The sequence below is a fragment of the Leptopilina boulardi genome, unplaced genomic scaffold, assembly GCF_019393585.1.
Source record: "Leptopilina boulardi isolate dan_hultmark-lab unplaced genomic scaffold, ZJU_Lbou_2.1 LbouV2_332, whole genome shotgun sequence".
NCBI classification, from domain to species: domain Eukaryota; kingdom Metazoa; phylum Arthropoda; class Insecta; order Hymenoptera; family Figitidae; genus Leptopilina; species Leptopilina boulardi.
The window spans coordinates 1,291,861-1,363,949 of NW_026137899.1; the positions used below are offsets into that span (position 1 = coordinate 1,291,861).

General features: G+C 29.9%; 2 protein-coding genes across 2 annotated transcripts; both read right to left on the reverse strand.

Annotated features, from left to right (window-relative positions):
* Positions 1 to 17,693: 17,693 nt before the first annotated feature.
* On the reverse strand, positions 17,694 to 20,090 carry LOC127285428 (origin recognition complex subunit 5-like). Its single transcript, XM_051311431.1, has 3 exons — positions 19,139 to 20,090; positions 18,227 to 18,342; positions 17,694 to 18,106 (listed from the first exon to the last, which is right to left on the reverse strand). Exons 1-3 carry the CDS (start codon positions 19,332 to 19,334, stop codon positions 17,783 to 17,785), a joined length of 636 nt encoding a protein of 211 aa, XP_051167388.1. The 5' UTR covers positions 19,335 to 20,090; the 3' UTR covers positions 17,694 to 17,782.
* An 8,594-nt stretch (positions 20,091 to 28,684) lies between these two features.
* LOC127285426 (uncharacterized protein DDB_G0284459-like) lies at positions 28,685 to 31,766 on the reverse strand. Its single transcript, XM_051311428.1, has 6 exons — positions 31,077 to 31,766; positions 30,762 to 30,979; positions 30,380 to 30,523; positions 30,026 to 30,148; positions 29,704 to 29,859; positions 28,685 to 29,510 (listed from the first exon to the last, which is right to left on the reverse strand). Coding segments are annotated over exons 1-6 (798 nt in total). The 5' UTR covers positions 31,078 to 31,766; the 3' UTR covers positions 28,685 to 29,354.
* Between the last annotated feature and the right edge of the window lie 40,323 nt (positions 31,767 to 72,089).

Genomic DNA, 72,089 nt, shown 5'->3' on the forward strand with positions numbered 1-72,089 from the left:
AGTTTTTTTTCTTTGATTTGAGAAAAAACTAAAAACAAAGAAAAATGATCGAATGAATTAACTGATCAATAGAAAAAACATTTCACTCACCTGAGGAAGCTCACGAAAAATTCGTAATGTTTCGATCTTTAACGTTTGTTGTATTTATCTACTTTGCAATGCTGCTAGTTAGTGAGAGAGCCTGTCAAAGTATATCAAAACCACCTTACGGAGACAAAGAGAACTATATGACTATATGACTATACTAAAATATAAAAAGTTAAGCGATTCTCTAAAAAAGACTATTTGCAGGTTTTTGGGGTTGCTGATTTGGAATCTGATGTCAGTTTTTCAAAATTTAAAATGGCGGATCCAATATGGCGGACATATTTTTTAAAAAATCAATTGAATCGCTCGAAACTTGTGACTCGGGGGTTTTTGGGGTTGCTGATTTCAAATCTGCTGTCAAATTTTCAAAATTCAAAATGGTGGATTCAAAAAAATATAAAACACAATATGGCGGATACGAAAAATTTTCTAAAAAATCATGAAATCGCTCAAAACTTGTTACAAGGGTTTTTTTTATCTCTGATTACAGATTCGTCATCAGCGACCCCGAAAACCCCGAGTAACGAGTTTCAAGCGATTTCGATGATTTAAAAAAAACTCCGTCATCTTGGATCCGCCATATTGGATCGAATAGTTTGAATATTGGAATTCTGACTACAGATTCATCATCAGCGACCCCGAAAACCCCCGAGTAACGAGTTTCAAGCGATTTCGATGATTTTAAAAAAACTCCGCCATCTTGGATCCGCCATATTGGATCGAATAGTTTGAATATTGGAATTCTGACTACAGATTCATCATCAGCGACCCCGAAAACCACCGAGTAACGAGTTTCAAGCGATTTCGATGATTTTAAAAAAACTCCGCCATCTTGGATCCGCCATATTGGATCGAATAGTTTGAATATTGGAATTCTGACTACAGATTCGTCATCAGCGACCCCGACAACCCCCGAGTAACGAGTTTCAAGCGATTTCGATGATTTTAAAAAAATGATCCGCCATTTTGAATCCGCCATATTGAATTTTTTAATTCTGACTATGGATTTATCTTTGGCGAGCTCTAGAACATAAATATAATATGTTTTGAGCAATTTTAAACTAAAATCTTAAAAGTATTGAAGGATTAAAAAAAAACCATCGTGTAATTTTTTTACATATGCCATTGGGGTGGCCGCCATTTTGAAAATAAAAAAAAGGCCACTCGGCTTTCGATTCTATATAAAAAATGCTAAAATTTGACTACTATAACATTGCGATTGGTTCAAACTGCGAGTGGACGCAGCCATTTGCCTTTTCGTATGGAATGACCCATATATAAAAAATTATACTTTTTTAAACTTATTCAAGCCCAACCAATTGGTATATATGCAGTAACTGGGTCATTTTCTTTATTAATATTTCTACATGTTAAATAAAATAAATTTCATATATTACAATAACTGCCCTTTTTAACATTACATTACTGACGTTCAATTTTTTGACGAGAAATGATTATATTAAAGACACATACCTAGAACAGATTTAGGCGGATTATCACAGATTACTTGGGGGACGCTTTCCACTTTCTGGCATGTGTTATATGTTCCAGTATTACAATATTAAAGAAATTTAATGATTAATGTATTTTTCTAACGGCATATGTAATTTTACACATGAAAAATTGCTTTTTTGAGTAAATTCACAAAAATCCTGATATTTACATTTTCAAAATGTAAATTGTACAAAAAATGTAATTTTACACTCGTCTGTAAAATGACATACACTGTATGCGAGGAAAAAAACCATAGCCCAGCAGAGTGAATTCACATTCGGGTTGAAATTTTATAGTGCTATGTAAAATCGCTCTTCACAGTAGGGGAGACCGAGGAGGAAAGTAACAGAGGAGGAAAGTAACAAAGCTTATAACTTTTAAACAAATTATCGGATAGACATGGTTCAAACATATTTTTAGTCGGCACTGTTCCCCCTTCCTCCTCCATAGTGTGTCCGAGCCTGACAGGAAAGGTTAGGTCTGATTCCGGTGTGACGTGCAGAAAAAACCTCAAAAGTAAGTTTTCGTTCAAATTTTCAAAGTCTCGTATTTCTTTAATTTTATTGTTTTTCAAAATGTGCCTTTCGTTATTTTATAGCCTTATTATCTGTCTTTAAGTTGTGCTTAAACAAACAATTTAACATTTGTGTAGTTTTAACTTTTTTGTTGACATACAAGAAAAAAGCGACCGAGGAGGAAAGTAACACGCTACTTTTCTCCTGTTGTCGATATTGTCCATGTTTTAACTAATGATTGAAGCAAATCGTATTTAATTTTACGAATAACAGAGATTTATTTAAGAAAAACCTGTGATCTAGGTAAGCATAAAATATCTTTAAGAAAAAAAATGAGCTAAATTCATAAAATGTTCGAAATATGTGCTAAATATGTCCCAAATATGTGCTAAATAAGTATAAAGTGTACTTAAGCTTTTATGTGTTCCTAATAAAAATATTTCTAATTAATAATAGTCATTAGTCTAAAGAATTTTACATAATTTTATACTGTTACTTTCCTCCTCGGGGGTCAGGAGGAAAGTAACAGATGAAGAGCTTGCGTAAAAGTTATACTGTGAACTGTCAATTTATTATAAATGTTTAATTCAAATTTTATTTAAAAGGTGAATGTCCAAGCTTTCATTTAATATATTGGACAAATTTATCAGACAAATATTTTTAATTCTAGCATAAAAAAACTGATTTTTGTTACTTTCCTCCTCGGTCTCCCCTACTGTGAATTTACAGAATATTGTGTTTCTAACCTCAAAGTCATTAATATTGTCATGTTGAGTGCAGTGAAATCACATAATCTTGTAAAATAATTTTTACAGAATCGTGTAATTATACTGTTCGAACATTTAAATTCAGAACTATTTTTTACAGTGTAGGTCGATCAAAAAACTTAACCTAAAATGAGTCCAGAATAATAATGAGTTTGTCTGTAAGAAATTCAGTATTAGTCAGCAACAATCTCGTCTTAATCTGGTATAACATCGTAATCCGAAATGAGTCCGGAAATTGTATGTACAAAATCATCATTGTTGTGGACTAATACCAGATTTTTTACATATACACTGAAAAAAAATAGTATTGAATCAAGAAAATTTTACTTGCTTCAAGTAAACCGTGGAATTGAATAGGGACAAGTCAATTACGGCATTGGTTCAAATAAACGATTGTCTTGAGATAGTATATTTGGGACGAGAGCATGTATTCTTGATCCAAGAAAATATGGAATTCGAGCAATATATTAATCAACTTGTAACAAATGTAAAATACTTTAAAGGAAAAAATATTTTCTTGTTCTGAGAATATATGTAGTCAAATCAATTGTTTCATTTGATTCATTCAAATCTTTGCAATATTGGATCAAGTAAGACAAGATTTAAATCAAAATATTATTTATATTGTGATGAGACCATATGTTCTTGGTCCAAGAAAATATGGAACTCGTCTAAGAAGTTTATTGACTTCTAAGAAATGTAAAATATATTAAGTCAAGATCATATATATATTAACTCAAGAAAATATTTTCTTGACTTGAGAAAACTTATGGAGTTGAACCAAAAAAATATTTTTCCAATACAAGTAAATATTTACTTGAATTTACTCCCCCTCCTTATCCCACCATGTCTAATTCTTAAGTCAAACATTTTTATTTATTATTAACATTCATATTTTTTATTATTTATTTAAATAATGTTTATTTTACATACACATTTATATTTAATTAATACTTAACACAACTAAAACAAGTATACCTTGAATGAAAATTTTTCACGGTCCGAGGAACTGAATCCGAGTTGCGCGCTCCAAAGGCAGTAACGTAGACCACTATGCCATCCTGACTCAATTTATGGTTTTCAAAAACTCCTATTTAAGTTTCACATCCATTTGGAGAGAAATATTTTCTTGGATCAAGAATACGGGATTTGTATTAAGTAAAAAATTAATTCAAAGCAAATGCATAAAACTATTTGATTCAAGAAATAAAAATTCTTCAGACAATATTTTATTATTTTGCTTAATAACCTAATATTCTTGATAGAATACTTTTTGGTACTTCGAGAAAATAAAATATTGGGTTGCGATAATAATAATATTATTTCTAGAAATTGAATTAATGATTAAAGTATATTAAACACTTGGATTGATTAGGTAATGTTTAATTTAATTTAATTCTTTGTCACTCACTACAAAAAAAATTGAAATGAAATTTATCTGCATAAAACTGAAAACGATTATAAATTATTACGCCGTGAACATGCTGCAACATGAGGCACACGCAGCTGTTTGTGACTTTACGTAGCTGATGCGCGCGCAGTGAACGCTCGTAGTAAATCAGCGTGCTTAAGTTTGGAAAAAATATTTCTTTGATTCAAAGAAATTTTTCTTTAGATTAAACATGTCAGTTAAAAAAATTTCCTTAGTTCAAAACGTTCCAAAATCATTTTTTCTTAAAATCAATTAAATTTTTTTATTAAATAAATTTTATTTTTGACTTAATAAGTGATTTTATAAAATGATTTCCTTGATTCAATCAAATCATTTTTATGTGTGTAGATAATCGTATTTTTCAATAATAAGTATTCTTAATCAAATAGCGTTACTTTTCAGATACACAAAAAAATATTTTTCCTATTCTAATAACAATATTTTCTTTATATATGAACGTGTACTTACTGAACAACTCGAATAAATAAATTAGGGAATCAAACTTATAATATGTATACAAGTTTATATTATTGCTTCAGGAAAATTGCTTGATTGCATCACTTAATTCGACCGAGAAAATAAATTATTTCAATTAAGAGAATATAATATTTATTCAAGAAATCCAATGTTTTTGAAACATGATAATATAGAAATGCACTAACAAAGAACAATGAAAATTCAATTTAATTAACGTTTATTTCAAACAATATAATTTTTTGTCAGGTTTAAACAAATATTTAATTATATTAATCTTCTTATTTTCTTGGTTCAAAACTATAAGTGTTGGATTAAGTAAAAAATGTTTTAAAGGAAACAAAAAATTGATTTGATTCAATTGTATGACTTAATTCTACTGAGAAAATTAATTATTTCAGTTAGGAGAATATAATATTCTTTTAAGAAATTCCATGTTTTTGAAACACGATTATATAGAAATGCACTAAGTAGATAGAATATTTATTTTAATTCGTGTTTATTTCAAGCAATATAACTTTTTATATAATTTAAACAAATATTTAGTTATATTAATATTCTGATTTTCTTGTCTCAAGACTATGAGTGTTGGATTAAGTAAAAACTGTTTTTAAAGTGAACAAAAAAGTGATTTGATTCAAGAAAATAAACGACTCCACGTACTTTACTTAAGGAAGTTCTCTCCCTCCAACGTTGGATTATATTTCCCCCGTTCCGTTTCGTGTCGTCTGCTATTGTTTGATTTATTTTTGTTAAATAATAATAATAATAATTTATTATTATAAAAATTTTAATTTTTTATAAGCAAATTCAAATTATTATTCATTATTATGAATCTTTGAAGAATATACTATTTTATGTATATACTACTTATATTACTTTCAAATTTCGCGCTTTTTATATACCTAACCTACAAGACGCAACGTTGCCAAGCGTTGTGCTAAGTAATTTCTGATTGTCAAAATACAGTGTTTTTTTAGACAAAATAATTAATTGTGAGTCTCATAAGCCAGGTCTGATCAATTTTATTAAAAGTAAGTGAACATTGGCTATTAAACTTTATGTATATAAAGTTCCAGTAATATCTTTTCGTCAGATTTTTCACAATTTGAGATTTCAGACCAAAAAATTCAATTTCCCATAAGAACCCGTATTAAATGTGAAAAGAGAAAATTATTTATATCTTTTGTCAAAATCCACCTAGACCTCTAAAAATTTAACTACATCTTCTTTAAACCATTATTTATCAGTTTATCAAGTTTGCTAATTAACTCTTCGTCATTTCTGTTTGCGAGAGAACTTCCTTAACATAAGAACATAATATTCTTGTCTCAATACTTTTTGGGACTTCGTGCAAGTAAAATATTTTTTTTGAAAGAATAACATTATTTGCTTGTATGGAACTCACATTTTCTTATGTCAAGTACATTGCCCAATGCTAATAACTACTTGGCACAAGAAAATAAATTTCTTCCATTAAGATGATATTGGCTTGATTCAAGTAAAGTATCTCAAGTAAATGCATTTACTTGATTCAATGAACTTTTTTTCAGTGTAGATTTTCAATTAAGATTTTAGACCTGACTGAATCCGGATTCGTTACACACAGATTGCCGACTAATTCGGACTCCTTTTGGATTAAATTTTTGTTCAGAATGCGACTGCTGATTTTGTACATAGTAATTCCGAATTTTTCCAAACTCATTGTTGATTAGGATTTTTTACGAGATTATATTATAAATATTGTCGACTAATATTGGACTTTCCACATAAAGATTTCAGATTATTACAGACTCATGTCGAATCATGTCGAATTCAAAAATTTAAAAAAACGAAATTCACCATTGGAAAGAGCATGAAAAAACCTTCAAAAAACATACCTGCCAAAATTTTTTATATGCGGCATTTATAGACAGAAAAAACCGCTGCCAAGTTGAAGTATGTATTTTTGTGTTCATTCCATGAACACTTTGCTTCCTCATGGAGATATTTTGCGATCAGTTTACGATTTTTTATTTATATTTACTTATATAATAATAAGTAAAAAATTAAACTAAAAATTAAAATAAAATAATGTGTGTATAACTTTATATTTAAAAATGATTGGTATTTAGCCGACTATAGATGAAGCTATTTTCGAGTAGTGTAGTGAGTAAAACAAAGACTTCTTTGATGATTAATCATAAAGAATAAAACTTATAGGGTTTAAATATTATATGACTGACTTCTAATAAGCTTTAATTTAATGTTCCATCAGCATTAATTAATTAGTAATTAATTCCATCCAGCAATTAAAAAATTATCTTTTCTCACTTCATAAATCAATAATTTTTGGCTGATGTCCGAATATAGAAAAAATTGTCCGACTACTAAAGCTTTCCTGATTTTTCATTAAAATGCTTATATTTTATTAAATACTGACGCATTTGCAATAAATTTATATAATATTTAATCATGAATAACTCCTTTAGTTGATAATGTACTTGAAAAAACTCTAGTTATTTGTCATTTCAAGAAAAAAAGCATAATATGAGATCGTATCCTTAAGTGTCCGACTACTAGCGCATTCACCCTATATTAGGAATAATAAAAGTTTTGGGTATGTTTTGCATAAAAATTAAAAAAAGTGTATCACCAAGGAAAAGCTTTCTAATCTAATTATAATGATTTTACAGACACATAAAGATTTTTGAACAAAAAATGCAAACAGGTTTTTATCAATATTATTTATTTTTAAAATGTCAATAACTTTGGATAAAGTAATCGTAAAATGTTCGTTAATAGGTCAAAAGATGCGTCTTGAAAATCTCTACAAAATGAAACTAAAAAAACTGTAGGTGTCATAACATTTTTTTAAAGTTATGAGCAAAAAACCATTTTTTATGATTTTTAAAATGTCAATAACTTTGGATAAAATAATCGTAAACTGTTCGTTAATAGGTCAAAAGATGCGTCTTGAAAATCTCTACAAAATGAGACTAAGAAAACTGTAGGTGTCATAACATTTTTTAAAGTTATAAGCAAAAAACGATTTTTTATGATTTTTAAAATGTCAATAACTTTGGATAAAATGATAGCAGATTGTTCGTCAATAGCTCAAAAAATGCGTCTTAAAAAACTCTACAAAATTAAGTAAAAACATCCCAACTTTCAAAACATGTGTTTCAAGTTATGGGCAAAAAACGATTTTTCAAAAATTTTAAAAGTCAAAAAAAAATATAGTTAATATGTATTAATTTGTCCCGAAGTTTTCTCATTTTATGTCCCCAAGTGAGATCTACAATTTAAAAAAAAATTCAGCCCTAAAGCTCTTATAGAATTTGAAATATTTATGAAAATGTAATGTATATATACACACACACACACAAACATATACGGAATGACATTTTCTAAAAATGTCATTTTTGGATTCCTGAGGTCAAAAAACATAAAGATATGTCAAAAAAATGAGTTCGAAAAATTTCGCGAAAACAATACTTCCTCCATGAGGAAGCAAAATTCAAATAGTAGGCGGTGTCAGGGAAAACTGATAAAATTGATCCCCCCTCCATATCCCCCAAAATTTTGACACCGGTCACTGTAGAGGGAGTAACTGGGCAACAGCCAAATCTATTTTGCTTCATAACCAATAAGGAGTTTTTCAAAGGTACAGCGAAATAGTGGCAAAGTAACTTTAAATTCATTAAAGTTGGGTAAAAAGAAAGAGAAGAGCGATTGTTTGATTGTTTAATTTAAAAAAAAAAAAAAAAAAAAAGAGAAAGTAGTTTGTACTCTAATATCGAGAGGAAACCAACTCGATTATGTGTATCTGTAGTGTAGCCGAGAGGAAAACCAGCTCGGTAATGTAGGTATGTAATGTATCCGAGAGGAAAACCAGCTCGGTACTATGTCGCACAATATACTACTATTGAGAGGAAAACCAACTCGATATAGTAGTGATGTGTGAGAGGAAAACCAACTCGACACTGTGTATGTGTAATGTATCCGAGAGGAAAACCAGCTCGGTACTATGTTGTACAATATACTACTATTGAGAGGAAAACCAACTCGATATAGTAGTGATGTGTGAGAGGAAAACCAACTCGACACCGTGTATGTGTAGTGTTCCGAGAGGAAAACCAGCTCGGTCGTAAGCCTATTCGAGAGGAAAACCAGCTCGATTTTGGATTGTTGAGAGGAAAGCCAGCTCAACAATGAGTGTAGAAAAGCTCTAGTATCGAGAGGAAAACCAACTCGATACGTAGAGTGTTTTGCGGCTGAAAGTGTAAAACGTTAGAGTCGGGGGGGGGGGGGGTAGCGTTGATAGAAACGAGTCAATGTATAAGTGATCGTTTATTTCAAAATTACAATGTGTCGAAAAAGTTTAAGTCCCACAAGGGCGAAAATTTCTAAGTATCAATATCGAAGAAATATTCTAAGTCGGAGATTCGGAAAAATTTCTAAGTTCGATGACTCCAAATTTTTCTAAGTCCAACAACTCAGAATTTTTCTAAGTATTGAGTAGTGTTAGCGGTAGGTCAGGCTAGGCAGGGGAGGAAAGCCAACCCCAAGTGAGCTCTAAGGAGAACTGACGTTTTGGTCCAGTGCATGGACTTTTATCATCCTCGACTTTTCCAAAAAGGGCAAAGTGGGAGAATTTTAGAGAGAGGGCAAAATCAGCGTTCGCGTTTCTTAGGCCCGGCGCAATCCGAATGCGCGTACGGTTCACGCGTTTCGCTTGAGCCAAGGGTCAAGTCGCGCGTCTTTTCGCGAGACTTGCTCTATCTTCAATATTCTCTCACATCCCTGCTTAACCATTCCTAATTAACCTAATTAATATATATTACAAATACCGATATGTATGTGTAACATATTACATATTTACTATAAGTTAACAATATAATATTATCCATATTAACACACACACACACACACACACATATATATATATATATAACATTATAAATTATAAATCACTATAACAATAATATCTACCATTAACAATTAACAAATTATAATTATTCTAATAACAATTATAATTAATAATTAGTTAATAATAATTTATTATGATACAATAATTATTTATAATAAATTATGCTATAAATGATCTACAAGATATAAAAACCACATCTAACTTCGAACATAACCTTTTATTTAAATAAATAATTGAAAATTCGGCTCGGAAAAGTATCCGGCGAACAGAGGGTTAAAAGAAGTGGCGCGAGGAAAGCAAAGGGCCTGTCGCGTTGAGAGTGGGAGGTCCAAGGATGAATAGAGATGGGCCGTAAGGCGAAAGTGGAGAGAGCGAATGGGAAAAAGAGTGGAAAGCGTAGAGTGAAAAAGGGGCGCGCCGATATTTGGAAAAAGTATAGAAAACGCGTTACCAATGACTCGGCTAAGGACAAGAAATTCATGAAGATATAGCAACGTGTTTTGCATTCTTCATGATTTTCTCGTTACCCCCATCAGTGACATGTATCAATCCCCCCCTTAGGAAGGCATTGGTCACGATTGGTTACTAAAATTTACTAAAGGTTGTTCGAAGTTCGAGTGATGTCGATGTAACAGAATTTTTTAGACATGATTTTGATGAGTACAAAATTTTCGGAGTTGTTGATCCCTTTCTGCATCTGCTGAATGGATGTTGAGTGGTTGGCTGCTTGATAGCTGAGCTTTTTCAGCCACAGGTATCGCTGTAGTCATCCCCCTTAAGAGAGCGTTGTTCGGCCTTTTCCATGAAGATGGGTGATGGAATTTGTTTAGAGATGTGCAACGAGCTTGTTCAGCTGCATGTGTTGCAATGGTCGCCTCGTCCGAGGGACCGAAAGCTGCTCTATCCTAGTGTTGTGGGATGGGCAACTGCGCTGGCAGGGGCAGGAGTTGGCCCGGTTTAGACAGGGGGAGAGAGTCGACCCGCAGTCGAAGGCTGAGAACTAGGAGTAGAGGCGCTTGTAAATTGTGAGGATTGACGGCTTAGGCTTGTTCAGCTTCATGATAAGATAACCCGTCCGGGTCATCTGTCATCCCCCTCAATTTTGATGGAGTCTCTTAGAAATTACTCTAGCAGGAGTAACAACGTAATGGTGGTGATTTGGCCGTCGACGAAACCTTATCAAAGGTTCGTGACTCGCTGGTAGATAATAGAAATGGGATCGATCTGTAACTAGAATGGTACGTGTTTTGAATGTTACTGATGAAGTCTTCTGCATCCGTTCCTTATTCAGGAAATAAGACTAAGAATGTTCGTGGTAACACTGTTTGACATTGAAGAAAAGAAGATATAGTAAGCAGAAGTCTCAATTGTTGGTAACTATCTGGCATTGAACTATCCGGTTCCTGATGTCTAATCGTCGCAGGTGAGTAGGTCATCGAACTTGTTCAGCTCATTGTGATTTTTGAAGTTTGGACCATGCTTGGCCCAACGGAAAGGTAGAGATAGCTACGTCAAGCTGGCGTGCAAGGAAAAGTTCCGAACAGAACAGTTTCGCTTGGCCATGAGCCGTGTAGGCGATATACCCCCTTTGCCGGAGTTGTTGATAAAAGGTACCTTTGAGGGTAATTGGTCAGGGTAGCCAAAATTTTCAATCACAGACGCATGAGATAGAGTTTCCAGAAGTTGGATTACTCACGCCTGCTTAGGTATAGAACTTGAGTTGATGTATGGTGAGAAGAGAGTGTGAAGAGCTGAGGTTTGAGTGCTAGGGCTCCTCGACGCATGGTGAAGAGATCGAAATTTCTTAATGTAGACATAGAAGAAAGTAGATTTTCTGACTGTAGAAAAGGCTTTTTAGTAAATATTAAAGCGAAAAAAACTCTTTAATAAAAAAGATTTGTTTGAGAGATATAGTGGCAGAAACTTTTCTAACATGAGAAAAGCTCATGATTGTGATAGTAGACAAAGCTTTTCTAATTAGAGAAAAGCTCGTGATTGAGAAAGAAGAAAAAAACTTTTCTGACTGAAGAAAAACTTTTCATGGAGATAGAATCAAAAGCTCTCTAATGAAGAAGCTTTTAGTTGAAAGAGATAGCGACAGAAACTTTTCTAACACGAGAAAAGCTCACGGTTGAGATAGTAGACAAAGCTTTTCTAATTGCAGAGAAGCTCGTGGTTGTGATAGTAGACAAAGCTTTTCTAATTGGAGAAAAGCTCGTGGTTGAGATCGAAGAAAAATTTATCTGACTGAAGAAAAGCTTTTCGTGGAGATAGCATCAAAAGCTCTCTAATGAAGATGCTTTTGGTTGAGAGAGATAGCGGCATAAACTTTTCTAACATGAGAAAAGCTCGTGATTGAGAAAGAAGAAAAAAAAACTTTTCTGACTGAAGAAAAACTTTTCATGGAGATAGAATCAAAAGCTCTCTAATGAAGACGCTTTTAGTTGAAAGAGATAGCGACAGAAACTTTTCTAACACGAGAAAAGCTCACGGTTGAGATAGTAGACAAAGCTTTTCTAATTGCAGAGAAGCTCGTGGTTGTGATAGTAGACAAAGCTTTTCTAATTGGAGAAAAGCTCGTGGTTGAGATCTAAGAAAAATTTATCTGACTGAAGAAAAGCTTTTCGTGGAGATAGCATCAAAAGCTCTCTAATGAAGATGCTTTTGGTTGAGAGAGATAGCGGCAGAAACTTTTCTAACATGAGAAAAGCTCGTGATTGAGAAAGAAGAAAAAAAAACTTTTCTGACTGAAGAAAAACTTTTCATGGAGATAGAATCAAAAGCTCTCTAATGAAGAAGCTTTTAGTTGAAAGAGATAGAGACAGAAACTTTTCTAACACGAGAAAAGCTCACGGTTGAGATAGTAGACAAAGCTTTTCTAATTGCAGAGAAGCTCGTGGTTGTGATAGTAGACAAAGCTTTTCTAATTGGAGAAAAGCTAGTGGTTGAGATCGAAGAAAAACTTTTCTGACTAAAGAAAAGCTTTTCGTGGAGATAGAATCAAAAGCCTTCTAATGAAGATGCTTTTGGTTGAGACAGATAGCGGCAGAAACCTTTCTAACATGAGAAAAGCTCCTGATTGTGATAGTAGACACAGCTGTTCTAATTGGAGAAAAGCTCGAGGTTGAGATAGAAGAAAACTTTTCTGACTGAAGAAGAAGCTTTTTATGGCTATAGAATCAAAAGCTATCTAATAACAAGCTTTTGGTTTAGAGAAATAGAGGCAGAAAGTTTTCTGACTGGAGAGAAGCTCGTTATTGAGATAGATGACACGGATTTCCTGATTAGAAGAAAGCTCGTGATTTAGATAGAAAGAAAAACTTTTCTGACTTGCAAAGAAGCTTTTTGGTTGAAATAGAAGCGCAAGCTTTTTTTAAAAAAAAAGCTTTGGGCGAAAAGAGATTGAAGACAAAGCTTTTCTAATTAAAGGAAAGCTCGTAGTTGAGAGAAGAAAAAAAACTTTTCCGACAGCAGAAGAAGCTTTTTTTGAAGAGAAAGGGGTAAAAGCTTTTTCTTATTGAAAAAGAAGCTTTTCATGGAAAAAGTGTAGACAAAGGGGGAAAACGTTGAGCGCCACCGGGTTTTAGTGAACACTCCCGGAAGTGTATTCTTGAAAAGAGTGGGGTTAATGGGGTCAGTCAAAAGACGACTGTCCCCCCTTAAGAGAAAGGAATAAACCTGAAAGATAGTCTACGTCAATTTGTAAACTATTTGAGACATGGGTTAGGTTAGCTCAGCAAAGGTTGTGAGACATCTCATTGATGGGAGGTCCGTCTGAACATCCGTTCAGACCCGAAAGAAAGTCGTAGCCCCACGTTGGGCGCCAATATTGACACCGGTCACTGTAGAGGGAGTAACTGGGCAACAGCCAAATCTATTTTGCTTCATAACCAATAAGGAGTTTTTCAAAGGTACAGCGAAATAGTGGCAAAGTAACTTTAAATTCATTAAAGTTGGTTAAAAAGAAAGAGAAGAGCGATTGTTTGATTGTTTAATTTAAAAAAAAAAAGAAAAGAGAAAGTAGTTTGTACTCTAATATCGAGAGGAAACCAACTCGATTATGTGTATCTGTAGTGTAGCCGAGAGGAAAACCAGCTCGGTAATGTAGGTATGTAATGTATCCGAGAGGAAAACCAGCTCGGTACTATGTCGCACAATATACTACTATTGAGAGGAAAACCAACTCGATATAGTAGTGATGTGTGAGAGGAAAACCAACTCGACACTGTGTATGTGTAGTGTTCCAAGAGAAAAACCAGCTTGGTATTATGTGTAATATACTGATATTGAGAGGAAACCAGCTCAATATAGTATGTGTAGCTAGGTATCGACAGGAAACCAACTCGATACCGTGTGTGTGTAATGTATCCGAGAGGAAAACCAGCTCGGTACTATGTTGCACAATATACTACTATTGAGAGGAAAACCAACTCGATTTAGTAGTGATGTGTGAGAGGAAAACCAACTCGACACTGTGTATGTGTAGTGTAGCCGAGAGGAAAACCAGCTCGGTATTGTGTGTAATATACTGATATTGAGAGGAAACCAGCTCAATATAGTGTGTGTAGCTAGGTATCGAGAGGAAACCAACTCGATACCGTGTGTGTGTAATGTATCCGAGAGGAAAACCAGCTCGGTACTATGTTGCACAATATACTACTATCGAGAGGAAACCAACTCGATACCGTGTGTGAGTAGTAGTTCCGAGAGGAAAACCAGCTCGGTCGTAAGCCTATTCGAGAGGAAAACCAGCTCGATTTTGGATTGTTGAGAGGAAAGCCAGCTCAACAATGAGTGTAGAAAAGCTCTAGTATCGAGAGGAAAACCAACTCGATACGTAGAGTGTTTTGCGGCTGAAAGTGTAAAACGTTAGAGTCGGGGGGGGGTAGCGTTGATTGAAACGAGTCAATGTATAAGTGATCGTTTTTTTCAAAATTACAATGTGTCGAAAAAGTTTAAGTCCCACAAGGGCGAAAATTTCTAAGTATCAATATCGAAGAAATATTCTAAGTCGGAGATTCGGAAAAATTTCTAAGTTCGATGACTCCAAATTTTTCTAAGTCCAACAACTCAGAATTTTTCTAAGTATTGAGTAGTGTTAGCGGTAGGTCAGGCTAGGCAGGGGAGGAAAGCCAACCCCAATTGAGCTCTAAGGAGAACTGACGTTTTGGTCCAGTGCATGGACTTTTATCATCCTCGACTTTTCCAAAAAGGGCAAAGTGGGAGAATTTTAGAGAGAGGGCAAAATCAGCGTTCGCGTTTCTTAGGCCCGGCGCAATCCGAATGCGCGTACGGTTCACGCGTTTCGCTTGAGCCAAGGGTCAAGTCGCGCGTCTTTTCGCGAGACTTGCTCTATCTTCAAGATTCTCTCACATCCCTGCTTAACCATTCCTAATTAACCTAATTAATATATCTAATTAATTATTAATCTTACTTAATAAGTGTGATATACAGGGTGATCGGGAAGTTGTGGCCAAAAATTGGTCCACGTGACGAGGGCGATGTGCGGAGGGGGAATATTTTTCGGTTTGAAAAAATACCTCATAGTTTTCAAAAAACATTGAAATTGTAATTTCTGAAAACAACAATGGTTTGTGATTTTTTAAACGCCATGTTGGTTGAGTGACAAATTTCTCTAACAATGACAGTGAATGGAGGGGAAAAAGGAAAAAAAAGAGCGTCTTCCGCTTTAAATGTCATGACGAGATTGGTTATTTCAACTGAATGTAAACAAAAATCCACGTGTTTGTCAAAATTTCGGATTACAAAAGGGCAATGTTTATGTTTATAAAAATTGATTTTTAATTGAATGAAGTGAAAAGTTCAATGTCTAAAAATAAATAACTACTTGGATTCTATAAAAATTAAAGAAATCTTTTTCAGAATTATCTTAACGGTAAGTTGAAAAAATTTATATAATAATGATAGATTTTGAAGGTTAATTTGTTTTTTGAATTTCAAATACTTTATAAAAAAAGTTACTTTTATGCAAACTTCTTTTAATTAACTTAATTTTTAATTGTATGACTTATTTTATAATTATTTTTTTTACATTTGTAAAAAAATATAGAAAGTAATATCTTTTATGAATATTACATATTTTAATTCTTTGAGTCAATATAATATCAAAAACATTTTTTAAGTAAGTATTAAATTAATTTCCAGATTAATTCAAGTATTAATTGTAGGACCAAGATTGGGACGAATTTAAAGACCAATTTTATGACATGCTTCAGGATCGGTTTTAGGATGAAGATTAGGACGTGTTTTAGGATGAAGATCGGATGTGTTTATATTTGCAAAATTTATGATGTTTGGAGGTTGCAATTTATACTAATCAACAAAGCGGTTGATAAATTGTATCAGTACTGTTGCAGTACCACCCTCCCAGTACTGGAAAACCAGTACTGTGCCAATATTGAGCCAGTACTGACTAAAATAGATTTTCTTTTTGTTTAATGCTAGTTTACCAAAAGTTCTAGAGTGAACCTGATGAATCTTTTTGTTTAAATATTTTGTTTATAAAATTTTTTCACCTTGATTTTATTTTTTAAATTAAAATGTATTTTATTTTGCTTTTTTGTAGGTAAAATTATTTAAACAAAAAGTTTCCTGAGACCAATTCCAAAATATTTTGCAAGATTTTCTTATTGTTTTCAGATATGCAATAAACCCAAAAAAAATTGTAAATGATAATTTTTTTTTTATATTTATTTTTTGATTTTTTAAAATAATAATTTACAATACATATTATAATAAAGAATAAAAATTCTTAGTTTTTTCGATTTTATATAATAAAATATTAATTAGTTAGTTGACTAATTTAATTAATATTTAATTTGTGTTGGGTTACTAAAAATTTCTGACACTTTTTCCTAAGTATACAAAAAAAATATTACTTGGGGCAGAGATAAGTTTTACTATTGCAGTTAAACTTATCTCTGTTACAGTTAAAGCTTTCTTTTCGTATACAATAAATTACAAAACTGACAGTACTCAGTCAGTACTGAACCAGTAGTGGTTACCAGTACTGGTGCCAACTCTGGCAGCTAAAACTGGTAAAATGTTATCATCCCAAAAGTACGCCAAATCTGGCGCCAATACTGGGTGCCACTACTGCGCCATTAGTAAATTTTTAATTGGGATCTTAGCGTTTTCTGCGAAAAACTTGAATGTTTTCTTGAATTCTTGAAAATATGTGTTCCCCTGCTAGTTTACACAATTCTTGGTCTATAAAGATGAAAATTTACATATTTCTGTGTGTAGACAATAAAAATATATCAAAAATGATTGGAATTGATTTTAATTGCGATTTTTGAGATAAACTAAAATTTTTTTTTGTGAATTCGAAAAACTAAAAATTTTGGACAAGTTATCCTAAAACACGTGTGTTCCTTAGCGCTTATAATTTTTTACATAGAAACCTAAAAAATTTCATACTTATGTATTTTTACGTGTAGATATTATACAAGAGAAATAAAGAAAAAAAATTTTTCGAATAAAAAAATTATTAAAGCTCATCTTGATTAAGTTAAAGTATATATGTAATCCAATAGTGATAATATGTCTAGCATTCCGCTAAAAATCTTAGGACTTTCAGATTCAATTCATAAAATGAAAATTGACCAAAACGAGGGAGAACCGCTAATAATTACAGAAACTGAGAATTGAATAATGAGGACAAGGTTACGCAACTCAAGATGTGCATCTTTGTATGTCTTATGTATAGATTAATTATTTTATTTAAATATATTTTGATTTTTGAATTTTAGTAAAATTTCTTTTTTCATTTTCATTCTTATAAAATGGTAGGTTAATTTATCTACAAAATAATTGCATAATGTCACCAAGTTAGAAAAAATTGCAAATAAATCTTTATAGTCAACATTAAGTTTAAAGTCATTTAAAAAATATTTTAAACTTAAAAATTAAATTTTTTTATTTTTGATTTATTTTATATTTATACACTTGTCAACGAATTCACAATAAAAAATATTGTCTTTTTCGTTTACTAAGTTGAACAAAATTTTTAAATAATTTAAATATAAGACATTAATTATATTTTAAAATGCAAAATATTTTAAACTAAAAAGAAAAATTTTCATTTTCGAAGTAATTTCTTTTTTATACTGTTGTTAACGAATTCGTAATGAAAAGCATCGTCTTTATCGTCTACAAATTTTCCATTCTCACGAATGTCTTCATGACAATCGTCATAATCATCATTTTCATTAATATCGATTTTTTGGTCTTCACTTTCATCAGCTGTAGTATATTCATCATCTGAACTTGAAAGATCATCCTCATCCTTGTATTCTTCGTCGTCATAATTTTTTTTCGTCTTTTTGACACTGGGCTCACCTTGATTAGACCTTTCTTTTAGTTTTTTAATTTTTTCTTGCCTCTTCTCTTCTCTTTGTGCAAACTGTAAATATTTATTGATTTATTAATTTTAAACACGAAAATAAAATTGTAATATTTTATGAATTGAAAGGAACAATAGAAAAAGCGTTAAATTAAAGAATTAAGAAAATTTAATACTAACATAATCATCATCACTTTCCTCCTCGCCTTCTGAAGAAGATTTTTTGTCAATCAGATCCAGTGATGGAAACACTAATCTTTTCTTATTTTTTCGATTGATGGCATTTGCTCTTGAAGCTATAAATTAATTTTTTTTCCTTAAACTATGTGAATATTTCATTTAAATATTAATATTATATTATACCTATGTTAAACATTATTAAATTTTGAATGTGTAACAATGAAAAAAATTTCAAATTTTTAAGAATTATTTTCCAATCAAAAATTTACTATTGGCGCAATTCTGACTAGTTCAAAATGGTTAATACAATATTGTCGACAATTTTTAAAAAATTCATCAAATTCGCTTGAAAAATCGTTAATCGGAAATTTTTTTAGTTCACTAATTACAAATGTTGTCAAATTTTCAAAATTGAAAATGTCGGATCGTTGAATACGAATCTGATCTAAAATTTGCAAATTTTAATAATAATTCAAAAAAAGGAATCCAATATGGTGGAGGTAAAACTTGACAGATTGACGTTTCAGGGATTTCAAAACATGCTAAATACGAATTTAATGTCGAATTTCCACTATTAGAAAAAAAGAATTTCAAAAATAAATTGCATTCACCATTTTGAATTTTTAAATTTCCAATATCTGAGGTTAAATTCATATTCGACAACATTTTCTTAACAACATAAATTTTTATAAAACTTTATTTTAAAAAAAATTTATTGACAATAATAAAAGTTTTTATCTTAGGAATTTAATATTAAATGAGGAGAAATTCATTTTGAATTATTGTTAAAATAATTTAACTATAAACAAGATCTTAATTAAAAAATTTTTTAAATAATAATTAATAATTAAATTTTTAAAACAAATACATGAATACATTTTGGCAACCTTAATGAATATTATAAAAACTTACTATTTTTTGCAATGAATACAATTATTGCTTTACACATAGTTGTTGGATCCCCGAAGCATTGAACCATGTAAGATTTTTTTGAATCAAATTCATAGCCTTGTATATCTACGTTTGATAGAGGGACAATATATGTTGATTTATCATCATGTGATTCATTGCAGGATTTTAAATATCTGATGCAAGCCCAGTTATTCATTTTGCTTGAAACTGCAATAACTGTCAACTTTAACTTTTTCACTATTAGTTTAAAAACAAATGAAAATCATTTCTTATATACAAATTACAACTTGATCCATTTAGTCTCTTTATTAAAATTTCTAATTTTATTTAATAAACAAAATAATAGTAATATCCAAACTATCAATATAATTATACAGAATAATTAATAAAATGGTGATTTCTCTTCTAGCAGATTAACGATAAACATTGGAAATATATAATAATAAAATAGGATTTTGAATTTCGCGCGCAAAATTTTCCTCCCACCACGCAGAAAACGTACAAGAGTAAGAGAGACAGAAAATTCAAATTTAAATCTACTGACTTTCTGATGGGCTCTTACTGACTGCAATTAATGAGTTGACCTTTTTAAAAATAAAACTGAAAGTTTTCGAAAAATTAAAATTTCAACTTCTTTAGTTAATTCCTCTTATGTTTCATTGTCGAAATGGTAAAAAAAGATGTTTATCATTTTGAAACAAAAAGAATGACGTCGATTTTTTTACTGCGAATGAGAATAAAAACGATAAACGCAACTAAAAGTGGACATACTGCAACCAGCAATAATAAATTACAAGAATAGCAATAAGAAAATAAAATTTTAAATATTTTTTAATATTAATTATATTGATAACTGTCTTATTACATCAGAATTAAATTATTAATTTATTCTAAATTGATTTCAGAAATTAAAGATGAACTTAAAGTGAGATTTAAAAAAAAAATTAAATGAATAAATGGACGCAGAGTTTTTTAAGTCGAATTTTTCCCTTTTAGTCAAATTTTTTATTCTGAAGCATAAAAAAATTTTATTTTGAAAACAGAGCAGTAAGACACATCAATTATAAAAAAATCATTATTATAACGACAAAAAATTTTTATTTTTTTTTTAATTCAAAAACTGTATCATAACAATCTTTAATATATGGTGGTTTCTAAGAAAGCAGAAATAAACTATGCTAATTATATTAGTCAAAATTAACATAATTAATTAATTACAATAATTAAAAGAGAATAAAAAAAAGAGTGCCTGAAATCGAACTTGGCTTTTTTAAAAAAAATGCAAAAAAATGGATGAGAATAATAACTTTTGAAAAACGCAAATTTGAAATAAAGTTTACCATTAACTATATTAAATCATATAAAATAAAAAAACAATTTCTAAAGTCAACCAAAACTAAAAACCTCGAATCTTCAATGTTCTTCAACATGTCATTACCGACGAATCTTATAAAAGCGATTTCTTGTGAACATGTGGCAGAGTTGTTAAATAGCCTTTTACATGGTGTCCAGCGGTCAGGGAAAAGTCATGAATCTTTTTCAGCCAATGAAAAATCAAGAAAAATCAGTGAATTTGGGCATAAATCAAGAAACTTTTTTAAAATTAAATTTATAATATTAATACATAAAATGTTTTTTATTATCTTCAAAATACTTTAATATTCTAACACCTCTCTTTTAATATGTAATATTTTTTAAAAAGAGGGCAGAAGGAATATGAAAAAAAGTCGGGGACAAGTCAGTGAATTTTTTTTCAGTTTCGCTGGACACCCAAGTAAATTGTTCACCTCATTGTGGCAACCTAGGTTCAAAGTATCCACCACGGCGATCGATACACAATCTTGAACGAACGAGGAGATTTGCCTCACATCGTTGAAGCATTTCAGGTGTAACGGTATTTAATGCTTCCGTGATTCTCTGACGGAGTTGTTCAATATTTTCCAGAGGGTATTGATAAATGCGCGATTTTAGATGGCCCCACAAAAAGAAGTCAAGTGGGTTGAGATCCGGCGATCTCGCTGGCCACTCTCTTCTTGCGCCCATTGAAATAACTCTGTTACCAAACAAATTGCGCAATTCCATCAGATTGTCTTGGGTGCGATGGGCTGGGTGACCGTCTTGCATTAACCATATCCGACGTGGATTTACACCCTGCGCTCGGAGGAGACGTGGAAGATGATTGTGAAGAAAATGATTATAGTTTGGCCCATTCAAAGAACCATCTATTTGAAATGGACCAATTAAACGGCCATTAACAATTCCTGCCCACAAGTTAACGGAAAATCTGCCTTGAAAATTTCGAGGCATTACGAGAAATAGATTTCTATCGTTCCAGTAATGTTCGTTGCGAAAATTCCAAGTTGCTTCTCTAGCAAAACGACATTCGTCCGTAAACAAAATATTGTGTACAAAATTTTCGTCCCGTCTCTGTTTTCTTAACAGCCACCTACAAAATCGTCTTCGTCTTCTGCGATCCAAGCGGCCACCCTGCAAGCCTTGGACGCGTTGAAAACTGTAATTATGCAATCTGTAAATCGAAACATTAGAAATTGAATATTTATGTTTTTTGAAAAGAATTATATGTACATCTAATAAATAATAATTAATTAAAAATTTATATTTTTTTTATTTTAAACAAAAATACAAAGAGTGATTTTTATCTCAGAATTACTTATATTTTAATTTAAAAAATTTTTAGAAAATTTTTTTTTTAATTTGTTTAAACAAATGCAAAAATTTTTTTTTAATAATTGAGACTAGTTGCATTGTGTTTTTAGGACCATTAACTATAAGAAACCATCATAAAAAAATTGATTTTTTGGTCGATAACACCGTTTTCTCAGACCCGGACACATATAGTACTTTAGCTTGCAACAACCTTGCAATAGTTTTATATGATATCTAACAGCGGCAGATCCATAATTTTCACTAGGAAAAATGGTCATGATGCAAGGTATCAAGACCCTATTAACCCCTACCCTCCCCCGCATACGTTGCTGGGATCTACAGCTACATAATAGCATTTTGTACCACACTTCCACAAGGTTGATAATATAAAAAAATGGAATAAAAATCAAAGCATTGCAAGTGTGACTTGCAACTGCCACCAAATTTTATCTCTGATGGTTAACACCTGACAAATGTTTAGATAGATCTATTTTTAAAGTTTGCACTTTTCGAAAAAGAATTTTTAATAATTTTTAATTAGGGTCGTTATTATTTAATAAGAAATAACTCACAAAAATCAATCGTAGCAAAAACAATAATAGCACACAAAGTAAATTAAAATTTAATTTTGTAATTTTCTATAAAAACAGAAAAAAATTGTCCTTTGATTACAAAATAAATTTTTTAAAAATTGTAACGAACGATAAAAAGAAAAATGAATTTTTTTTAAACTAACAAATTTTAATGTTTGATTTTTTTTTATTTATTTGGGAAATATTTTTAAATTAAAATTTTTTTTTATATAAAAATGTTTAATTTACCCTGCTTCTTTCACGGTCGCTTGGACAGTAGTGTAACTCAAATTGAGGTTACTGGCGACTTGTCTCAAACCTATTCGGGGATTATTTCTAATGTGTCGTATAATTCGTTCCTCGACTCTTGGGTTCCGAACACGTCTTGGTGCACCTGCTCTGTCGTTTGGAGGCACGACGTGTCCACCTTGATTATCTCTAATCATTAATCTCGTAAAAACTCGATGATCTGGATGCCGTCTGTTGGGAAATCTTTGTCGATACAAATTTGCAGCAGCATTTGAAGATCGTCCCCCAGCTGCTTCAAAGCATCGAATCATGTCATTATACTCTCTTTCGGTGTATACTGGCATTTTTGAGAAAAATGAGTATAATTTAAAAAAACAGTAAATATTTAAATGACTCGACAATTCTCGATATTTAATAAATAAATTACAATACAGTTGACTTGTCAATAAATTTCCACACTAGTCTGAATACAGTACATGATTATCGACTGTTATTTATTATCAAGTTTAATAGACAAATTTACAACTCAATAAAAATGCCTGTACGTGAACATGCTTTGTTTAGTGTTCGTTTACAGTATTAAAAATTAATGTATTAAATTATTTCTTATATTTTATTTGTTGACAATTTTATTATAGAAAATTTTTTGACTAATGGTATAAATTAGATTTAAAATATTATAATAACACGTTGTTAAAAATTTAAATTGTACAAATGTATTAAAAATCTAAGTTCAATCGCGTTTATAATTTTAATTTTTAAAAAATGTAAAAAGTCAGACAAGAGTAGAGCGTGCCAAGAGTACACAACGTTGAGAATCATATCAGAAGTTACAAAAATAGAAAAAGAAATTAATTCATAATTTGTTACACAACAATGACCATATAAAAAAATCGCGTTTTCACAAATTTTTATTGATACATAAAAATATTTTTGTTTTAATTTAATGAAAATTTAAATATATTGCCTACGGTTGTGTCGTTATTTATTACCGTAAAAATTATTGACTTGGTAATGGAAACGTTTTGAAAATGAAGATTAATTTTTTAATAACGATAGTATTTCTAGTGTCATCAGAGTTTGCTAAAAATATGCGTAAGTTTAAAAAGTACAGAATTTAAAAAAGTGGGGTAAATACCCAAAAATGTTTATTTTTTATATCACAGTGATTTCTGATGTATTTTTATCTCTCAACATGATCCCAGGTGCACCTCTATATCGTACAGTTGAAAAAAGAGACACCTCTTTGAAAATTTTATTTTTTAAAAATTTTATATAAACTAATTTTTTTAAGGTTCGTTATAATTTTTTTATCTTCAGATGAAAATACACTATAAGAACCAAGTTTTATAATTTTTTACCATAAAGTCTGAGTTTGAAGAGAGATAAAGAAACAATTTTGTTCTTTAAATCGTATATTTTTTTAAATTTCTCGACAGATAATTCCTATGATATTTTCCAAATTATTCTTTAGAATCAGGGTGGAAAAATACATGTTTATGCCAAATTTGAAAATTGGTCGAATTGGTTATAATAGTCAACTTGAGATTTTTTCTTAATATTTTAGAAGAGATTCACGCAAAATTCCGTGTTGTATAAAAAACAATTTTACTTTTAATTATTTTATTTAATTACCCGTGTGGAAAAGTGATGTGGGCCCCCAGCGGGGGCCCTTATGGATCGCCCTCATGCCATGAGGGCCGCATATGGATGATCCATAGGGGCCCCTCATGGAAACGACATGCTCATCGATGAGGGCGCCCGCATGGGCGATCCATGAGGGTGCCCCTACGGGCGCCCTTATGGGCCCTCACGTTTGCCCTCATCTTGCCCTCAAGTTTGCCATAATGTTTTTTAATCAATAATATTAATAATAAAAGTTAATTAATAATAAATAAGCTTAAGTTATGAATAAATAACATATTTATTTAATAATTATTCAATTTTAAATTAAATTCTTACTCAAATTCAATTTATTAATTAACGTTCTAATTAATTAACTGTCGGATATAATTAAAAGTAATAATAAATTAATTAATTAAAAAATTAAAAAATATTTAATTTATGCATACTATTAACGGATATTTTCATTTTTCAATTAATTCATACATAGAATTAATGATTAAACGCAAACCTGAGAAATAAATAAATCTAACGCATGGGGGGAATCGAACCTACGACCTACGGACTATGAGTCTAACGCTTTACCAACTACGCTACGTACGCTACTTCAAAACGAATGCTAACTTCTTGATGCTATTTAAACTTCAAAAATACCTAACAAAGAAAAGTGCTTAACATCATTTAGTTAAAGTTAAGATATTAAATTATATTTTCCAATCAAATGCAATTTATAAAATATAATTAATTATATGCTTTATGATTATTATCATGAATCATCTCAGGCGAATTTTCAAAAAAGTGTAAATATATTTTTATTAAAAACGCGTTTTTCGTTGTTTTAAATCATTGGAAACATTCATTTTTTGTTGATAAAAAAATATTTGATTTTTGGACTTAGAAAATTTTGCTAATCGATCATGAGGGCGATCCATGCGGGCCCCTACGGTGGCCCTCATCTATTTTGCCATAAGTGTGAGTGTTATTTTCAAAAAAGTGTAAATATATTTTTATTAAAAACGCGTTTTTCGTGGTTCTGAATCATTATAAACATTAATTTTTTGGTGATAAAAAAATATTTGATTTTTGGACTTAGAAAATTTTGCTAATCGATCATGAGGGCGATCCATGCGGGGCCCCTACGGTGCCCCTCATGGATTCGCCATAAGTGTGAGTGTTATTTTCAAAAAAAGTGAAAATATATTTTAATTAAAAACGCGTTTTTCATTGTTGTGAATCATTATAAACATTAATTTTTTGGTGATAAAAAAATATTTGATTTTTGGACTTAGAAAATTTTGCTAATCGATCATGAGGGCGATCCATGCGGGGCCCCTACGGTGCCCCTCATGGATTCGCCATATGGATCAGCCCTCATGGGCCCCCGCCGGGGGCCCCGAACTCTTGAGGGCAAGATCGTGGCTTTTTCCACACGGGTATCATTAAACTTAATAAAAAGAGGTCAGACAAGAAACTAAAATTATTTTACTTTTGTCTCAAATTATGGCAAAATTTAGTAATGCATCTTTTAAATTCGAATGTTGACAATTTCCTAGAACATCTTTGAAATACAAATTCTGCAATAAAAATTTATTATATTAATATAAATAAATTTTTAAAAAAATTTAGAATATATCACTTTGCATCTTCACTGAATGGTGGGTCAATAAAGAAATTAAGGTATTCATTTAATATGTTATGCTTATTATATATAACTGTTTTGGTCAATATAAGCCAAGATCAATATCAATTATTGTGACCCCACTGGGGTCGATGAAGTACGCGCACCTATGGATGACCCCCTCTGGAGAAAATTATAGTTCCTCCACTAGTAAGAAAATTGAGAATTGTAATTATTCTTGTCAAAAAATAAGGGAGAAAGTTACAAAGCGATATAACTCTGTTAATAGACAAGATACATTAAAAAATTTATAAATTTGAAAATATAAATTACTTTCAACGGACTCCAAAATAATTTGTGGAATTGCTTCATGCTCGCCTTTTCCTGTTAGTGACATACATTTCAACCTGTCCTGTCCTAGTATGTACGTCAGTAGTGTCGTAGTCATTTTCTTGGGTCTGCCAGTATATCGATTTAAATTTACGTCTTCCTGTCTTGTGATGTAAATGTCGTTTCCTATGTTAACCTTGTCATCAGCCTGGACTTTGGTTTCGCGATCAGGTGTTGGTGAATTTCCCAAGGAACAGTCATTGATATTTTCCGCCAAAGAATCTACTCCTGCTTCCTGACTATGACTGCCTACATAATTAATATAAGTGATCAGAAATAAATATTTACAGTTTTTGTGAAGAAGAAGGGGTTTAATTTAAAAAGTCAAAAATGGGGATTTAGTATATGTAAAAAAGTCAAAAATGTATACATAAAATAAAATAAATAAATATTAAAAACAAAATTAATAAAAAGAAGATAAGAAACTATAATTATAAAATTATTTAACACATTTTTAAAAATTTATCTTTTTCATTTATTGTTTTATGATAGATATGGGTAAGAGTTGTAGATTTATTTGATAGGATGATAAAATTATATTCGGTTGTGCATTCTGAATACTAATCAACAATGTGTCAATGGCGTGTTAAACACTCATGTGTAAAAAGATTAAGATTTACTAGTTTGTCTGGTTCCACAATTTTCTTCTCCTAAAACGACTCCTTCTGAACTAACTGATAACCCGTTCAACCAATCTTCAGATTCTAATATAAAGAAACAATTTTAGTTTTCAAATCTATATTAATGATAAATTAAAATTAAATTCTATTTTAAATCATGCAAACTGAACAAAATAAAAATTCTCAATGACTCCCAACATGTTTTTAATTGTATTTTAAGACAAATAAAAAGAAGAATATTTTTTAATTTTACGAAAAAAATTCTTTTGTTGAGTTGAAATAAATAAAGAAAATAAAAATAAATAACGACTTTTAACGTTTTCAGAAATAAAGTTTTTTTCAACATTAGTAATATTTTATTGAAGATCAAACTTGATTGAAAATTTTGCTTTTTTCCATCTATCAAACACAAAAAATATTTAAATAAAATAAAATATGATGCATTTGAGAAAATCGATTTTTTCATTTTTCAAAAAATGACGGATATTTTGTTAATTTAAAATTTTTTTTAAAAGTTGAAATTTTCAAAAAAATAGTATAGAAAACACTATTAAAACAAAAAAGAATTTATATGAATGTCATATTGCGCTACATTAGAAAAATTAATGAGTGCCGTTATTTTCATAAAAAAATTCTATCGTCTTTCGAGAAGTTTTAGCGGAAATTAAACCTATTTAAAATTCTTTTTTATCTAGAACCCACAAAATCATTATAAATAAAATAAAGTGATTTTTGGAAAAATTAATTTTTTTGATTATCGGAAAATGAACGCCATTTTGTTATTTTTTAAAACTTTTTCGACTTTCAAATTTCTAGAGCAAAGGCTACAAAAACACTACCGTGAACAAAAAACGAAAATTTAAATATAAATTCGTATGTAAATAATTGTGTATAATAAATTTTTTGAGCAAGAGAAAAATACATAAATATATTTTACCATGTTGGGCAATCACTTTCCCATCGTAAACCTTTCTTTCCCATTTAACGTCAACTTTGTTTTCACTTTTGAATTTTTTTATTTGATTTTCTCCCACTACACTTATAGTTTTATTACACGAAAATAAAATTAAATAGTACATTTTTAAATTTATTTAATTGTAACCAGTTTTAACTGTCAACTTATTAGGTATTCAACGTGAAGCTGCAATTTCTAGTTTGTTCTGTTTTCGACTGATTTTATTTCAATTTATGCGAGTTGAAAAGTTTAAAAAAATCTAATTTATGTTCAACATTGTTTATTACTATTCAGGACAAATAAAGAGTCAAGTATTTTTTGTACTAAGAAAAAAATTTTTGTTTCAGTTACAACCGTTTGAAAGTTTAAGGAAAAAAGTAGTTTTTGAACATAAGGTTAAAGTTTTTTCAAATGTATCTAGTATTTTAACGAATCAAAATCTGTAAATTCTGGTTTTTGATTTTAACACTGTTATTGATGTTATTTCTTTACAAATTTAAAAATTAACGAAATGACAGCATTTTTTGAAAATTCAAAAAACCTGATTTTCTAAGGAACACCATTTTTTATTTTCTTGAAAATTTGTTATTGTTGCAAAGTGAAACACGAACTTTTTCCAATAGGTGTGATAAAAAATAATAAATGTGCGACATAAAAAATTTAGAAAAAATTTGTTTTTTCTGAAGTAGTTTTTTCCCTTCAAAAAATTTTAATTGTTCTCAAAAAGTTTTAAAGTTAACTACTTGAATCTGAATAGGCTATTATGATTCTAAAGTCATTTATATATATATTTATTGTTACTACTTGGAAAACACCAAGTACATTTTCTATTTTTTGGGGCGATATTTTGAATTTTTTAATTCTGACATCGAATTTCTAATTAGCGAATCCAAAACCCCTGAGTAACAAGATTTAAGCAAACCGAATTAATTTTGTACAAACTCTTCCGCCATATTGGATCTGCCCTTTTTGAATTTTATATTTTTGGAATTTTGACGTAGGATTTGTGATTAACGGCTCCGAAAACCCCTAGAATAAAACTCTATGTGGAATTTCGACGTTGTCAAAAATGTATGCTTTTGGAAGTGACTTCTTGAGTGAAAACTCATGCACAGGAAGGTTAATATGTTAAATCAGTTTAATCTCAATATTTGAAAAAATAGATTTAAAAACATTTGATAAATTCATCGTCAAATATTGTTTTTAAAATTTCAAAGAACTTAACAAATTAATAATGTAAAGAAAGAATAGAGAAAGGAAAATAAATCTTGGCTAAAAATATTTAAGCATGGAAAATTTTATTATGAAAAATACCTAAAATTTTGATCGACATTAAGAGTAAAAATGAAAACTAAAAAACTAAGAAAAGATGAAAAGTAATATTAATAAAAAGGTTATATAATTATAAACTTTTTTTTATTTGTCAATAAGTTTTATTAACATACAGAAATTTAAATTTACTGAATTGAGAAGAAAAATAAAATAAGAGAATAAAAAAAAATTAAAAATGAGATTGGAATATTTAAGAAGTTTCACTGATTGTTTGGTTTAAAACTTCAAGGGTTTTAATTGCGATTGAAAGTTGTTTATTTAAAGTTGTCGAAATTTCTTTTAACACCTGCAAAGTCTCGTGTTGCATCGTCCTCAATTCGTCAATTTCGTGATCTCGATTTTTATTCTATAAAAATAGGAATATTTCATACAATAATTGTTATAGTATAATTGTTCAAAAAGTCGGTTAAGCTAGGGTCGATTCGAGAAATGAAAAGCAATATTAAAAAAAGAATTGAACATTTACATATGAAATATGATAAAAAATAATATTAAAAAATATATTTTATGTTATATTATACAAATATGTATATGCATACTGAGGATGATGCTGACTTTGATGCCAATGATGACGATGACGATGACGATGACGATGACGATGACGATGACGTTGATGCCAATAATTTTTGAATTAGAACATTTCCTCCAATTTTTTTGGTTCTTTTAGCAGTTGATGTTGAATCACTGAAAGTGCTCTGTAAAAAAGTAATTAATTTAGAAAGGCGATTAAAATTTGTTTTTTAAATTTAATTTTATGATAGAATAAATTTAAATAAAATATCAAAAATTTGATAATAAAAAAATCATATTAAAAATCTGTCAGAATAATTTAAATTTTGAATTAATATTTAATTAAATAACCTTTGCTCGTTTTAATTGTGGCATATACATTTCAAATTCATCATCAGTCTCATTTTCTGATGGTACAGAAATAGGTGGATTATTAGGAAACTGCAATGGTTTCCATTCATCTTTTATGAGAAACTGAAGGAAAAAGAAAGAAAAATAAACAATTTTAAGAATTAGGATGATTTTCTTAAATTCCGAGAAGATAAATAATTTAACAAAAATCTTAATTAAAATTGAAATTTATAAAAATTTAGAAAGCATTAGCAGCATTGAAGTAAATTAATTATAATTTAATAAATAAATATACTTAATATTTGTTTAAAAAAGGAATTTTAAATTTAACTACTATCTTAATTGTTAACTTACACTTGGTAAATTATTCCCGACATCTTTTTTTTCTTTTTTCGACTCTGACATCACTGAAAGTATAGACAATCTGTCTTCTAAATCATTCAGCGAAGTTTGTTTCGCGTTTTTCTCTTTGATTTTTGCAACCCATGAATGTAAAGCCTAATTTGTAAGAAATGAAATAAAATGAAGTGAAAAAAATGAAAATGAAAAAAAAATGAAATAAAAAAATTGAAAAAAAAAAAAAAAAAATTTAAAAAAATGAAATAAAAAAAAATGAAATTTGTAATTTGTAAGAATGAAATTTGTAAAATTAAAAAAATTTATTTTATTTTATATTAATAAATATTAAATTAATATTAATATTAATATTAAATTTATATATTAAATAACATTTTACCTTTTGCCATTTGCTTTCCTCTCGCGCACCCAATGGATTCAAGTTATTTAATAATTGAGTCAATTGAGCCCATTGGAGATGAAATTGCTCTTCCTCAAAATCAGAATAAAAATTTTTTTCTAACAAAATTGGAAATTTTTCGAGCCATTGCACCATATTTTGTTGTTGTCGAAATGTTATTTTGGGTAAGCGTTTTTTTGAGTCCTGTTGATCAGTCACTATAAAAGAGAAACACGTTTGTTAAACATTTTTATAATAATAATAGCAATAACAATTTTTTTCGATTTTTAAAAAGAATTTTAAGATTTTACTTACTTTTTTCGCTAAAAAACTTTGCGTGTGATGATATACTAAACAGCAGCTGACATTACAATAAACAAAAGAAGATCATTTCGTTTTTTGATCAACAGGATTCATGAAAACGCGCCTAACCCAAAATAACATTCCGATAACAATAAAATGTTAAAAAAATCCAAACTTACAAATTTGAAAAAATTTAGTATTGATTGAAATTGTACAAGAAATAAAATTTTAACACAAGTAAATTTCGTTTTGGAAGTAAGAATAGTTTGCAAAAAATTTTCGTGACAATAAACATTTTGTTTATAAAAAATTTTATTTTTTGATTTTTTCAAATTTTTTCATCCCTTAATACAGTAATATACTTAAGGAAACTTTTTTTTTAAAACTTTGATAGAAACTATGCTGTCCCCATTTACCCCAAATTTTATGAAATTTTCTAAATTTTGGGGTAAATAGGGACAGTCAGTTTCATGCGTTTAAAGCTTATCTAAATTTTTTTCTGCTGCATAAAATTAATCCAGGGAACGTAAGTAACTACTTAAAAAAATATAAACCCACAAATATTAGCTTTTAAAGGAAGAAACTTACGTAATTTGTGAAAAATAGCGATTTCGTCCTCGTTTACCCCAACTGATCCTACTTAAAAAATACATTATATTAGATCCATTCTTAAAATTTTTGCAAATAATTGGAACAATTTTCCAAGTAAAAAATAAATCAATTTTTTTTAATTCCCAAACTATAAAAAAATATCTGTTTTAAAACAATTTTTTTAATAAAAATTTAAAAATGTTTTAAAAATTCGAAAAAATAAACTTTGTTCTATTTACATATTTCTTTTATTAAAATTATTATAAACTTCTTCAAATGATGTTCTATAAAACTCTAAATTTAACTTAATTCAAACTTAACTTATTTTAAAATACTTTTAAAGTTAGGTCGATTTTAGTATTTGATAGATTACATCTATGAGGATCAATTTTAGTACTTGATGAATTTCATCTTTTAGGATCAATTTTAGGACTTGATACATTGCATCTATTAGGATCTATTTTAGGACTTGATGGATCACATCTATTAGGATCAATTGTAGGACTTGCTGGATCTCATCTTGTAGGTTCAGTTTTAAGACTTGATGAATCTCATCTTTTGGGATCAATTTTGGGATTTGATGAATTTTATCTCTTAGGATCACTTTTAGGACTTGATGGATCACAACTATTAGGTTCAATTTTAGGACTTGATAGATCACATATTTTAGGATCAATTTTAGGACTTGATGAAATTCATCTTTTAGGATCAGTTTTAGGACATGATGCATCACATCTATTAGGATCAATTGTAGGACTTGATGGATTACATCTATTAAGATCAGTTTCAGCACATGATGAATCTCATCTTTTAGGTTCAATTTTGGGTCTTGATGAAATTCATCTTTTAGGATCAGTTTTAGGACATGATGAATCTCATCTTTTAGGTTCAATTTTAGGTCTTGATGAAATTCATCTTTTAGGATCAGTTTTAGGACATGATGAATCTCATCTTTTAGGATAAATTTTAGGACATGATGAATCTCATCTTTTAGGATCAGTTTCAGCACATGATGAATCTCATCTTTTAGGTTCAATTTTGGGTCTTGATGAAATTCATCTTTTAGGATCAGTTTCAGGACATGATGAATCTCATCTTTTAGGATCAATTTTAGGTCTTGATGAAATTCATCTTTTAGGATCAGTTTTAGGACATGATGAATATCATCTTTTAGGATCAGTTTTAGGACTTGATGAATCTCATCTTTTGGGATCAATTTTAGGATTTGATACATTGCATCTATTAGGATCAATTTTAGGACTTGATGGATCACATCTATTAGGATCAATTGTAGGACTTGCTGGATCTCATCTTGTAGGATCAGTTTTAGGAATTGATGAATATCATCTTTTAGGATCAGTTTCAGGACATGATGAATCTCATCATTTAGGATCAGTTTTAGGAGTTGATGACTCTCATCTCTTAGGATTAATTTTAGGATTTGATATATTACATCTTTGAGGATCAATTTTAGGACTTTATGAAATTCATCTTTTAGGATCAGTTTTAGGACATGATGAAATTCATCTTTTAGGATCAGTTTTAGGACATGATGCATGTCATCTTTTAGGATCAATTTTGGGTCTTGATGAAATTCATCTTTTAGGATCAATTTTAGGACTTGATGAAATTCATCTTTTAGGATCAGTTTTAGGACATGATGAATGTCATCTTTTAGGATCAATTTTAGGACTTGATGAAATTCATCTTTTAGGATCAGTTTTAGGACTTGATGAATTTCATCTTTTAGGATCAGTTTCAGGACATGATGAATCTCATCTTTTAGGATCAATTTTAGGACTTGATGAAATTCATCTTTTAGGATCAGTTTTAGGACATGATGAATCTCATCTTTTAGGATCAGTTTTAGGACTTGATGAATCTCATCTTTTAGGATCAGTTTTAGGACTTGATGAATATCATCTTTTAGGATCAGTTTCAGGACATGATGAATCTCATCTTTTAGGATCAGTTTTAGGACTTGATGAATATCATGTTTTAGGATCAGTTTTAGGACTTCATGAATCTCATCTCTTAGGATTAATTTTAGGATTTGATATATTACATCTTTGAGAATCAATATTAGGTCTTGAAGAATGACATTTATTAGGATAAATTTTAGGACTTGATGAATCTCATCATTTAGGATCAGTTTTAGCACTTGATTGATCACATCTATTAGGTTCAATTTTGGGATTTGATGAATTTTATCTCTTAGGATCATTTTTAGGACTTGATGAATCTCATCTTTTAGGATCAGTTTTAGTACTTGATGAATTTCATCTTTTAGGATCAATTTTAGGACTTGATGAATCTCATCATTTAGGATCAGTTGTAGGACCTGACGGATCTCATCTTTTAGGATCAATTTTAGGACTTGATGAATCTCATCTTTTAGGATCAGTTTTAGGACATGATGAATGTCATCTTTTAGAATCAATTTTAGGACTTGATGAAATTCATCTTTTAGGATCAGTTTTAGCACTTTATTGATCACATCTATTAGGTTCAATTTTTGGATTTGATGGATCACATCTATTAGGATCAGTTGTAGGACCTGATGGATCTCATCTTTTAGGATCAATTTTAGGACTTGATGAATTTCATCTTTTAGGATCAGTTTTAGGACATGATGAATCTCATCTTTTAGGATCAATTTTAGAACTTGATGAAATTCATCTTTTAGGATCAGTTCTCGGACTTGATGAATCTCATCATTTAGGATCAGTTTTAGGACTTCATGAATTTCATCTTTTAGGATCAGTTTTAGGACATGATGATTCTCATATTTTAGGATCAATTTTAGGACTTGATGAAATTCATCTTTTAGGATAAGTTTTAGGACATGATGAATCTCATCTTTTAGGATCAGTTTCAGCACATGATGAATCTCATCTTTTAGGTTCAATTTTGGGTCTTGATGAAATTCATCTTTTAGGATCAGTTTCAGGACATGATGAATCTTATCTTTTAGGATCAATTTTAGGTCTTGATGAAATTCATCTTTTAGGATCAGTTTTAGGACATGATGAATATCATCTTTTAGGATCAGTTTTAGGACTTGATGAATCTCATCTTTTAGGATCAGTTTCAGGACATGATGAATCTCATCTTTTAGGATCAATTTTAGGACTTGATGAAATTCATCTTTTAGGATCAGTTTTAGGACTTGATGAATCTCATCTCTTAGGATTAATTTTAGGATTTAATATATTACATCTTTTAGGATCAATTTTAGCACTTTATGAAATTCATCTTTTAGGATCAGTTTTAGGACATGATGAAATTCATCTTTTAGGATCAGTTTTAGGACTTGATGAATATCATCTTTTAGGATCAGTTTTAGGACTTGATGAATATCATCTTTTAGGATCAGTTTTAGGACTTGATGAATCTCATCTTTTAGGATCAGTTTTAGGACTTGATGAATTTCATCTTTTAGGATCAGTTTTAGGACTTGATGAATCTCATCTTTTAGGATCAGTTTTAGGACTTGATGAATTTCATCTTTTAGGATCAGTTTTAGGACTTGATGAATCTCATCTCTTTGGATTAATTTTAGGATTTGATATATTACATCTTTGAGAATCAATATTAGGTCTTGAAGAATCACATTTATTAGGAACAATTTTAGGACATGATGAATATCATCTTTTAGGATCAGTTTAGGACTTGATGAATCTCATCTTTTAGGATCAGTTTTAGGACATGATGAATGTCATCTTTTAGGATCAATTTTAGGACTTGATGAAATTCATCTTTTAGGATCAGTTTTAGGACTTGATGAATTTCATCTTTTAGGATCAGTTTCAGGACATGATGAATCTCATCTTTTAGGATCAACTTTAGGACTTGATGAAATTCATCTTTTAGGATCAGTTTTAGGACATGATGAATCTCATCTTTTAGGATCAGTTTTAGGACTTGATGAATCTCATCTTTTAGGATCAGTTTTAGGACTTGATGAATATCATCTTTTAGGATCAGTTTCAGGACATGATGAATCTCATCTTTTAGGATCAGTTTTAGGACTTGATGAATATCATCTTTTAGGATCAGTTTTAGGACTTGATGAATCTCATCTTTTAGGATCAGTTTTAGGACTTGATGAATTTCATCTTTTAGGATCAGTTTCAGGACATGATGAATCTCATCTTTTAGGATCAATTTTAGGACTTGATGAAATTCATCTTTTAGGATCAGTTTTAGGACATGATGAATGTCATCTTTTAGGGTCAATTTTAGGACTTGATGAAATTCATCTTTTAGGATCAATTTTAGGACTTGATGAAATTCAACTTTTAGGATCAATTTTAGGACTTGATGAAATTCATCTTTTAGGATCAGTTTTAGGACATGATGAATGTCATCTTTTAGGATCAATTTTAGGACTTGATGAAATTCATCTTTTAGGATCAGTTTTAGGACTTGATGAATTTCATCTTTTAGGATCAGTTTCAGGACATGATGAATCTCATCTTTTAGGATCAATTTTAGGACTTGATGAAATTCATATTTTAGGATCAGTTTTAGGACATGATGAATCTCATCTTTTAGGATCAGTTTTAGGACATGATGAATCTCATCTTTTAGGATCAGTTTTAGGACTTGATGAATCTCATCTTTTAGGATCAGTTTTAGGACTTGATGAATATCATCTTTTAGGATCAATTTTAGCACTTGATTGATCACATCTATTAGGTTCAATTTTGGGATTTGATGAATTTTATCTCTTAGGATCATTTTTAGGACTTGATGAATCTCATCTTTTAGGATCAGTTTTAGTACTTGATGAATTTCATCTTTTAGGATCAATTTTAGGACTTGATGAATCTCATCATTTAGGATCAGTTGTAGGACCTGACGGATCTCATCTTTTAGGATCAATTTTAGGACTTGATGAATCTCATCTTTTAGGATCAGTTTTAGGACATGATGAATGTCATCTTTTAGAATCAATTTTAGGACTTGATGAAATTCATCTTTTAGGATCAGTTTTAGAACTTTATTGATCACATCTATTAGGTTCAATTTTTGGATTTGATGGATCACATCTATTAGGATCAGTTGTAGGACCTGATGGATCTCATCTTTTAGGATCAATTTTAGGACTTGATGAATTTCATCTTTTAGGATCAGTTTTAGGACATGATGAATCTCATCTTTTAGGATCAATTTTAGAACTTGATGAAATTCATCTTTTAGGATCAGTTCTCGGACTTGATGAATCTCATCATTTAGGATCAGTTTTAGGACTTCATGAATTTCATCTTTTAGGATCAGTTTTAGGACATGATGATTCTCATATTTTAGGATCAATTTTAGGACTTGATGAAATTCATCTTTTAGGATAAGTTTTAGGACATGATGAATCTCATCTTTTAGGATCAGTTTCAGCACATGATGAATCTCATCTTTTAGGTTCAATTTTGGGTCTTGATGAAATTCATCTTTTAGGATCAGTTTCAGGACATGATGAATCTTATCTTTTAGGATCAATTTTAGGTCTTGATGAAATTCATCTTTTAGGATCAGTTTTAGGACATGATGAATATCATCTTTTAGGATCAGTTTTAGGACTTGATGAATCTCATCTTTTAGGATCAGTTTCAGGACATGATGAATCTCATCTTTTAGGATCAATTTTAGGACTTGATGAAATTCATCTTTTAGGATCAGTTTTAGGACTTGATGAATCTCATCTCTTAGGATTAATTTTAGGATTTAATATATTACATCTTTTAGGATCAATTTTAGCACTTTATGAAATTCATCTTTTAGGATCAGTTTTAGGACATGATGAAATTCATCTTTTAGGATCAGTTTTAGGACTTGATGAATATCATCTTTTAGGATCAGTTTTAGGACTTGATGAATATCATCTTTTAGGATCAGTTTTAGGACTTGATGAATCTCATCTTTTAGGATCAGTTTTAGGACTTGATGAATTTCATCTTTTAGGATCAGTTTTAGGACTTGATGAATCTCATCTTTTAGGATCAGTTTTAGGACTTGATGAATTTCATCTTTTAGGATCAGTTTTAGGACTTGATGAATCTCATCTCTTTGGATTAATTTTAGGATTTGATATATTACATCTTTGAGAATCAATATTAGGTCTTGAAGAATCACATTTATTAGGAACAATTTTAGGACATGATGAATATCATCTTTTAGGATCAGTTTAGGACTTGATGAATCTCATCTTTTAGGATCAGTTTTAGGACATGATGAATGTCATCTTTTAGGATCAATTTTAGGACTTGATGAAATTCATCTTTTAGGATCAGTTTTAGGACTTGATGAATTTCATCTTTTAGGATCAGTTTCAGGACATGATGAATCTCATCTTTTAGGATCAACTTTAGGACTTGATGAAATTCATCTTTTAGGATCAGTTTTAGGACATGATGAATCTCATCTTTTAGGATCAACTTTAGGACTTGATGAAATTCATCTTTTAGGATCAGTTTTAGGACATGATGAATCTCATCTTTTAGGATCAGTTTTAGGACTTGATGAATCTCATCTTTTAGGATCAGTTTCAGGACATGATGAATCTCATCTTTTAGGATCAGTTTCAGGACATGATGAATCTCATCTTTTAGGATCAGTTTTAGGACTTGATGAATATCATCTTTTAGGATCAGTTTTAGGACTTGATGAATCTCATCTTTTAGGATCAGTTTTAGGACTTGATGAATTTCATCTTTTAGGATCAGTTTCAGGACATGATGAATCTCATCTTTTAGGATCAATTTTAGGACTTGATGAAATTCATCTTTTAGGATCAGTTTTAGGACATGATGAATGTCATCTTTTAGGGTCAATTTTAGGACTTGATGAAATTCATCTTTTAGGATCAATTTTAGGACTTGATGAAATTCAACTTTTAGGATCAATTTTAGGACTTGATGAAATTCATCTTTTAGGATCAGTTTTAGGACATGATGAATGTCATCTTTTAGGATCAATTTTAGAACTTGATGAAATTCATCTTTTAGGATCAGTTTTAGGACTTGATGAATTTCATCTTTTAGGATCAGTTTCAGGACATGATGAATCTCATCTTTTAGGATCAATTTTAGGACTTGATGAAATTCATATTTTAGGATCAGTTTTAGGACATGATGAATCTCATCTTTTAGGATCAGTTTTAGGACTTGATGAATCTCATCTTTTAGGATCAGTTTTAGGACTTGATGAATATCATCTTTTAGGATCAGTTTCAGGACATGATGAATCTCATCTTTTAGGATCAATTTTAGGACTTGATGAAATTCATATTTTAGGATCAGTTTTAGGACATGATGAATCTCATCTTTTAGGATCAGTTTTAGGACTTGATGAATCTCATCTTTTAGGATCAGTTTTAGGACATGATGAATCTCATCTTTTAGGATCAGTTTTAGGACTTGATGAATCTCATCTTTTAGGATCAGTTTTAGGACTTGATGAATATCATCTTTTAGGATCAGTTTCAGGACATGATGAATCTCATCTTTTAGGATCAGTTTTAGGACTTGATGAATATCATCTTTTAGGATCAGTTTTAGGACTTGATGAATCTCATCTTTTAGGATCAGTTTTAGGACTTGATGAATTTCATCTTTTAGGATCAGTTTCAGGACATGATGAATCTCATCTTTTAGGATCAATTTTAGGACTTGATGAAATTCATCTTTTAGGATCAGTTTTAGGACATGATGAATGTCATCTTTTAGGATCAATTTTAGGACTTGATGAAATTCATCTTTTAGGATCAATTTTAGGACTTGATGAAATTCATCTTTTAGGATCAGTTTTAGGACATGATGAATCTCATCTTTTAGGATCAATTTTAGGATTTGATGAAATTCATCATTTAGGATCAGTTTTAGGACTTGATGAATTTTATCTTTTAGGATCTGTTTCAGGACATGATGAATCTCATCTTTTAGGATCAATTTTAGGACTTGATGAAATTCATCTTTTAGGATCAGTTTTATGACATGATGAATCTCATCTTTTAGGATCAGTTTTAGGACATGATGAATGTCATCTTTTAGGATCAATTTTAGGACTTGATGAAATTCATCTTTTAGGATCAGTTTTAGGACTTGATGAATTTCATCTTTTAGGATCAGTTTCAGGACATGATGAATCTCATCTTTTAGGATCAATTTTAGGACTTGATGAAATTCATATTTTAGGATCAGTTTTAGGACATGATGAATGTCATCTTTTAGGATCAATTTTAGGACTTGATGAAATTCATCTTTTAGGATCAGTTTTAGGACTTGATGAATTTCATCTTTTAGGATCAGTTTCAGGACATGATGAATCTCATCTTTTAGGATCAACTTTAGGACTTGATGAAATTCATCTTTTAGGATCAGTTTTAGGACATGATGAATCTCATCTTTTAGGATCAGTTTTAGGACTTGATGAATCTCATCTTTTAGGATCAGTTTTAGGACTTGATGAATATCATCTTTTAGGATCAGTTTCAGGACATGATGAATCTCATCTTTTAGGATCAGTTTTAGGACTTGATGAATATCATCTTTTAGGATCAGTTTTAGGACTTGATGAATCTCATCTTTTAGGATCAGTTTTAGGACTTGATGAATTTCATCTTTTAGGATCAGTTTCAGGACATGATGAATCTCATCTTTTAGGATCAATTTTAGGACTTGATGAAATTCATCTTTTAGGATCAGTTTTAGGACATGATGAATGTCATCTTTTAGGGTCAATTTTAGGACTTGATGAAATTCATCTTTTAGGATCAATTTTAGGACTTGATGAAATTCAACTTTTAGGATCAATTTTAGGACTTGATGAAATTCATCTTTTAGGATCAGTTTTAGGACATGATGAATGTCATCTTTTAGGATCAATTTTAGGACTTGATGAAATTCATCTTTTAGGATCAGTTTTAGGACTTGATGAATTTCATCTTTTAGGATCAGTTTCAGGACATGATGAATCTCATCTTTTAGGATCAATTTTAGGACTTGATGAAATTCATATTTTAGGATCAGTTTTAGGACATGATGAATCTCATCTTTTAGGATCAGTTTTAGGACATGATGAATCTCATCTTTTAGGATCAGTTTTAGGACTTGATGAATCTCATCTTTTAGGATCAGTTTTAGGACTTGATGAATATCATCTTTTAGGATCAATTTTAGCACTTGATTGATCACATCTATTAGGTTCAATTTTGGGATTTGATGAATTTTATCTCTTAGGATCATTTTTAGGACTTGATGAATCTCATCTTTTAGGATCAGTTTTAGTACTTGATGAATTTCATCTTTTAGGATCAATTTTAGGACTTGATGAATCTCATCATTTAGGATCAGTTGTAGGACCTGACGGATCTCATCTTTTAGGATCAATTTTAGGACTTGATGAATCTCATCTTTTAGGATCAGTTTTAGGACATGATGAATGTCATCTTTTAGAATCAATTTTAGGACTTGATGAAATTCATCTTTTAGGATCAGTTTTAGAACTTTATTGATCACATCTATTAGGTTCAATTTTTGGATTTGATGGATCACATCTATTAGGATCAGTTGTAGGACCTGATGGATCTCATCTTTTAGGATCAATTTTAGGACTTGATGAATTTCATCTTTTAGGATCAGTTTTAGGACATGATGAATCTCATCTTTTAGGATCAATTTTAGAACTTGATGAAATTCATCTTTTAGGATCAGTTCTCGGACTTGATGAATCTCATCATTTAGGATCAGTTTTAGGACTTCATGAATTTCATCTTTTAGGATCAGTTTTAGGACATGATGATTCTCATATTTTAGGATCAATTTTAGGACTTGATGAAATTCATCTTTTAGGATAAGTTTTAGGACATGATGAATCTCATCTTTTAGGATCAGTTTCAGCACATGATGAATCTCATCTTTTAGGTTCAATTTTGGGTCTTGATGAAATTCATCTTTTAGGATCAGTTTCAGGACATGATGAATCTTATCTTTTAGGATCAATTTTAGGTCTTGATGAAATTCATCTTTTAGGATCAGTTTTAGGACATGATGAATATCATCTTTTAGGATCAGTTTTAGGACTTGATGAATCTCATCTTTTAGGATCAGTTTCAGGACATGATGAATCTCATCTTTTAGGATCAATTTTAGGACTTGATGAAATTCATCTTTTAGGATCAGTTTTAGGACTTGATGAATCTCATCTCTTAGGATTAATTTTAGGATTTAATATATTACATCTTTTAGGATCAATTTTAGCACTTTATGAAATTCATCTTTTAGGATCAGTTTTAGGACATGATGAAATTCATCTTTTAGGATCAGTTTTAGGACTTGATGAATATCATCTTTTAGGATCAGTTTTAGGACTTGATGAATATCATCTTTTAGGATCAGTTTTAGGACTTGATGAATCTCATCTTTTAGGATCAGTTTTAGGACTTGATGAATTTCATCTTTTAGGATCAGTTTTAGGACTTGATGAATCTCATCTTTTAGGATCAGTTTTAGGACTTGATGAATTTCATCTTTTAGGATCAGTTTTAGGACTTGATGAATCTCATCTCTTTGGATTAATTTTAGGATTTGATATATTACATCTTTGAGAATCAATATTAGGTCTTGAAGAATCACATTTATTAGGAACAATTTTAGGACATGATGAATATCATCTTTTAGGATCAGTTTAGGACTTGATGAATCTCATCTTTTAGGATCAGTTTTAGGACATGATGAATGTCATCTTTTAGGATCAATTTTAGGACTTGATGAAATTCATCTTTTAGGATCAGTTTTAGGACTTGATGAATTTCATCTTTTAGGATCAGTTTCAGGACATGATGAATCTCATCTTTTAGGATCAACTTTAGGACTTGATGAAATTCATCTTTTAGGATCAGTTTTAGGACATGATGAATCTCATCTTTTAGGATCAGTTTTAGGACTTGATGAATCTCATCTTTTAGGATCAGTTTTAGGACTTGATGAATATCATCTTTTAGGATCAGTTTCAGGACATGATGAATCTCATCTTTTAGGATCAGTTTTAGGACTTGATGAATATCATCTTTTAGGATCAGTTTTAGGACTTGATGAATCTCATCTTTTAGGATCAGTTTTAGGACTTGATGAATTTCATCTTTTAGGATCAGTTTCAGGACATGATGAATCTCATCTTTTAGGATCAATTTTAGGACTTGATGAAATTCATCTTTTAGGATCAGTTTTAGGACATGATGAATGTCATCTTTTAGGGTCAATTTTAGGACTTGATGAAATTCATCTTTTAGGATCAATTTTAGGACTTGATGAAATTCAACTTTTAGGATCAATTTTAGGACTTGATGAAATTCATCTTTTAGGATCAGTTTTAGGACATGATGAATGTCATCTTTTAGGATCAATTTTAGGACTTGATGAAATTCATCTTTTAGGATCAGTTTTAGGACTTGATGAATTTCATCTTTTAGGATCAGTTTCAGGACATGATGAATCTCATCTTTTAGGATCAATTTTAGGACTTGATGAAATTCATATTTTAGGATCAGTTTTAGGACATGATGAATCTCATCTTTTAGGATCAGTTTTAGGACATGATGAATCTCATCTTTTAGGATCAGTTTTAGGACTTGATGAATCTCATCTTTTAGGATCAGTTTTAGGACTTGATGAATATCATCTTTTAGGATCAGTTTCAGGACATGATGAATCTCATCTTTTAGGATCAGTTTTAGGACTTGATGAATATCATCTTTTAGGATCAGTTTTAGGACTTGATGAATCTCATCTTTTAGGATCAGTTTTAGGACTTGATGAATTTCATCTTTTAGGATCAGTTTCAGGACATGATGAATCTCATCTTTTAGGATCAATTTTAGGACTTGATGAAATTCATCTTTTAGGATCAGTTTTAGGACATGATGAATGTCATCTTTTAGGATCAATTTTAGGACTTGATGAAATTCATCTTTTAGGATCAGTTTTAGGACTTGATGAATTTCATCTTTTAGGATCAGTTTCAGGACATGATGAATCTCATCTTTTAGGATCAATTTTAGGACTTGATGAAATTCATATTTTAGGATCAGTTTTAGGACATGATGAATCTCATCTTTTAGGATCAGTTTTAGGACTTGATGAATCTCATCTTTTAGGATCAGTTTTAGGACTTGATGAATATCATCTTTTAGGATCAGTTTCAGGACATGATGAATCTCATCTTTTAGGATCAATTTTAGGACTTGATGAAATTCATATTTTAGGATCAGTTTTAGGACATGATGAATCTCATCTTTTAGGATCAGTTTTAGGACTTGATGAATCTCATCTTTTAGGATCAGTTTTAGGACATGATGAATCTCATCTTTTAGGATCAGTTTTAGGACTTGATGAATCTCATCTTTTAGGATCAGTTTTAGGACTTGATGAATATCATCTTTTAGGATCAGTTTCAGGACATGATGAATCTCATCTTTTAGGATCAGTTTTAGGACTTGATGAATATCATCTTTTAGGATCAGTTTTAGGACTTGATGAATCTCATCTTTTAGGATCAGTTTTAGGACTTGATGAATTTCATCTTTTAGGATCAGTTTCAGGACATGATGAATCTCATCTTTTAGGATCAATTTTAGGACTTGATGAAATTCATCTTTTAGGATCAGTTTTAGGACATGATGAATGTCATCTTTTAGGATCAATTTTAGGACTTGATGAAATTCATCTTTTAGGATCAATTTTAGGACTTGATGAAATTCATCTTTTAGGATCAGTTTTAGGACATGATGAATCTCATCTTTTAGGATCAATTTTAGGATTTGATGAAATTCATCATTTAGGATCAGTTTTAGGACTTGATGAATTTTATCTTTTAGGATCTGTTTCAGGACATGATGAATCTCATATTTTAGGATCAATTTTAGGACTTGATGAAATTCATCTTTTAGGATCAGTTTTATGACATGATGAATCTCATCTTTTAGGATCAGTTTTAGGACATGATGAATGTCATCTTTTAGGATCAATTTTAGGACTTGATGAAATTCATCTTTTAGGATCAGTTTTAGGACTTGATGAATTTCATCTTTTAGGATCAGTTTCAGGACATGATGAATCTCATCTTTTAGGATCAATTTTAGGACTTGATGAAATTCATATTTTAGGATCAGTTTTAGGACATGATGAATGTCATCTTTTAGGATCAATTTTAGGACTTGATGAAATTCATCTTTTAGGATCAGTTTTAGGACTTGATGAATTTCATCTTTTAGGATCAGTTTCAGGACATGATGAATCTCATCTTTTAGGATCAATTTTAGGACTTGATGAAATTCATATTTTAGGATCAGTTTTAGGACATGATGAATCTCATCTTTTAGGATCAGTTTTAGGACATGATGAATCTCATCTTTTAGGATCAGTTTTAGGACTTGATGAATCTCATCTTTTAGGATCAGTTTTAGGACTTGATGAATATCATCTTTTAGGATCAGTTTCAGGACATGATGAATCTCATCTTTTAGGATCAGTTTTAGGACTTGATGAATATCATCTTTTAGGATCAGTTTTAGGACTTGATGAATCTCATCTTTTAGGATCAGTTTTAGGACTTGATGAATTTCATCTTTTAGGATCAGTTTCAGGACATGATGAATCTCATCTTTTAGGATCAATTTTAGGACTTGATGAAATTCATCTTTTAGGATCAGTTTTAGGACATGATGAATGTCATCTTTTAGGGTCAATTTTAGGACTTGATGAAATTCATCTTTTAGGATCAATTTTAGGACTTGATGAAATTCAACTTTTAGGATCAATTTTAGGACTTGATGAAATTCATCTTTTAGGATCAGTTTTAGGACATGATGAATGTCATCTTTTAGGATCAATTTTAGAACTTGATGAAATTCATCTTTTAGGATCAGTTTTAGGACTTGATGAATTTCATCTTTTAGGATCAGTTTCAGGACATGATGAATCTCATCTTTTGGATCAATTTTAGGACTTGATGAAATTCATATTTTAGGATCAGTTTTAGGACATGATGAATCTCATCTTTTAGGATCAGTTTTAGGACTTGATGAATCTCATCTTTTAGGATCAGTTTTAGGACTTGATGAATATCATCTTTTAGGATCAGTTTCAGGACATGATGAATCTCATCTTTTAGGATCAGTTTTAGGACTTGATGAATATCATCTTTTAGGATCAGTTTTAGGACTTGATGAATCTCATCTTTTAGGATCAGTTTTAGGACTTGATGAATTTCATCTTTTAGGATCAGTTTCAGGACATGATGAATCTCATCTTTTAGGATCAATTTTAGGACTTGATGAAATTCATCTTTTAGGATCAGTTTTAGGACATGATGAATGTCATCTTTTAGGATCAATTTTAGGACTTGATGAAATTCATCTTTTAGGATCAATTTTAGGACTTGATGAAATTCATCTTTTAGGATCAGTTTTAGGACATGATGAATCTCATCTTTTAGGATCAATTTTAGGATTTGATGAAATTCATCTTTTAGGATCAGTTTTAGGACTTGATGAATTTTATCTTTTAGGATCTGTTTCAGGACATGATGAATCTCATATTTTAGGATCAATTTTAGGACTTGATGAAATTCATTTTTAGGATCAGTTTTAGGACATGATGAATCTCATCTTTTAGGATCAGTTTTAGGACTTGATGAATCTCATCTCTTAGGATTAATTATAGGATTTGATATATTACATCTTTTAGAATCAATATTAGGTCTTGAAGAATCACATTTATTAGGATCAATTTTAGGACTTGATGAATCTCATCATTTAGGATCAGTTTTAGGACATGATGAACATCATCTTTTAGGATCAGTTTCAGGACATGATGAATCTCATCTTTTAGGATCAGTTTTAGGACTTGATGAATATCATGTTTTAGGATCAGTCTTAGGACTTGATGAATCTCATCTCTTAGGATTAATTTTAGGATTTGATATATTACATCTTTGAGAATCAATATTAGGTCTTGAAGAATGACTTTTATTAGGATCAATTTTAGGACTTGATGAATCTCATCATTTAGAATCAGTTTTAGCACTTGATTGATCACATCTATTAGGTTCAATTTTAGGATTTGATGGATTTCATCTTTTAGGATCAGTTTTAGCACTTCATTGATCACATCTATTAGGTTCAATTTTAGGATTTGATGGATCTTATCTTTTAGGATCAGTTTTAGGACTTGATGAATATCATCTTTTAGGATCTGTTTCAGGACATGATGAATCTCATCTTTTAGGATCAATTTTAAGACTTGATGAAATTCATCATTTAGGATCAGTTTTAGCACTTGATTGATCACATCTATTAGGTTCAATTTTAGGATTTGATGGATTTCATCTTTTAGGATCAGTTTTAGCTCTTCATTGATCACATCTATTAGGTTCAATTTTAGGATTTGATGGATCTCATCTTTTAGGATCAGTTTTAGGACTTGATGAATATCATCTTTTAGGATCTGTTTCAGGACATGATGAATCTCATCTTTTAGGATCAGTTTTAGGACTTGATGAATATCATCTTTTAGGATCAGTTTTAGGACTTGATGAATCTCATCTTTTAGGATCAGTTTTAGGACATGATGAATGTCATCTTTTAGGATCAATTTTAGGACTTAATGAAATTCATCTTTAAGGATCAATTTTAGGACTTGATGAAATTCATCTTTTAGGATCAGCTTTAGGACATGATGAATCTCATCTTTAAGGATCAATTTTAGGATTTGATGAAATTCATCTTTTAGGATCAGTTTTAGGACTTGATGAATTTCATCTTTTAGGATCTGTTTCAGGACATGATGAATCTCATCTTTTAGGATCAATTTTAGGACTTGATGAAATTCATCTTTTAGGATCAGTTTTAGGACATGATGAATCTCATCTTTTAGGATCAATTTTAGGATTTGATGAAATTCATCTTTTAGGATCAGTTTTAGGACATGATGAATCTCATCTTTTAGGATCAATTTTAGGACTTGATGAAATTCATCTTTTAGGATCAGTTTTAAGACATGATGAATCTCATCTTTTAGGATCAGTTTCAGGACATGATGAATCTCATCTTTTAGGATCAATTTTAGGACTTGATGAAATTCGTCTTTTAGGATCAGTTTTAGGACATGATGAATCTCATCTTTAAGGATCAGTTTTAGGACTTGATGAATCTCATCTTTTACGATCAGTTTTAGGACTTGATGAATATCATCTTTTAGGATCAGTTTCAGGACATGATGAATCTCATCTTTTAGGATCAGTTTTAGGACTTGATGAATATCATCTTTTAGGATCAGTTTTAGGACTTGATGAATCTCATCTTTTAGGATCAGTTTTAGGACATAATGAATGTCATCTTTTAGGATCAATTTTAGGACTTGATGAAATTCATCTTTTAGGATCAATTTTAGGACTTGATGAAATTCATCTTTTAGGATCAGTTTTAGGACATGATGAATCTCATCTTTTAGGATCAATTTTAGGATTTGATGAAATTCATCTTTTAGGATCAGTTTTAGGACTTGATGAATTTCATCTTTTAGGATCTGTTTCAGGACATTATGAATCTCATCTTTTAGGATCAATTTTAGGACTTGATGAAATTCATCTTTTAGGATCAGTTTTAGGACATGATGAATCTCATCTTTTAGGATCAGTTTTAGGACTTGATGAATCTCATCTTTTAGGATCAGTTTTAGGACTTGATGAATTTCATCTTTTAGGATCAGTTTCATTACATGATGAATCTCATCTTTTAGGATCAATTTTAGGATTTGATGAAATTCATCTTTTAGGATCAGTTTTAGGACTTGATGAATTTCATCTTTTAGGATCAGTTTTAGGACTTGATGAATCTCATCTTTTAGGATCAGTTTTAGGACATAATGAATGTCATCTTTTAGGATCAATTTTAGGACATGATGAATCTCATCTTTTAGGATCAATTTTAGGATTTGATGAAATTCATCTATTAGGATCAGTTTTAGGACTTGATGAATTTCATCTTTTAGGATCTGTTTCAGGACATGATGAATCTCATCTTTTAGGATCAATTTTAGGACTTGATGAAATTCATCTTTTAGGATCAGTTTTAGGACATGATGAATCTCATCTTTTAGGATCAGTTTTAGGACTTGATGAATCTCATCTTTTAGGATCAGTTTTAGGACTTGATGAATTTCATCTTTTAGGATCAGTTTCATTACATGATGAATCTCATCTTTTAGGATTAATTTTAGGACTTGATGAAATTCATCTTTTAGGATCAGTTTTAGGACATGATGAATCTCATCTTTTAGGATCAATTTTAGGATTTGATGAAATTCATCTTTTAGGATCAGTTTTAGGACTTGATGAATCTCATCTTTTAGGATCAGTTTTAGGACATAATGAATCTCATCTTTTAGGATCAGTTTTAGGACTTGATGAATCTCATCTTTTAGGATCAGTTTTAGGACTTGATGAATATCATCTTTTAGGATCAGTTTCAGGACTTGATGAATCTCATCTTTTAGGATCAGTTTTAGTACTTGATGAATTTCATCTTTTAGGATCAATTTTAGGACTTGATGAATCTCATCATTTAGGATCAATTTTAGGACTTTGATATATTCATCTTTGGATCATTTAGGCTGAGAATGCATTTTTAGGATCAATTTTAGGACTTGATGAATCTCATCTTTTAGGATCAGTTTTAGCACTTGATTGATCACATCTATTAGGTTCAATTTTAGGATTTGATGGATCTCATCGTTTAGGATCAGTTTTAGGACTTTATGAATATCATCTTTTAGGATCAGTTTCAGGACATGATGAATCTCATCTTTTAGGATCAGTTTTAGGACTTGATGAATATCATGTTTTAGGATCAGTTTTAGGACTTGATGAATCTCATCTCTTAGGATCAATTTTAGGACTTGATGATATTCATCTTTTAGGATCAGTTTAGGACTTGATGAATCTCATCTTTTAGGATCAGTTTTAGGACTTGATGAAATTCATCTTTTAGGATCAGTTTTAGGACTTGATGATTCTCATCTTTTAGGATCAATTTTAGGACTTGATGAATCTCATCTTTTAGGATCAGTTTTAGGACTTGATGAATCTCATCTTTTAGGATCAGTTTTAGGACTTGATGAATCTCATCTTTTAGGATCAGTTTTAGGACTTGATGAATCTCATCTTTTAGGATCAGTTTTAGGACTTGATGAATATTCATCTTTTAGGATCAATTTTAGGTCTTGATGAATCTCATCTTTTAGGATCAGTTTTAGGACATGATGAATATCATCTTTTAGGATCAGTTTAGGACTTGATGAATCTCATCTTTTAGGATCAGTTTTAGGACATGATGAATTTCATCTTTTAGGATCAATTTTAGGACTTGATGAAGTTCATCTGTTAATATCAATGATGAATCTCATCTTTTAGGATCAGTTTTAGCACTTGATGGGTCACATCTATTAGGATCAATTTTAGGACTTGATGAATCTCATCTTTTGGGATCAGTTTTAGGACTTGATGGATCACATCCAATAGAATCAATTTTAGGACTTGATGAATTTCATCTTTTAGGATCAGTTTTAGGACTTGTTGAATCTCATCTTTTAGGATAAGCTTTAGGACTTGATCAATCTCATGTTTTAGGATTAAATTTTGGTCTTGATGGATCACATCTATTAGGATATATTAGAGGCTAGAAGAAAAGGTGGTGTGATTTTAGGGAGGAAGAGGGTTTATGCATTAGCTTATGCGGACGAAAGAGTTAGTAGGATTTTGGATGAAAATGGCTTGGGTGAGAGATGGATGAGAGAGTTGGAGGTAAAAAGGGAAGGGGTAATGAAGGCCACGCTGTGATTTTATATGATTTTTTATGGCATTTTTTCGTTTTCTTTATAGTATAAATCTTATTGTAGATGATGCCAGGAATGAGCAAAAAAGAACTGGAAACGAAAGCCCTGGCACTTGGCGGTTTTTTTTTTAGATTTTTAGATGTAATTTCTAGAGTTAAGTTCAAGTTAACAGGTATGGGTTATTTTAGTTTTTAAAGTTTTTGTAATTGGATGTTGGTTTCTCGAACCTTGCGGCTTGTGCAGGGAGAGAGTATTAATAAAGACTAATTATTAAATAATTTAGTTATTTAAATTTTTTTAAAGAAAAAAATTGTCAAAAAAATTATTTCCACCTACAAAATAGTTATTTATGTGGCAAGGGCGCAAAAGTAGGGGAACCGAGACTCGTGTGAGTTTGACGCACGAGCGAAGCGAGTGCGACAATCACGCGAGTCGAGATTCCCCTATTTGCGCCCATGTCCCATACATAATTTTTTATAACATTTTGCGTCAAAAACTCGACTAAATTGCTGTGATGGAAGGGGAAAGTGTGCGTAAAAGTATGATTTCCCCTCCTTTTAAGCACTAGTGCGTAAAAGACAGCGATTTAGTCGAGTTTTTGACGCAAGGTGTTATAAAAAAATTATTGTGGTGAAGAAATAATTTTTTTGACCATTTTTTTCTTTAAAAAAAATTAATTAATTTATTATTAAATTGATTGATTACTTAATTTTTTTTACAGAGAAAAATTGTCAAAAAAATTATTTCCAGCTAAAAAAAATTTTTTTTGTTGGGAATTAATTTTTTTTGACAATTTTCCTATGAAAAAAAATTAATTGACTAATTATTATATAATTTAGGTCATCTAATTTTTTTTAAAGAAAAAAATTGTCAAAAAAATTATTTCCAGCCCAAAAAGAACTTTTTCGTTGGGTAAATAATTTTTTTGACAATTTTTTTCTGTAAAAAAAATTAATTCACTAATTATCGTATTTATTTCTAGCCCCAAAAAAATTATTGTTATGAGGAAATAATTTTTTTGAAATTTTATTTGGATTCCCCTTACTTATATTTAATACAAATAACTACCTATAATTAACTATTAAAATTTTAGGTATTATTTTTATTTTAAATAAAAATTAAATTCATTTCAATACGAAAAGCAAACTAAATTAAAAAATTGTATTTAAATTTTCATCACTTACCTGTTAATCTATTCATCACGACAATTTTTTGAAAAACTCATCAATATTACTTCCATATTAATGTTATTCATTTTTTTTATTTCGGTAGAATTTTAAAATGGGAATACATTAATTGCGATTATTTATTCATTTATACAAATATGGTTATTATTATCTTTTCGAAAGAAATTGTTGGCACTTTAAAAAAATAATCGAGTGAAACTCATTTGACTTATAAATTATCCAAAAAATTTCTTATTTTTTGAGATGCAACGCTTTTTGATACCTCTAGTTTTACTGCGTTTAATATGCTCGAATTCACTCTAGAACTCGAAAATTTCGAGTTCTCAAATTTACTTAAGTACTCGGCATTTTCGAGTACTCGAATTCACTCGAGTGCTCGAAAAATTCGAATACTCGATATCTCGAGTCAAGCTCGGGCTCGACTCTGAAAAATTTCGGCCCGACTCGACTCGAAAGTCGAGCTGTTTGCACACCTCTACCCTTTTCCCATGAAGCGTTACAAATAAAGATTTTTTAATGAAAAGACCCCGCACTAAATATACAGAAAATGACTTACGGTTAAATTTGGCTATATTTTGAGAATTTTTAATTGAACGTGTCCTGATTAACAAAAAAATGTCCCGTGGTCACTGAATTAATTTTTTTTATAATATTTTTTTATAATATTCGATGAAACAAAGATTTTCGAACAAGTGATTTGTCCAAGTTCACTAGGTGCAGCGTTGTTTGGACATTTTTTTAGCTAAACTATTTATTTAGTCACTGCCGGAAAATTTTTTTCAATCAGGACACTTTCAACTAAAAATTATCAAAATATAGCCAAATTTAACCGTAAGCCATTTTCTGTGTATTTAGTGCGGGATCCTTTGTTTTCTTCACTTTTACGGCCTTTCACAAAAAATGCAGTTTCATTTTCTTAAATGATAGCTACGCCAATTGAAAATGATTTATAAATAACTTTATTTTTAAACCAAAAGTTCTAAAAATAGGCATTTTTCTGTTTTGTGAACGGAACCTTAGGTTAGGAAGCTATTAGCACTCGCACTTGCTCCATTTTTTAATTAGACTAATGTAGTAAATTTTATAAATATTTATAACAAAAAAATAAACAATTTTTGTAAAAGATAATTTTCTATTTTTTTACTATATTGTTTTTTTCAAATATTTTTTTTAATATAAATGTTGTTAAAACATAAAAAAAATTGCAAATGACAAGAATAGAACCAGCATTCTGAAATCAGCAAGCAGACACGTTGACCAATAATCAAAGAAGACTTTCTGTTACTTATTTTATCAAAATTGTATTTCCAGGATGGTAGATTAGTGGAATAAGACACATTTAATTTGGAATCAAACCAAATATTCACTTCCGATTTCGTCCCTAATTTTTTTTCAAAATTACACGACGATTTGAATAACTTGCTACAGTGTAATAAACAATGCAGCAGCTGATTAATACTTTTTACTGAAATAAAAATGTCAGAAATGTTAAATTATTCAGATATTTTAATAATGATATTAATAATGATTTATTATTACTTAACAGAAAAAACTATGCTTTAGTTAATATTTAACTTAATCATTATTTGTAAAAAAGAATAGAAATTTTACCTTTGCATATAAATATAACCCTATTTTTCATGACCAGTAAATTTTTTTTAGTTTAAAAAATTTTATTGTTATTATCAGTAGGTAAATGGAAAAAATATTAAATTGAGATTGATTTTAGATTAAGATTGATTTTCAAATAATACATATTTTGTAGAAATTACAATTTATCTCACCATTATCAATTTATTAATATAAGCATAACCCTACTTTGACAATTTAATAGCATTATGCAATTCAAAACGTTTTTATTAACTTATCATTATTTTTAAATGTAACACATTGTAAAATTAAAAAAATTTCAAATTCATTTTTAATTTTCACAAATTTAAAAATAAAAAAAATTTGAGGAAAATAATATTTTACAAAATTAACTGCTTGTTGTAATATTTATAAAAGCTATTACTTTCTATATTTTTTTACAAATTTAAAAGAAATAATTATAAAATAAGTCATAAAATTAAAAATTAAGTTAATTAAAATAAGTTTGCATAAAAGTAACTTTTTTTATAAAGTATTTGAAATTCAAAAAACAAATTAACCTTCAAAATCTATCATTATTATATAAATTTTTTCAACTTACCGTTAAGATAATTCTGAAAAAGATTTCTTTAATTTTTATAGAATCCAAGTAGTTATTTATTTTTAGACATTGAACTTTTCACTTCATTCAATTAAAAATCAATTTTTATAAACATAAACATTGCCCTTTTGTAATCCGAAATTTTGACAAACACGTGGATTTTTGTTTACATTCAGTTGAAATAACCAATCTCGTCATGACATTTAAAGCGGAAGACGCTCTTTTTTTTCCTTTTTCCCCTCCATTCACTGTCATTGTTAGAGAAATTTGTCACTCAACCAACATGGCGTTTAAAAAATCACAAACCATTGTTGTTTTCAGAAATTACAATTTCAATGTTTTTTGAAAACTATGGGGTATTTTTTCAAACCGAAAAATATTCCCCCTCCGCACATCGCCCTCGTCACGTGGACCAATTTTTGGCCACAACTTCCCGATCACCCTGTATGATAATAATACATTTATATTAAAATATAGTTTATTAATATAATATGTTACAAATACCGATATGTATGTGTAACATATTACATATTTACTATAAGTTAACAATATAATATTATCCATATTAACACACACACACACACACACACATACATATATATATATATATATATATATAACATTATAAATTATAAATCACTATAACAATAATATCTACCATTAACAATTAACAAATTATAATTATTCTAATAACAATTATAATTAATAATTAGTTAATAATAATTTATTATGATACAATAATTATTTATAATAAATTATGCTATAAATGATCTACAAGATATAAAAACCACATCTAACTTCGAACATAACCTTTTATTTAAATAAATAATTGAAAATTCGGCTCGGAAAAGTATCCGGCGAACAGAGGGTTAAAAGAAGTGGCGCGAGGAAAGCAAAGGGCCTGTCGCGTTGAGAGTGGGAGGTGCAAGGATGAATAGAGATGGGCCGTAAGGCGAAAGTGGAGAGAGCGAATGGGAAAAAGAGTGGAAAGCGTAGAGTGAAAAAGGGGCGCGCCGATATTTGGAAAAAGTATAGAAAACGCTTTACCAATGACTCGGCTAAGGACAAGAAATTCATGAAGATATAGCAACGTGTTTTGCATTCTTCATGATTTTCTCGTTACCCCCATCAGTGACATGTATCAATTTCAAAACAGTCAAAAATTTTTTTGGGGATATTTTACTATTAGGTAGGACAACAATTTCCCCAAGTTTTACTTTTTTTCGAGAAATCAATTTTTTAACTCAGGACTTTACACGTAAAATGCCTCATAACTGTTATTGATATTATCGCAGATAAATGTAGTAACAATTTAATTAAAAATAAAAATAAAGTTTTTAAAATAAAGTGCAACATCAATAGACTATAATAATCTGAGGTATTTACTAATAAGTAATATCAAAAATGTGATTATTCTTTTCAAACAAAAAATTAAAGAAAATCTTTTTAAAAATAAATTGTTTAGGTATGTTTCTAACTTCATTAGGTTATTTGTTCCACAATCTGGCGCCTCTAACAATAAATGATATTTGAGATATACAAGTTCTGTGTTTTGGTATTTTGATTATGGCTTTTCTTTCTCGCATCCCAATATTATGCGATTGATCAGAATTTTTAAATTCAAAGAAATCACATAGATATGAAGGAGTCTTATTCTTAAATACAGAAAATAATAAATTGCCAATAAAAACTGCCTCCTAGCAGCCACTGTCAATAATGCAGATTTAGTTCGATATTGACTAATATGTTCAAACTTCCTTAAGTCATAAATAAAACGAATACAGGCATTTAGAGATCTTTTTAATTTATCATTTAACTCTTCAGGAATATTGTCATAAACAGGACAGCAGTAGTCAATAATAGGGAGTATGAGAGATTGAACCAAAAGTTTATATAATTTATAATATTTATATTGTGGCACCTAGAAGGGGGGAGGGGGTACACGATTTTGCTACCTAAATGATTTTAATAGGGATCCTACCGTGTACTGAACCCTAAAAAAGTCAGAGGTATTTTCTTTTGTTTTCGACTTTAGAATAGTAGTAGAATCATTCCGGAAAAGTTTTCCAGGAATTTCAACAGGATTGTTGTGTGAAAACACACGAAAAGTTTAAATATAGATTAAAAACAGTTGATTAGAGCTTATTTCATCAACTTGATGTAAATTTTGATCAGTCTGTTTCTATGCAATAAATAATATTTGTTTAACTTATAAAACAATTTACTATTTGGATGTTTATATTTCGTCTGTTGTTAGTAATAGAAATTTAATGAAAATAGAATGAAGCCCTTTGAATTGAAGTGGGAACGAATGGAGCGTTTGGTCCTTTGACCCAAATGCAGATTGAATAACTCGCAGGTTATATCAGACGAGCTGATTAAGAGACACAAAGTGCAACATGATTTGATTAATTACTGGTTTTAATTGTCACATTCCCTCGAAACCGGCCTATTATATGAACACTCGTTAATTTACATTCGAATCGTGTAATTTGCTGAATTCACTAAATAACCGAATAGTAGAATCCGAGTTGAATAATTCGTTATGGAAATCTTCTGCGAGAGTCGTTTATGATTATCTCGCGCATTAAAATTTCGCTCAATGCAAATGATAGTATCGAGCTATTAAGCGTCGATAATATGTTAGATATTTTGATTGCATCCCGTCACGGTAGAAATAATTTATTAATTATAATCAACATTATTTTCACTATATACTAGCAATATTTCAATTATATATTAACAATTGTTTCAAAATGTTGATTGTCACTTTTTGTGCATATTTACTCAAGTAAAAATAGTGTTTTCCCTTTAAATGCTAAATTCAAAATTTTTTGAAAATGAAAATTATTTTTTTTAAATCAGATCGGTTCTAAATTGAATTTTATTGTCTTAAAGTGACTTGACCCAATTCAAATTAAACCGACTGAACACGGCTAGATCAAATACAAGTTAAAATATCATTGTGTAAGAGAATAAAATTTTTAGAATTTTATTCCTATAGTCTTGGTTCGTTAAACTATTTTATACAATTTTTTTTAATTAATATTTATTAAGGTTATTTAACAAATAAGAATTTTTCTTTGAAAAATTATTAGTTTTGCCTGAAGGTCCATATGGTCAAGAAAAAGTAGGCGTGTAATGAAAGCTGCGAAAGTCACAATTTGCTTTAATCAGATCTGGAGTAATTGTGATTCCGTCGATTTCCATTGACGCCTGAAGCTATATAGCGACCTTCATATGCGTACGAGCATACGCAGGACAACTCAACAGTATACGAGTATAGGGTGTATAAATGCTTCAGCCGAGTTGATTGAAATTTATGTTTTAATTTATAGCGAATAGATGCTAGCTACCCAAACAACATGCAGTGCAAGAGAAGAGAGGGTCATTTTGCTTCTCTATTTACTGTTAATTTACAGTGACGGGTCACTGCTGAATGTGTTCGAAACAAATAAATCGCATAAGGGATTTTGAATCACTAAAGATTATAAAAAAGCAAGATATTATTGTTTGATTTTTTTATTAATTTAATTATTAATAATTGAACATATAAATATGAACATTAATTCGTTAATGTTTGAACAAATATAAATAATTTAATTTAGCTGACTTGGTTTTTATAAGTAATAATTATATCTATTATGCGTAAAAATAAAAATTTTTAAAGTAATTATAGCAAAGTTGATTTATCTGATTTTGTTCCCTAACTCCTCGGTAATCTTCTATTATATTAAGTTTATATTAAGTCAACAAATTTCCAATAGCGACACGGACACCGAAAAATTTATTTACACTTATTTTCAAATACGTGAAAATCTTTTGTAATTCCTGCCCTCTGATTTTTTTCAATCTTTGGGTTCCATCGTTTTAATGTTCATTTACCCTTGCTCGACATAAAGCCTACCACTGGTTTCATGTATATCATTGCTGTCTCAAACCTTGTTCAGGCCAAACATCCGCTCAATCGTTTCTCGAGTGTCCCAGAGTCGAGATTAATGAGAGTTTGTTTCTCGAACCTAGAGATGCAAAGAGGTAATATTACCCGGAGAACCGTAACGAAGATGAGAATATAACCAAACAAAATTCTCCATGAGATTTTGTGAATATGAGAATTTGTATTTTAAACATCGTAAAATAGTATTTTTAACTTTAGTAAAACGGTTCTAATATTTAATGAGTGAATGTGATTATAAATTAGTTTAACTTAATTTATCCTAATTATATTGGTTATGTGTGAAAGATCTTATTTTATTGAAGGCATAATAGCAATTGAGTTAAAAATTAAAATTTGATTTTTTAACAATTTACCTGATATAATACTGTCACGTCACCGTTACATTTTTGTTATAAATAAATAATAATAATTATTAATAATTAATTTGTACAAATAAAACAAATAAATATTTATGTAATATTAATTTTCTAAATAAATAAATGTATTTGTAGATAAATAATTGTTTTTAAATAAAAAAATATTTGTAAATAAACAATTGTTCATAAATAAACAAATATGTTTATAAATAAATAATTATTTATGATTGAAACTAATACTTAAAAAAACAATTGTTACAAATATTAAAAATATAAATAAATAATCATGTAATTAATATTTACAAATAATCAATATTTAAAATTATAATATTTCTTGAGGGTATAGTGTTCTTGATATTTAGACTTATGAAAGACGAGCTACAAACAAGGAAATCAACATACAGAGTCACCAATACATAGAAAAAAGCAAAAAACACTTTCGTGCCTGTGAGGTACCGATTTTGAATCGAACCCAAAGAGGCGAGCTGGTACCGCCGCGAGAAATACTTTGGAAAATATTAATATATAAAGGGAAACCTTTCACTACGAAGGCAGTCTCAAAAATTATACACACGGAACTCGTCGTAGTGATTTCCAAAATACACAAGTGTTATCATAGTTCACATAATTTGCGATCCAGGTTAAAATATACGTGTCAGTGCGGTAATAAAAATCTTTACGACCAAGAAGATACCCTCTCCCCAACTTAGTTAATTTAACTAAGTTAAATTGAGGAATTAGAATAGGGTAAAATTGTAAGTTCAGATTAGGCAAAATTAATAATAATTTAAATTTTAAATAAATATGACATAATAATACATAAGATTTTTCTAAGTATGCACCTTAATTACTTATTTATTTATTATGAAAAAATATATTTTGGCTCTTATTTAAAGAGAGTTATATAGGTTTTAGCAAACGGTATCTTGGTAAAAACATAACGGATACATTTGTAATTTTGCAACAGGTTTAAGACAAATCTAAAAACTCAACTGGACTCTTTATTGATTGTATCATTCACATCAAGCGGAACAGGATTTTTTTTAATTAGTAAAAATATTGCTTATTGGTTATTTGAAAAGCATAAAACAGTTTTTATGTATTTCCAAACAGTCATCAAAATGTGCATGTAAATAAAGTTTTTCAGTTCGTAAATATAATTTAACCTCGTAATTTCAGTATGATGAAATCGAGTTCACTCTGTAGTATAGAGAATTGAAATGTATAAGGATGCATTTGATTTCCGATAACAACAATTTATTGTACCTCATTTGTTTTCTATAAAAATCAGCTTAAATCACATTGTTGAGTATTTAGTATGTAATAAGTAATGATAACTTTTTATAATTAATCTTTTTAATTTCCATGAATACGACTAAATTTTGATAAGCGGAAGAAATAATAATTTTAAAAACAAAATTTTGTAAATGAATCGCTTAAAGTGTTTCTAGGACTATTGAAAAGTATTGGCGCATGCCATGTAGAGTTGAATAAAGGGGTATAAGCTGAAAAGTTGTTAGAAGTAGTGAAAATTTTTAATCAAGAGCCGTAATTGAATTTCGATCCAAGTTCTTGTCGAGTGAGATTTATTTTTACGCTGTGGAGTAATGTTTAATCGCAATTTGCTTCCAGGGTAGAGTTTAGTAAAAGAGCATAGTACGATTACTGGAGGACTCGATTCAATCAAGGTTCATTGTTTAAAAGAGCTACCCCACGATACCACAGAATTCCAACACCCACAGTATTAGGGCCACCTGAATCAGGATTGTAAAGCGCCATTGCCACCGGCGCCGTACTCACTGAATCTTTAGCCACTGGGGCTTGATCGTTCCGTTCATTCGACCTGAATTACATTGACTTTGCCGCACATTAATTACCATTAGTGGGGATTGCTCTAATTCCATTTTCCCAGTACCTCCACCGACCTCTTTCGCTCACCAGCTTTCAAATCATATACCACAGAGGGGAATATATCCTGTATATGTTGTCCCTACTCAGGGACTTCAGACGACTTGTCTCAGTCGTAATAGAAAATTAACTTTGGTTATCTTATCTTCAGTAATCCCAGTTCATTTTAACTTTCCTTTTACTTTGCTTTTTACAATTTCAAATTGAAAATTTATTATTTAACTTACGCATATAAAAACAGTTTTCAAAGAAAATTCTCTTCGATAGATAAAAACTGTTGTTATTTTGTTATCCAGTGAATGAAAATAACGTTAATTTAGTTTTAAAATCAATTTTACTTGAGTAAAAAAAAATAAAACATTAGAATTAATAACATTAAGTCACTAACCTTTCGATTTGGGATCTAGGGGAAGTCGACGTCTGTTGTTCAGTTCGATAAGAGGATGGTTATAAAATCAACAGGTTTTGGAAAATTTATGTTGTGGGCACAGTGTCTAGAAATTATTTAGTGTAGAATCAGTTACATTTTTATTAAATAAATAGTTGAGTTTAATACCCAAGTAGCACGATATATCAATCAGATGTCACGGTGATATCACCGGGGAATGTCACCGTGACATCAGGAAAATGTCAAAATGTCCGCCTTACGGTGATATCACACTGTGACATCGAGGTGATATCATGTTGATATTTTACAGGGACTTAAAATTTTTAATAATTTAAAAAATAATAATAAATAAAAAAAATAATAAAAAATAATAATTTTTTAAAAATTTTAAATCTCTGTAAAATATCAACATGATATCACCTTGATGTCACCATGATATCACCTCGATGTCACCGTGTGATATCACCGTAAGGCGGACATTTTGACATTTTCCTGATGTCACGGTGACATTCCCCGGTGATATCATCGTTATATCTGGCTGATATATCGTGCTACTTGGGTATATAATTTACACTGTGCAACAGAATTTCATTTTTTTTATTTCTGGGATCGCATATGATGATTCTTACAGGATTTTTGACGCTGAACACGAATCCGAATTCAGAATTGCTCCATCACCCTAGGTATTCGAGAAATTTGACCTTGGAAATAGAAAAAATGCCCTTTTTCTTACTGAACAATTTGCAATTTAGAACTTTTAAAAATATATTTATTTTTGTATGAGATATCCTTGTTTGAAATTTGTGTTTAAAAAAATTGATAGGTTTCCTTGAAACTTATCTCTCTGGGGTTTCCAGGCTCAGTAACACAGGTATACAAGGTTTTTTTTAAAAAATATTACAGTGGTCTCCAATGTATTTTTGTGTGCTGAACACAATCACGAGTTCCAAAATTGTGTAGCACGTCAGGATATTGACAAAAGTTTTTAGTAAATTGTTTAAATCAGATTTTTTGTAATAATTTTTTATTCAAGAAGTGAAAAAAGATTTGATGTATGATTTGATATAGAAAAAATTCTGGTTAAGGATTGAGCAATTAATTTTGGTATGTTTTTTGATAAGAAAGCACGAAGAAAATTGACATGGGAAATTGAAGAATAAAATGTGACCAGAAAAAGTTGTAGGATTTCACATAGAAATTTACATAATTTATTACCTAAGAATACTTTATAAGAATTTACATCGAATCCCACTTCAACTCATGTCTCAATTTCCTATATGATTTTTCATAAGATCCTATATAGTTTCTTACATGACACATAGGATTTTATGTGGTTTTTAATATATGAATTTATGTGAAATTCTATATAAGATCTTCATGAGAATCTTCAGTAGGGTCTCTCTCTTTTTTTAACTTTAATGAAACTAAAATTATTCTTCCACTATTTCGCTGGTACCTTTTGAAAACCCCCCATTGGTTATAAGGCGAAATAGATTTGGCCTTTGGCCCGGTGGCTCCCTCTACAGTGACCGGTGTCAAACTTAAAAAAAAATTCGTACCGTTATGAAAACTCCAAAAGTACCCTAAAAAGGAAATTTTTTATTTTTTTAAGATCAAATTTCATATGTGTTATTTGTTATCGTCATTTTATTGTTGAGTTAAATTGTCAGTAATCAAGGAAAGGGAATTTTTAACGTTGATTCGCCGTCATCGTTGTTGGTAGTTTTTCAGCGTTTGTGAATTTATTTCAAATTTTTATCCTGTCTGAAACGCCTTTGTCTCAAATCCTAAATTACTAAATAATAATTCTTAATTACAAATTTTATAATAACAAAAGTCTCAACTCCTTTCAAAAGATAATTAACTAAAACTTAATTTAACCAGAATTCACATTCTACATTAATTATTAATTAATCAAAATTTCTTAATAATCAAATTAAGACTACAAAAGTTACTAGATTTAGTGATATTGTGACGCCAAACCAAACAATAATTTCATATTGTAACACGGCTAATTTTTGTCTGTGTACAAATAAGAAATTAAATAAATTATTTTATTATAAATGTAAAAATATTAAAGCAAAAGATACACCAAAACGGCAATCAAACCTTCCCAGCTTATCCACTTACTTTTAATTTATTTAATTTTTTTAAAAACGTGTAGTGAAAACCATTAATTTGTCAGATCATCGACAACAAATTCGTTTGATTTGTAAGTTCTATAAATGTCTGTTTATTTTTGTTTCACTTTTTCAAAACTGCGGATACTATCTGAATCAATTGAGACGACTTAAGATATCAATGTCGAATGGCTATCCCATTTCCTCAAGGGAAGAGATTCCTGGAACATATAATTGGAAGTGATTCCTGTTTATTCCAGAGTGCCAGAGAGATGAAGACCAGTATTGTTTTCATCCTGTCAAAACAATAAGGAGGCAGCCATATTCATTATAGACATCGCGTCGCTGATGGTATACTACAGCGCCACGCCCTACTAAAAACTAAACCAACTATCATTGTAAGATATTGTTACCGATAATCGAACAATTTATCGATGTAATTAATGAAATTATTGATTTTAATTCATATGAGACTCACTGTGAAGAGAGGTCACTGATAAATGACGTTGTTTAGTAGACAATTACCTAGACACGATAATTTTTGTTTTGGGGTGCACAGAGCGAGTTAGTGATAATAAAAAAATTTCAATTAATAAATAAAGTTCAATTTTGTCAAATCTTGTGATGTCAAACCGATGTTCTTTGAAAGGCCGGCGTAGAATTAACAGTGAGTGTCTCCTTTTCGGGAATTATTAATTGTCAGATGTTTGACTTTATAAATTCTAAATATTGTTTTTATACTCTTATGTTTTTTCTTATGTGCCCAATTTTTCGACTCGATTAAAAATCTTATAATTAAATGAGTAAAATTAAAATAATAATTTTGGTGATTTTCCTGACCCTCGTCTCTCCGCATTTTCCTTACTAAATTTAGCTAGCATTGAATTTTGGAGTCCCATATTGTAACTCCACGATGTTGTCAGACGATAACATGGTGCCCAGAAAAAATATTAAATTCGTTTAGAAGCGATTGGTAATTAGTTTTTAATAAAAATTATATGGTAAATTTCCTATTAATGAATCATTCAAAATAAAAGTTGTTGTTCTATAAAGTCAAACTTCAGTTAGCTATTAATTCTAAATAATTAATCTGAAATAAAAATTAGTATTTCAACTTTTCTAAGTTATAATTGACTCTTATTTACTATTTCTAAAAAATTAAATACAAATAAAACTAATTTAATAAGCATTAAAATAATGAGTAATCAAAATCTGGTTACAATATATACAAATGAATAATTTAATTAATGAACTATTTTGTTAGTATTTCACTAATATTCTCTAAAGTTGAATTTTAAGAACTAAAAAACACAAATGTGTATACATTAATTCGTAAAAAAAAATGACAAGTATTATAATTTCACATTGAGATATTATTTACAGGAAATTAAATTCTGAAAATTCAGTGGTTCTGCAAAGTTTCCATGCTATTAGAGTTCTGAACGTATAAAATATTTTTAAAAAAGTAAAATTAACTTCATGCTAACGAGACAGAACGAAATACAGGGCATATCTCGTATTATTGAATGTTCATGAGCTTTCTGGCTAGAGGGTAATTATGAAGCTCGTTGGTAATAAAATCACACTTTCTACTATTAATTTTTTTCTTTTAAATCATTTACTCTTGAAATATTCTGTCGAAAAATCAACAACTAAAATTTCCATATTGTTTAATAGAGAGTAACTATTATTCTTATTAATGGAATGATAATAATGTCACGAAAATGTTTTAAAATACTACAATGGAAGTTAGTTATCAGAAATTAGGATTATTAATAATTGTTATTAGTTAATGTATATAATAATAATATAATATAATGAATATTATATAATGTATACTTCTGATTGCATTGGATAAAACAAACAGTGATCCAATAATTCGTAAAAATTATAAGGCTATAGCGTCACTGTACAATTGAAAATCTTGTGTTCTTTTGAAAGGTATGTTTTGATGGCAACTAGTTACTTCCTCTAGATATATATTGAGAACTAGTGTGTGATTAATAGCCGATTCAGTGATCCTAAACCCATTCGGAAGTTTCCGGGATGTTACAGTTCGGAGAGACCCCTCTGGAGACTAGTCATGATGACGTTGACGCACAGGGAGTGGATGACATGTAAATGGAAGATATATCTTAATTGGTCTAATTTCCATAACGTTGAAATTAATTATAATCTTGTCATCTCTACGATAATTACTCACATTGCATTTAATAACATTACCCACTGATCTCAGGTTAGAAGTTATATTATAGGGGAGAGTGGACTGCAATGGATAATTTCAATTTTCTGAAAAATTATTTCAGAAAACTCTACCAAACTTTAAATATAAATGACGTTTACGTATACCCACTTTGTAGTGGGTTTTAAAACGTTTATCTACTACTTCTTTTTCTGAAGTTTTTAACCAAAGACGTCAATGACAGTCACCAAAGGCAACTGCGTTTGCTCTACTATAACTCTCTCATTAGTAGAATAAACATTTAAATTGTGCCATGTGCTCGCTTCATCAGCTGTGTCGCGTACGACGCGCGTTCTAGCGGAAATAAGTGAACCATTTGTTCACTTAATTTCGCAGAGCAAAGCCAGAGAGGAACATAGCGCTAAAAATAAAAATTTGACATTAAAATTTCTGACTTATATTCTATAATTGCATAGTTAGTCAATCACTTAAAATATAGTTTTCATAATAAGTATTTTTATTATAAACATTCAAAGGATTTTTCCAACAATCGTAACATTTATAAAATTTTGTAAATAAATAAACATTTCTGACTTAAATTTTACAGTTACATATAATTAGTCAGTCTGTTAAAATAAAAAAAATAAAATAGACCAAAAAGTGTAAACATGAAAACTTGCACGTAAGTGACGCCAAAGCACCAAATTACTAACAGTTAATTATTCCGTGAAGCAAACAAAATCAAAATAGTTGCCAAAGATACGCATACGTAAAACAATACTTCTCTCACTTCCACTTTAAAAAAAAAATTTTTGTTTTTGAGATATTCTTATCGGCACAACTTACCCCCGGCACTTTCAGTCCCGGTCTCCCCTATGTGAAAAATCCAATTTCAATTCGTATTAATCCGAAATTAGTATGGTAAAATCTTATTCCAAAGTTACTTATAAACTATCTAAAATCATTATGCATGTAATACGCTGTTGGTCTGAAACGATCCGTTTTTAATTAATTGAAACATAGGATAAGATATAAGTCACTACTTTGGTTAATATTTCGGAATGTGGAATTAATACGAAACAGTTCGGTTTAGAGTCAGGTTTTTATTATCTTGAATTAGTCCGGTTATGTCCGAAATTAGTATTATTTGTGTAACTAGTAAATCCGGTGAAATCCGAAATTTGATCTAGCAAATTTCCGATTTAGCAGGACTAATTCCGGATGACAGAAACCTGACAAAAACCGGACCGTTTCGGACTAATTTGGAATTAGTCTAGGAAACTAGTCTAGCAAAATCTAATTTGAAAACAGTCTAAAATTTTCACCAGGGTATTAATTTCAGTTTTAACCGGACTTATTCCGGATAACAAAAACCTGATCATAAATCGAATTATTTCGGGTTTCTTCCGGATTTACTAGTAAGAAATAACTGATTAGTTCAGGATTTTACCAGATTAATCTTAGATTTACCCATATTAAAAATTTACACGTGTAATTACACTTATAAAGACACTTGTATTTACACGTATCGATTTGGGACATGGATATATACGTGGATATACACGTGTATAAGGGACTATTATTTTCACAGATATTTTGCCATATTCTTCACGTGGATGTACACGTATATTTGGGACTTAATTTTTTTAACTCATATTTCGACCATTCCTCCACGTGTATATGATGTATTCCACACCAAAGTGTAAGTCCATCTGCAATTGCATCTCCGATTTTTTTGAGATTTTTTTTCTTTTAGTACTAATTGAGACTAGCTGCCATGAATTTTTTCAAATTTTTTAGCAAGCGTACTTTTCAAAAAAAAATCGTAAATTTTTTACGATATTACTATCAAATTTTTGAGTTTTAATGATAAAATCTTATTAAAATAAATTTTTTATATTTGATGCATTTTTTTTAATTTTGAATATTTTACCCAATAAACGAAAAAATCCATAAATTTTTGGCCTTTTTTATGGTTTTCACCATAAAAATCAAATTTTTGGGTATTGTCACTATGCTTTACATAATCAGCGCATCAAAATACATAAGAGTACGTAGTATAAAAAAAACCCAAAAATATTTTTAAAAAATTCAAAAGTTTTTGAAAAATTCCGAAAATATTGTAAAAATTGTTTGCCCATTATCGGGCTAGGCTTTAAAGTTTCGTAAAAAGAAGTAGTTTTTTTTTAAATTTTTAAAAAAGTCGATCAGTACGTCAAATGAGAAAAATGACTTTTTAACATTAAAATTCAAAAATTTGAGAGTAATATCGTTTAAAAAAATCCGGCAGCCCCCTGCGGGGGCGGCCACATTCTCATCACGCGCTTCGCGCGTAGGGGCTCGCTTCGCTCGCTAGTTTGAGCGCGCCCCGGGGCGCGCGAAAGACCTTTGTCCCGCTTCGCGGTCCGATATTGATACGCGCTTCGCGCGCATTGTTTAAGCATCGCGCTATGCGCTTTGTTTGTTTATTACAATTCAAAACCTAGTAGCATTAATTACTTTTTAACTACACTGTGTAATTCAAAAATTTTTCAATTACATTCAAATATTGTATTAATTATACTACCAGAAAGTAGTTGAATGACCCAAGAATCCATTTGGTAGAATGATATTTTGTAGTTGTTTCAGACTTTGTAGTTGATTTAATTAATTTTGAAGTAAAATGTCAAGAAGAAAGAAATTATTTTTATTAATTTTATTAAAAAGAGTAAAATTAATTACACACAGAGTTAAAATAAGTAAAAAAGTAGTTATTTTAAAAGGGAATCTTCACATAATCGACTTGTTTTGAAAAATTTATTAGAAACAACTCATACTCTTTATTAAAATGCGTTAAATTAAATTATAGAAATAGGTAAGGTTTAAAGGTATTAGAATAAATTTTTTATCGGGCAAAAAGAAGAGAATGACGGCACTGTAGCTGTTCAAACTTAGTTCCTTAATATTGCGCCGTGGATTGGCCAGGTCTTTGTAATTAACGAAAACCGACAAACCAAATTATTTACTAAAATAAGATATTCCGCTTTGAACTAATTTCAATTGAGTAAAAGAAAAAATTAATTGAAAATTTAAAAACATTAAAAAAAAGAACTTTAAAGTAAATGCATTTTTAAATCAACAAATTTATTATATGAGGTTTTGCCCTCATGTTTTTATTCATAAAAATTTTTTTGTACAATTTATATAAGTGAAATCTTTGGTTTTTTATAAATTAAATTTCATTTTCTTAAAGTACTTTGACTTTAAGGATAACATTCTCATCACGACACTCGCGTTTCACGCTCGAAAATTAGAAACATACAATAGGAAAAGTAGGCATGCATTAACCCATTCATTTTGAATTTTTAAAAACTGACTTCAGAATCGTAATGAGCGACCTAAAAAACCAAGGAGTAGAAAAATTTATTTAAATTTGTTAAAAGACTGTTGAAAAATGAATTTTCTCTTAAAAAATAGCAATGTTTATACTTAGTTAATTTATAATTCTTTATAATTTTGCCAGCTACACTTATTATTTTTGTTTCACTTCACAATGCTTTCGTTATAGTAGAAAAAATGTTTTATGAATACTGCTTCAAAAACTTTAAATCTATAGAGAGGAAAGATGCTAAAAGAAAAGGTGGCAAAATAGGTTAAAACTGTGCCGCAAAAAATTAATGAGTAAAATAATACATCGAAAAAAATTAAAAATTTTTGTTACCTTAAACGTAATAGAACATAACTTTTTTAACTTTTTTGTTTTAATCTGTATCGAAAAGGGTTAAAGAAAAAAAAGTTTACTTTTGGGAGTATTTTAAGAAAAAATTAAAAAAAAATTTTTTCAATAAGAATTGAAATTTTTAAAAATTTAAAATTTGAATACATTTTGAATTTTTAGGCGGATTAGTCTGTCCAACGAACTCAGGCTTCATTTTTACATGTTGAAAGCGTGTACCAACTATCAAAGCGATTCGTTAAGATATGTCCAAGTTATCGTGGGGACAAAATGAGTCCACAGACAGACTACAGACGACAAACAGACAGACAGACAGGATTTCAAAACATACTTTTTTGGCATCGAGAGGTCTCAAAACGTACAGATTTACTAAAATTTGAAAGAAGTTTACTTCCTAAACACTTGTAATAAAACCTTAGTCTTGAATTTTGAAACATACTTACAATTAGTTAAAAATTCCTGTATTTAATAATCCTTAAAAGATTTCTAGAGATTACTATATAGGATTCTTATAGGTTCCCTGAGGAATCCTGTTAAGAATTCTACACAGGATCACACTAGGATCACTTGCAGGATATTGGAACAGGGATCCTGTACAGGAACTTGTGCAGGAACATTAGTTACTAAATTTCCTTTGCAAATTTCTGTACAAGAAAATTTATTAAAAGAATATATATTTTCCATTTAAAGAAATTTCTGCATTAAAATAAATTAAGCTACCAAGGAAATTAAAAGCTATTTAATATTTTTGAATCAGTCGGAAGCTGTATTGAATTCGCATTCTTAAAAATAAATCTCTAATTGAGTTTGATTCAAATCATATTTACATTTTTCAAGCTATTCTTCCTGGTTACGTGTAAGTTGAGATACAGTGGTACGTTTCTTTTCAATTTTAAAGGCAGCAAATCTAACACTTCAGCGTAAAATTTATTTACAAAGTTCGTTTATTAAAAATTATTAAATTTTGTGTGAAATATGACAATATAACTTAAAATTTTTCGATACAATTCAAAATTGTCTGAACAGATGCAATACATTTTTTATTAATAGGAAATTATTCATTGAAATGAATTTTTATTTAAAATTTTACATTCCAATTCAAAAAGTTAAAATAATGAATCCGCATTCTTAAAATTCCTGATTCACTAGACGGTGCATTTAATAATCATTTCTTTCCTGATTAGTTATGTTAGATAAAAGATTGTACATAGAATTTTAATTAGAAATTTATGATATATGTATTTCAACGAAAATTGCCTTGAAAATAGGTCAATAAATGTGTTTTTATTTTCTTTTTTTATTTTCTTTAAGTATGTCATATTAGTTCTAAAGTAAAATTAAGATTTTTTAATATAAAATTAGAATTGGAATTCTACAAATAGAAGCAATCTAGCATAAAAATCGTTTGTGGGTTCAAAACGGTCCAAAAAAAAGTTTCCACAGAAATATCATATAATTGTATTAAAAGTTTTTGGGGTCATTGAATCCAAAAAGGTCAGATTTAAAAAAATCTAAAATAGCGGACCTAATATGGCTACCCATACGACGGAAAAATTTAGAATTGATTCCATTCATGCAAAATTCGGTGCTAGGGGGTTTTTGGGGTCGATGAATCAAATTTGGGGATAGATTTAACAGATACTAAATTTGGATTCATAGACGCCAAAAATCCACCAGTACCGAATTTTGAACAAATCGAAGCAATTTTACAATTTCCTCCATATTGGTTTGCAATTTTGAATTTTTTAAATTTTACCTCAAATTTGGATTCAGCGACCCCAAAAACTACCGAGTACAAAATTTTAAACGAAAGAAATCAATTTAAAATTATTCTGCCATACTGGGTCCACCATTTTGAAATTTTTTAATCTGACTCAAATTCGGATTCAGGGAGTTAGTAACCGAAAACATAAGAAAATCTCGTATAAACAGCGCAATATAAACTATTTTGGAATAAAGGATTTTTTATAAAACAATTGCAATGTTTGGAAATGGATAACAATGGTTGGACTTAAAAAAAAAAATTAAAAAAACAAATTTATAATTTTATAAGTAAGTTACTGTAATTTGTGTTAATTTAAGGTGGTTTAAACAGAGATAATACATAGTTGCTCATATTTTCTCAAAATAAAGTAATTTTGCCCTGCATTTTACTCATTTTTTATCCGTTTTTTTGAAAAATGCGAATTTTTGAAATTTTTAAAAACTCAAAATTTGAATAATTTTGTTGATTTTTGACAAAATCATCTGGCCAACGAACTCAGGCGAGATTTTGGTACACTTAAAGTGTATACCAAATTTGAAGTCGATTCATTAAAATTTGTTCGAGTTATCGTCGGACAAAATTTGTCTACAGACATACATACATACATACATACAGACATACATACAGACAAACATTTTTTTAAGACCCATTTTTTCGGCATCAGAAAGTCTCAAAACGTCGAGATTCACTGGAATTAGAGAAGGCTCAAAATCGCCCAAATGTAATACCTTCTCATTATGATGAGAATGTAAAAATTTTTCGATTTTTTTTTGAAAAGTACGTTTAAAAACACACATTTTGAAAAAAAGACTTTTAAAATTGATGCATTTTTAAGGAAGTTATGAGCATTCAAAAATTAAAAGTCATGAAAATTCTCCAATTTTCAAAATTCCATATCTCGAAACGGCTTGCTAAAAAAATTTGAAAAAATGCATGGCAGCTAGTCTCAATTAGTTCTAAAAGAAAAAAAAATCGGAGATGCAATTGCAGATGGACTTACACTTTGGCAAATAATGTCAACTTAAAAATCTGAAATTTCGACCAAAATCAATTTGAGTAACTTGAAGTTTGTCGCTAACTCAATTCAATACCCAAATCAAATTAGTTGCAACAAAAATGTGTCCAAGTTTTTTCTGTGTATCTTTAACGGAAAATGCGCATTAATTCGTCTTAGATAATATTCCTCGTTACTGAATATCCTGTTTAATTTCTCTTAATTCTTATTCTAATATAATAACAAAAAACTGATAATGGCAAAAATTCTTTTACGTAGATTAAAAGCAACAGAAGGTAATATAAAAAAGGCAGAATAAAAATAAAAAGTGAAATGAGGAAAGAAAAGGTATATTTGTGGATTCCTTTTACTGGATTGCGACGATTCCCTTTAGGGAAAATACGGGTCGGTGGAAATCGCAAAAAGCAATGACGCGAAACGGACGTAATTCGAGCGTGGTCGAAAATTCTCGGATGGTTAGGGTTGGAAAGGGAAGCAAATAGGAAACTATACAGGGATCGCCATGACCGTAAGGTGGGATAGAAGAGAGAATTGTTGTTGAAGCACGACATGCGGCAATGTAAGTGCTTCTACTAAAAATATGCATTACTTGAATCCATGCTACAATGCATTTCTACCTAAGTCTCGGAAACGAATTCTGTACCAGTATCTTTAGAACATTCACGTTTGACGTCATTAAGGTACATGTGCTCTTGTTCAAGCGTGATAAAACGTAACATAAAAAAGAGTCATTCAATTCGTGAAGTCACAAAGCATGATTAC

What these genes read in the sequence shown, in the direction of transcription:
- LOC127285428 (XM_051311431.1), bottom strand. Translation starts at nt 19,334, where the DNA reads ATGAATAACTGGGCTTGCATCAGATATTTAAAATCCTGCAATGAATCA. An exon ending in TGTATTCATTGCAAAAAATA is followed by an intron (nt 18,343 to 19,138) that starts GTAAGTTTTTAT and finishes ATTAATTTATAG; the next exon opens with CTTCAAGAGCAAATGCCATC. An exon ending in AGGAAAGTGATGATGATTAT is followed by an intron (nt 18,107 to 18,226) that starts GTTAGTATTAAA and finishes AAATATTTACAG; the next exon opens with TTTGCACAAAGAGAAGAGAA.
- LOC127285426 (XM_051311428.1), bottom strand. An exon ending in TCGGGAATAATTTACCAAGT is followed by an intron (nt 30,149 to 30,379) that starts GTAAGTTAACAA and finishes TTTTTCCTTCAG; the next exon opens with TTTCTCATAAAAGATGAATG. An exon ending in CAAAGTCAGCATCATCCTCA is followed by an intron (nt 29,511 to 29,703) that starts GTATGCATATAC and finishes CTATTTTTATAG; the next exon opens with AATAAAAATCGAGATCACGA.